The 72089-nt window shown below is 35.3% G+C and overlaps 3 protein-coding genes and 1 long non-coding RNA gene across 4 annotated transcripts; 1 reads left to right on the top strand and 3 right to left on the bottom strand.

Moving 5' to 3' along the window:
- Positions 1–20406: 20406 nt before the first annotated feature.
- On the bottom strand, positions 20407–32117 carry LOC132052801 (uncharacterized). The gene is made up of 3 exons (XR_009414030.1): positions 30624–32117; positions 30453–30514; positions 20407–21076 (listed from the first exon to the last, which is right to left on the bottom strand). It is a non-coding gene; the product is annotated as an uncharacterized LOC132052801 (long non-coding RNA).
- Positions 32118–32892: 775 nt separating this feature from the next.
- On the bottom strand, positions 32893–35525 carry LOC132052791 (embryo-specific protein ATS3A-like). The gene is made up of 3 exons (XM_059444477.1): positions 35365–35525; positions 35149–35268; positions 32893–33479 (listed from the first exon to the last, which is right to left on the bottom strand). The coding sequence occupies exons 1-3, from the start codon at positions 35494–35496 to the stop codon at positions 33213–33215; spliced, it is 519 nt and encodes a 172-aa protein (XP_059300460.1). The 5' UTR covers positions 35497–35525; the 3' UTR covers positions 32893–33212.
- A 25488-nt stretch (positions 35526–61013) lies between these two features.
- Positions 61014–64051, top strand: LOC132052807 (superoxide dismutase [Fe], chloroplastic). The gene is made up of 9 exons (XM_059444496.1): positions 61014–61189; positions 61284–61327; positions 61486–61560; positions 62124–62312; positions 62899–63070; positions 63151–63269; positions 63355–63381; positions 63494–63517; positions 63625–64051. Exons 1-9 carry the CDS (start codon positions 61138–61140, stop codon positions 63829–63831), a joined length of 909 nt encoding a protein of 302 aa, XP_059300479.1. The 5' UTR covers positions 61014–61137; the 3' UTR covers positions 63832–64051.
- A 439-nt stretch (positions 64052–64490) lies between these two features.
- On the bottom strand, positions 64491–68646 carry LOC132052817 (ATP synthase subunit delta', mitochondrial). Its single transcript, XM_059444508.1, has 2 exons — positions 68199–68646; positions 64491–65113 (listed from the first exon to the last, which is right to left on the bottom strand). Exons 1-2 carry the CDS (start codon positions 68454–68456, stop codon positions 64769–64771), a joined length of 603 nt encoding a protein of 200 aa, XP_059300491.1. The 5' UTR covers positions 68457–68646; the 3' UTR covers positions 64491–64768.
- Positions 68647–72089: the final 3443 nt, after the last annotated feature.

The following is a 72089-nucleotide window of genomic DNA, read 5'->3' on the forward strand; positions in this document are numbered from 1 at the left end:
GTTAAACGGGACCAAAAAGCACAAAATGAGAAGAAATGAATGAAGAGGCGTGCATGCGTACATGGGCTTTCGTAGCCTGATCAATTTGGTTATGCATGTGTCTGAGACTAGCAGGGCGATAATCTTGTGGTTCTTCAATGGCTTCAGTTAATAAAGCATTGTAGGAAGTAAAGGGCCTCGACAAAAACTTGTCCAGATTAATGTCGGGTTGCTCAGTGTTGAAGTTGAGTTGAAGGGCAGATGAGAATTGGCAAGGCAGTTGTTGAGGAACTTGCTGTTGAGGCTGCAAGGAGAAAATATTCGTCTTCGGTATCGTTATTTGCTGCTGTATACCTAATCCAGAAGGTTCTCCCATCTTTCTCTTACCCCTGTTATTATCATCCTCTGCACCAAATTCCAAAACAAAAACAAAAAAAAATGACATCAAATTACCATCTGTATGTGTTGAAGTAGAGAAAGAAAGAAGAATTGAGAAAGTGGATAAACGACGAACGAACTTCCATATTTAGGAGGCATCATTGCAGTTTCTCTAGCAGAGGGGTTCTGATTATTGTTGTCAGTTTCTCTAGCAGAGGGGTTCTGATTATTGTTGTTCTGCAAAATAAAGAAGAAGAAACGATGATGCGTGGAAGAAACTACTATTGGTATATTCAAGAGCAAATTCATTCATACACTGCAAAATTATTTAAGTTAAAAATTGAAACCTGCGTGAAGCCGTTAACGTAGAAGAAGAGTAGTGAGGAGTAACAGCCATAGGGGATAATTGAGTTTTAAAGAGAACGAAGAGGTGGCAAACTTTCGCCAACAGAAACGATCGTTTAAATGTGGAAAGACGTTAACTAACTGTTAATCGGTATGATCATAATTTAAAACGATGCTTTCTTTTTCTTGTTTGCTCTTTTTTTTTTTTTAATATAGTTTTAATGCCCGGCCTGATATTATATAGCGAACAAACACACTGTATGTTATTTTCCTAGGCAGCCCAAAATAACACGAACACAACATAAATTAAAATTTCTCTCTTTTTTTTTTTTTTTTTTTTTTTTTTTGAAATGTTACTGTATTATTTTCCTAGGTAGCCAAAAATATACCAAACCGTGAGGCCTTGATTTTATGAGAAATTAAAGACATTATTTCGAGCAAAAAACAACAATAACATACCCAGTATGATCCCACCAGGTGGTCTTGGGAGGGTAGAAGTGTCTCACCTTACCCTCTGAATTGTGAAGGCGGGGATCGTTTCGATAAATTCGACTCGAAGAGATAAAAAAGGACCAGTAATAATAAACAGTATTAGCAGCAAGATAATAAGATACCAGAGTAAAATAAACAATCATACAATAGTAGGGATCTAATAATAAGCAGACGTAATTAACTACTCTCGGCAGCAAGACAGACAAAGAGTAGTAAAGTAAGAAAAACTTTGAAAAATGATCGATTTTAGAACAGAAAAGGGTCAAAATGCCCTTAAACTATGCAAATTGAACAAAAATGCCATTCGTTCATAGTTTGTAAACCCGTCAACCGGTTTGAACCGGACCGGACCGGTAACCGGTTACGGAACAGGCCGGTTTGCGGTTAAAAAATCGGAACCGGCCACCGATTCCGGTTTTCGGTTTCAAATCAAAATCGGAACCGGTCGGTTCATGACCAAAACCTAGGGGTGGGCGTTCGGTTTTCGGTTCGGTTTTTTCAAAGTTCGGTTCGGTTTTCGGTTTCGGTTTTTTGAAAGTGGACCCGAACACCGCACCGAATTAGTTCGGTTCGGTTCGGTTTTTTGAAGTTCGGTTCGGTTCGGTTTCGGTTTTTTAATTCGATTTTTTTAGCAATTACAAATCTCTCCATTTATTTCCATTTTTCCTTCTTGATTGCTTCGAGTTACGGAGGTTTACGCTAGACTAAATGTTTGAAGGTTTGATGACTTTAGAATCCAACCATAGTGATCATCCACACATACAAGATAATATCTTCTATATACAAAATATAATGTATTATACAACGTATAATAAAATCATACGAGGTATATAAAATTTTATATAGTGCATAATCAAATTATGTGAGTTATATCTAATTTATTATAATAGGTGAAATAAATTATATGAATATTATTTTATGTATAACATTTTTATTATACTATATATAATAAAAATCAACACTCAAATTATTAGTATATTTGTATTCAATATCTTGTAGTGTTAAATGGCGAGATTTTATTTTTTATGGAACAATGAAAGAAGTTGAGAATAAGGAGGAAGTAGAGAAGGTAAGAAAAAAATTTGGAAAAAAATCTTGCGAATAAGGAGGAAGTATGAAATTGTATAAAACTATTTATACTATGAACAACAAATAGGTATTGGAGTTATTCACGTACGAAGGGTTTCCTTATATATAGCAATTTGATTTACTATAAAACATTTAACTTGTCATGTAATGTTAAATAACATTTAGTTGCTAAGAGTATGTTAATATTATTGTCTACTTATGTTTTTTTTCCCAAAAATAAATTGTATTCATGTAGTTAAAAAAAAAAAAAAAAAAAAAAAAACTTCGGTTTAACCGAAAAACCGAAAAACCGGTAAACCGGAACCGAACACCGAACCGAACACCGAAATTGTTATTAAAAGAAACCGAAAACCGAACCGAAAAACCGAAAAACCGAAACCGAAAAACCGAATTAATTCGGTTCGGTCCGGTTTTTCGGTTTTCGGTGTTTATGCCCACCCCTACAAAACCCCTTTTATTTTTTTATTTTTTGTATAGTATATATATATTATAGTATTTATTAGTATATTGTAGGTATATTTACATATGTTATATAAGTTTATAAGTAAAGTTTAAATATTTTGACTAACGCTAATGTAGCCGAGTCGGCATATGCGTGTATATATATATATATATATATATATATATATATATATATATATATATATATATATATATAAATATACTTAGGTTATATAACTTATATATATATATATATATATAGATATATGTTTAAGTTATATATATATATATATTAATATATATATGTTTAAGTTATATGTATACTATATATACTTATAACTTATATATTATAACTTAAGTTATTTATAGCTTAATTTTTTTCTAAGTTTATAAATTTGTATATACGTGTGTGTGTATATATATATATATATATATGTTTAAGTTATACTTATATGTATACTATATATTATAAGTATATTCTTATTATATTTTAGTTATTCTTCAAGTATATAACTTTCTAGTTTTTAATTTAAGTAGATGTATATTATAAGTATATTTTAGGTATATTCCTAACTTAATATAAGTAAAAATATGAACACAAGTAAATAGAAGAAAGCACAATGAGCCACATATTTTATTCATTCTTGGATAACATTTATTTGCAAGTTGTAGTTATTTTTTTAACTTGCAAATAATACATGAGTTGTAAAGAAATAGTAGAATAATAAAATCACCAATTCTCAATCATTTCGTTAATTTCCCCCATATCATATTCGGCCATGGAGATATCTTCAAAGTCTTCCATTTGGTGAGGTCCACTTGCTATCAAATCTTCATTTTCTTCCTCTTCGCCTTCCTCCGCTTCTAAGTCCTGGTTGCGTCGCTCCGATCTAATCCAATCGCGAATGCACACTAGTACTTGTAAGCTAAAGCCGGATAATGAGTGTCTATGGTCTCCAATTTGTTGTCTTCCTTGGCTAAATGCGCTTTCCGAAGCCACGGTTGATACTTGAATTGTAAGGATATCTCGAGCCATTCTTGAGAGTATCGGATGACTTGCCTTGTACTTCTTCCACCATGCTAAGACGTCCAATTCATCCAGTTCCTTGATATCCACATTTGGCTGCATCAAAGAAAAGTTATATTCATCAAAGTTTGCACTAGAAGAAGAAGTTGTGATGAATGTAAAACTTTTAAATGCGATAAACTTGACAAGCCCTTTTTGCTACTTTGAGAAGTAGTAGGGCGTGGAGCAACGGGTGTAGCACGTTCTTCCAAATTAGAATAATGAGTAAAAACTTTTCTAAACTCGTCATCAATAGCGAGTTCGACTTCAGCTAAAGATGGTCGAACTCCCTCTTCAATTTCTAAAAATGTATAAATTTGACCAACCAATGCTTTAGTATAAGACACTTTTAAACAAGGATTTAATGTAGAACCCAATATAAATAAAGTTGGGATGGGAAAAAAATACTTCTTAAATTTGATTATCATTTCAAAAATAGCCGCTTGATAACCGGGTTTATATTTATACTCTTGTAAAACTCTAGCTATTTCCGCTAAGTAGGCTAAAATTCTGGTTACCGTGGGATAGAATTGTTTAGAAAAAGCAAGAGTTGCATTATAAAAATTTTCTAAGAGTTCAATACATTCTTTAACATCTTCCCAATGCGTAAAATTTAACCAATCATCACTATTAATATTATATTTGTTGTGAACTTGTTGTATGGGAATCCTATAATCATACGCTTGTTGTAGCATAATGTAAGTGTAGTTTCACCTAGTCTCAATTTCTACTTGAATTTTCCTAGGTCTAAGGTTAATTTTCACACAAACATTCTTAAAATCTCTAAGTCTTCCCCTATTAGCATTACAAAAAAGAAACGCAACCGCATCTCTAACTTTTTGAATAGAATCCTCAAAACACACAAGACCATCTTTAACAATTAAATTTAAAATGTGACAACTACATCTCACATGAAAAATATTTTTTAGCGGAGGGTTTAATTCTCTTTTTAAAAGACCAATCGCCTTTGTATTATTAGAAGCATTATCTAAAGTAATACAAAGTGTTTTTCTATAAATATTAAAAAATCTCATAATAGTAGACATTGAATCCGCTAAAAATTTTCTATCGTGACGACCTTTTCCTTCATCATATAAAAAAGCTATAATTCTTTTTTGCATAGTCCAATTGTCATCAACCCAATGACATGTAATAGCAAAAAAATCTAATTTGTTAAGACTAAGACCTAAATCAGCGATAAGAGAAACATTACAATTTCAAGAATTAAATACATGGCGCAAATAAAATCTATATTTTTATACAAATCTATAACATCTGCTCTACAAGTACTTCTAGGAATACCCTCAAATAACGGATTATAACAACGTTGAATGTAAGTAACAAACCCCAAACCCGAAGGAAAGGAAAATGGTAAACAATCATAAGCTACCATTTTAGCTATTTCTACACGCTCTTTTTTCTTGTCATACTTAAAATTTCTACCGGTTCGTGGGTCTATCGTCATTTGAATACCCCCACATTTGAACCCGTTTGCTCTCCCCAAACATCCATATGTTTCTTTCTCATATGACTATTTAGTGTACCCGTTCCACCATCCTTACTAGTTCCTTGCCTAAAAGCAAATATTTGTCCACATAGGGTACATTTCACTATTTGGCTTTCCCTATCCTTAGTCATAAATTTTCAAATTTTAGCGGTTGGCTTACGAGTTCTAGGCGGTTTGTCTTGTGTATGTGATTGTGCAGGACATGTATCTTCTATAGGATTTTCGGGGGCTTATGTTTCATCATCATCATCATCATCAATTTCATTAAAAGCGTCGGTAAAATATTGTTGCATTGCCTCATGACCTAAAAGTGGATTATTTCCACCAACATCAATACCTAAATTAGGTGTTTCTTCCATAAATGTTTCCTCATTAAGTCCACCCCTAACAATACCACTACTACTACCGGCACCACGTCTATTAAATAGAATTAATTTAAATCACACTCAAATAAATCACAAGAAAATAAATTGCAACAAATTAAATTGCTAGAATTAAATTGCGAAAAATAAAGATAGAGTTGGAACGAAGGTACCAAATTGCCGGATTAATTTCCAACAAAGTGAAGGCGGCTAGAATTGCAAATCCACCAAAGCTACTTCGGATTGTTGCAAAATCACTAACTCCACCAACAATATTATAATTGCAAAATTAATAATTGAAACTATAATAAGACTTTATAATATTTATTTGAGAGAAATTTAAAGTGGCTAATTGTTGCAAAGTAACTATAATTGAGAGATTGAGATTTGAGAGAAAGAGAAGAGTGAATTGGTGTGGATTAAAATGAAAATGAAGAAGGGTTTATATAGGGGTGGGGGATGGGTTAAAGTGTTAAAAAAAAAGTTTGGGGGGGTTGGGGGGCGCAAAAAATGAGTATATGGCCGTTTGGCAACGGCCATTTTTGCAAATGGACCGTTGCCAACGGTCCAATAACTGATTTCGAGGCTCAGCCCAACGGCTGTAAAAAAAAAAAAATTAATTTTCACCGGTTTAACCGGTCCGGTTCCGGTTTCAAAAAAATCGAAACCGGTAAGTAATATACGGTTAACCGGAACCGGTTCAACCGGTTCCGGTTTTACCGGTCCGGTTACCGGTTTGAACCGGTTAAACCGAACCGGTTGACGGGTTTAATAGTTTGGTCCAAAAATGACCTTAAACTATATGAAATTGAACAACAATACACCTATTGTTACTTAATTGGGTAAAAAATGCCCTTATCCTAATAAATATTTTATTTATTTTCTTAAACACATCTTTTATATAAAAATATTATTTTTAAAGAAACCTTTTCTTGTTTCTTTTCTTTTAAAATCCCTTTAACTAATAAAAAAGTGGGAAGTATTTTTGTTTTTCTTCTTAATCTCATTTTATCAATTAAACTGAAATCACCTTATGTACTTTTTTAACTGATAATAAAGGTCATATACATAAGATCACAGTAACCCCACCAATTATTTTCATTCAGATAACTATAAAATTCTTGTTCCTAATAAAATAGGAATTATTTTTATTTCTTAATTTTTTCCGAATTGAAGTAGGATAAGTATTTGCTGATATAATCCTTGGTTTTAAAGTTAGGATATAACAATCATAATGCCATAAAACAAGAAAATTTATTACATTGGTTCAAATCACAAAATATCTTTAAGATATCGTTAATGAAGTTATTGTTGACCCGTTTTCACTTTAACTTTAAAACCAAGGATTACATCAGCAAATGCTTATCCTACTTCAATTAGGAAAAGATTAAAAAATAAAAATATTTCTTATTTTATAAGGAAAAGTAATTTTATCGTTATCTAAATTAAAAGTAATGATGGGGTTACTATTATCTTATATATACAATATATAGTTAAAAGAATATTTAATTGATAAAGGTAATCTTTTTATTAGTTAAAGGGATTTTAAAGAAAAGAAACAAGAAAGGGCTTCTTTAAAAATAATATTTTATAAAAGAAATGTGTTTAAAAAGAAAAGAAATAAAATGTTTGTAAGGAAAAGGGCATTTTTGACCCAATTAAGTAACAATAGGACCATTTTTATTCAATTTCGCATAATTTAAGGGCATGTATGAACCAAACTATGAACGGACATTTCTGTCCAATTTCACATAGTCTGAGGACATCTCTTAACCCTTTTCCGATTTTAGAATTACCACTGGCAAATTCCATTAAAATGAAGTCCCAGATTTTAAAGGATCCAAGGCCTAGAAATTAATATGGTCTAATAACACTCATGTTTGCTGGTGAAATTATTTTCCTAGTAACTTTGAATAAACTCTGAAGTCTGATGTTCAATTAACTCCATGTATAACACAGCAATTCCATAATGAAGTTTTAACTTTTAATCAAAAAGTCGTGTCCAAACCAAAATCATATTGACACTAGGGGTGTACATAGACCGGGTTGGTTCGGATTTTTTAAACACCAAATCAAACCAATTGCGCCGGGTTTTTAAATTTATACACTAAACCAAACCAATAAAATTCGGGTTTTTCAACCTCGGGTTTTCTCGGGTTATTCGATTTTCTCGGGTTTTTCGGGTTTTTTTTTCGGAATAGTCTTGATACAATACATATAACTTTTACTTCAAATATTTCTGTCCTAGTAAGATACAACTATATAATTAAGGTGTTTCTTAAGAAAATAACACAAAATGTGAGAAGAGTGATGACATTGTATTAAAATATTCAACAAAAACTAATAAAATTGGTTAAAATAAATATTGCTAATTAACAAGCCATAAAGAAAATGACCATAATCTAAAAATACTAAGTCACGCTAAAATAAGCACGGCTAATAAGTATTAATTACATGACAAAGAAAAAAACTTAAGTTATGTATTTTCACTCTCTAAACTAATTATGCAAAACTAAAGAATAGATATCCAACATTATTGTCATTCCTAGTGGTAAATTGAATTTCTTTTGTTAGCGTTAGTGTTGAAATTTGGTTTTGGTTTGAACTTTATTTGAGTTACAAATATCCATAGGATATAAAACTTATTGACATTCAAAATTCTAAGTTCAAACTTGAATAATATGATAATAGATAAAAAAAAACTATGAAAAAATAAAAGAAATATTTATAAACTCCATTACAAATAAATATTTTTATGTATAAAATATTTTAAAAATTGAATACATGTAATATCGGGTTGGTTTGGTTCGGTTTGACTTTTTTTTAGTTAAAACCAAACCAAACCAATTACGATCGGGTTTTTTTTTTCAACACCAAACCAAGTCAAACCAAACCACTAGTCGGGAAGTTTGACTCGATTTATCGGTTTGGTGCGATTTGTCGGTTTACATTGTACAGCCCCAATTGACACTGAAGAATGGACTTTTCTTCAAAAGGAAAACAAATACGCTAAAATAGAAAAGACAACGAAGTATATCCGGGGCAGAGTGTTTGTCTTTCTCTTTTAGTTCCCCTACTTACTTCGACAGATGGTAGATTATTACAAGGATTTTGTTGCAATAATTTTTATATTAATCTTTAGCATTTTCACAAGTTATATATTGAACCTTTGTATAATAAAGTGCATCAAAATCTTATTTGTATTTAAATCAAGTAAATAAATTGCAGCGCTTCATCAGAAACTGAGTCGATGAAGAAAATGGTCTCCCATAAAAACATACTCCTATAATCAACCTCTACACCAATTATATAATCCAATCCATAAGCGAAAACATTAGAATCAAACCTCCATACATAGGAGTAGCAAAACAAGTACTACTATTACATTATTACATTACATACACAAATAAATACAAATGTGAAATCATAAAAATAAGACTACTCAGTTTCTCTTTATATTTTCTAAACTCAGTTTCTCTTTATATTTTCTAACTCCATGACGGGGAAAAGGGAGGATCAAGGAAGAACGATTTCATAGCTATTAACAATTTGACCTTGACAAACAGGGCAATAATCAAAGACATTAGCGCATTGTGCACACATGCAAACATGCCTACAAGGAAATATTATGGCTTTCGCTTCTGCATCGTTGCACGCTCTGCATGTGCCCCATCTATTATTCGCGGGCGCCTGCTCCATCATATTCGGATCAATGGAAGACGATTCAGCGTCCTCCTGTTGTGCCTCTCTTGCCCTGGTGCGAAGGGCCGCCTCCTGCAGTGCAGTCCTCTCTTCAAGAGTCCTAATTCTGGATTGGAAGAATTGCCCTGAGTAATTTAACTGTCGAACAGTTTGTTCCAGTTCGGCTATTCTTAGCCTTGCTTGCCTTAGTTCCTCATCTTTCTCCCTCACTTTCTCGTTCGCGCAGTTAATAAGGTTGTCGTAGTGCTGCCTATAAACACTGTACAACATGTTCCTCACCTCATTGCTCTGCATTAAAATTTTACTAATATGTTAAATGAGACAGAGATACAACAACAACAACAATATATCCAGTGAAATCCTACAAAATGGGATCAGGAGAGGGCAAAGTGTACGCAGACCTTACCCCTACCATGGAAGGTAGAGAAGCTATTTCTGATAGACCCTCTGCACAAGGAAATGAGATGTAAAATTAGTTTAAATGAAGAGGAGTACGTACGTGGGCTTTTGTAGTCTGTTCAACTAGGCGATGAATGTTAGCAGGGGCAGAATGGTGTTGTTCTTCAAGGTCATCAGTTAATAAGGCAGTGTAGGAAGTGAAGGGCCTAGACATAAATCTGTTGAGATTGTCGGGTTCATGAGTGGTCTGGTTGTTGAAGTTGAGTTGAAGAGCAGAGGAGAATTGGCAAGGCAGTTGTTGCTCCCGTTGAGGCTGCTGCAGCGTGAAAAGGTTCGTCATGGGTAACGTTGATTGCTGCGCTTGCCCGCGGTTAGGCTGCACTGAGAAAAGGTTCATCGTTGGTATCGTTACACCAGAAGGTTCCCCTCTCACTTCTGACTGCTTCCTCTTACCCTTGTTATTATCCGCTGCACCAAATTCCAAAAATAAATAAATGTGACATCAAATTATTACAATGTATATGTGTAGAAACACAAAAGAAAGAAGAATTTAGAATAGCTAACGAACATCCTTGTTTGGGAGGCGCCATTGCAGTTTTTCTCTGATAATTTTTCTGCAAAATAAAGAAGAAGAAATGACTGATGCATGCATGGAAGAAATTAAACTACTATTCAGATTTTCAAGAAAAGAAAAGGCATGCAGTGAAATAAACCTGCAGAAAGCCGTTAACGGAGAAGAAGAGTAGTGAGGAGAAACAGCCATTGTGGGGGATTGAGTTTTAAAGACAGTGAAACGGTGGCAACTTTTTCCAATAGAAACGATCGTTAAGAATTTGAAAGAAAGTTAACTGCTCTCAATCGGTATGAACATTTCTTCAAACCATGCTTTCTTTTTTCATGTTTGCTCATTTATTATCTGACAATTTTTACTTTTATTTTTATTATTTAGCCCCCGTGCAGATTATGGTGAACATACATACTGTTATTTTCCTAGGCGGTAAAAAATAACTCAAAACGCAACATAAATTAAAATTTCTCTCTTTTTTTTATTTTTTATATATGTTACTTCCTCCGGTTCAAAATAAGTGTCCATTTAACATTTTACACAATTCTTAAAAAAATATAACTCCTAAAACAAATAGATATTTTGATTAGACTACCCTTAATTAAATAGTACTACTACCTAATTAATACAGTTTCTCGATTACATAAAAACTCACTTATCTAACTAGGAGTAAATTTAAAAGAAAATAATTAATTTATTCTTAATTATGTAAATGGACAGTTATTTTGAACCAAAATAAAAATGCTAACTAACTGAACACTTTATGAACGAGGAGTATTTTCCTAGGTAGCCAAAAAATATACCAAACCGTAAGGCCTTGATTTTATGAGAAATTAAAGATATTATTCCGAGCACATGCAGCGTAATTAACTACTATCGGCAGCACGAGACAAAGATTAGCAACGTAAGAAAAACTTTGAAAGTGATCGATTTTAGAATTACTACTGGCAGATCATATTAGGATGAAGTCCCAAATCGAGAGAATCCATAGGTTTAGAAATTAATATGGTTTAATAACTAATGTTTTCTGGTGAAATTATTTTTCTAGTAATTTTTAATAACTCTGAAGTCTGATGTTCAATTAATTCCAATTTCCAAGTATAATTCAGCAATTTTATATAAGTTTAAGAACAAATATGACTAGTGAATTGGTTTTGGCATTTATCCTCTTCCAGGGAAAAAAATATTTTGTACTACTAAATACGAACACGTGTATGATACACATGAGTCCATGTAACATATTATCGTTTAACCATGAAAATCTAGATAATGTACCGTATATATGTGAAATTACTTAGTCATTTAGGTACTGCATGTATTTGCTCGATCGTATGTGTAATCATACTCTTAAAGAGTATACAAAGTAAGAAATTATATCTAGTAATATGCGTATAATAATATTTAAATCACCAATTTCGTAATTAAATAAATCATATATTCCCTCCGTCCAATTTATGTGAAGTTCTTTTCTTTTTAGTCAGTCCTAAAAAATGACACTTTACTATATTTAATAATTAGTAACAATTTAACATTAATACCCATTTTACAATAAAATGATTTAAAGTCACACAAATATCTATTACTTATTTTAGATTACAAATTTCGAAAGCCTCTTTTATTTTTTAAACTCCGTGTTCAGTGAAATACCTCCAGATAAATTGAGACAAATGGAGTATAAATTATAGTCAATAATCGAAAGAAAATTAGAAATAAAGTATTTTGAGACATTTACAGCATCTTTGGGAGGACACCTTGTAATTTAATATGAGTGCAATTACATAACTTTTAGTTGTTTGTCTAGTTAAGCATTAATTACTTGGTATCCATTAAATTGGAAGTAATTGAGATTTAAAAAAAAAAAAATTACACTCTAATAGTCTCAAAGAAGGGGAGGAGAGGTGAAAAGTAATGACAATTACTTAGCGTAATTAATTTTCAATAATTTTTTAAAACGTCATCTTAGAATCACACTATTATTAGTACGCCGATTCGATATATAAAACAATAATAAATTTTCATATAATATAATACAATTCTCATGACCACCTAAGATTGATATGGTTCTAAACTGCTCGAGATAATGAGAAACATATGTGGAACTGATTGTACTCCTTTATATGGCATAAGGTAGGAAAGATGTTACTCAATAAAATATGGTGAATTTCATTTAAATCAGGCCATTAATTCAAAGTAAAGTTTATAAACTTTGAACATTTTATTGTCATACGTTCTTTGGTAATTTACTAGAATTTTCATTAGCCATATTAGCGATACTATCATTAAAACAAAAATTGTGTCCTGTGACCCCATAAAGATAAAATATGTCCCGGTAACTTCGGGTCTAGTTGAGGGTATTTATGTCTCGAAAGTTATTTTCTATAATGGAGGGAAAAAGAGCTAGTAGAACAAGTATTTACTTTAGGCAAGTGTTCCTCACGTGTTCAAAAAATATGAATAAAGAGAATTTGAAAATCAACTGGTAAATAGATATTGTAATTATCAAAAGTTCTCTCATTTTTTCTTGAAAATTAGACAGTGTGATTACTCCCGTGAATTACATTCAATTTTATGTTGATAAAAGATTTGTTGGCTAAATTCAAGTACAAAGTGTCCTTCTAAACAAGCTTTTATTTTTTATATATATTATTCTTTTTACACTCTATTCTTCCAATTCAAATATGTGAGAAACACTTCTTAAAAAACATTCTCGTGTTTTACTAACTTAGTTTCTATTTATTAGTGCAAATATTTCTGATTGAAAAATACTTTCTAAATTCATACATATTCGTTTATTAATTTAAGAATAAAATAAATCATGAATCTTATTATATTCCTATGAGCGGGAAGATACCAATTACTCTTTACGATGTTAGTTATAAATTTATAATTACTAAATATAATTCTTATGTAGTTGTGTGCGTAGAAGAAACATGATATTGATAAAGAAAGTCTTTTTTCGAAGTAAAAAAAAGCGATTAGGTTGGAAAAATAAAGGATTTAACTAAGTGGAGGTCCGAACCGACAGATGTTGAAGAATAAGCGGATGAGTTGCAGTTAGGGTTGAAATGTCACTCGAACCCAGAGCTAGTTGGTTCTCCCCAAAATGTGTTGAGGCGTAGCAATTGACCGAACATCTAGGGGTAATTTATAGTCATTTCATATCCACACGTATTGAAGATAGTTGTTTAACATTAATAGAACCTAAGATGGTTCTATACATCTGCCCCTTCTCAATACATTTGTTTAGACAAGAACTCCTTTTTTTCTTCTTTTCGGATGCCAAAAATCTTTTTCAGTACATGGAGTGCGGATCAAATCGATGTTTGAATTGTAATTGACTACCCGGTTCTCCAATCGATTGACCTAAATAATAACTACACCTTTCCCCAATTCAACCAGGCGTCATGAGTAGGATTCCGACCATAATATAATCGACAGAAATCTAAAGCTCTGATTCAAATTTTTCTCGATCCATATCACGTGGAATTACCAAAGCATTTGACCCTTGTAGCCCTCCCACGACATATAAGCTATTTATACGTTTTTCCCGAAACCAAGTTCGCCACCAACAAATTCCGAAATGATAAAATCATATTTGTTACTCATTATGATATTGATTAACAACATTGCTAAAGCTCACGGAGGTTTATCGAAAGGGGACCAAGTAATAAATAAAATTAAATATTTGTTATATACACATACATATTAAAGTATATTTACTACATAAAAAAGTGTATTTAATTCTTATTGTTTTAACTTTAGTTAAAGATTTAAAAATATCTAATTATGCATTTACCCCTGTACAATCAAACATAAAGCATAAAATTACATGATACTTATACTAGACGTCACGGGTGTGTGCCTAAGTATTGGTAGAATATAAAGATGGGGAAGTGAACCTAGCTAAAATTTAAAATTTGTTATTGTAAAAGTAATGATATGTGGGTTATAAAAGAAGTAAGCATCATCTCGACAATGTACCGTCAATTCTCCAATCCAAACTCTAAGCTAAATTTGGAAGCTAAAGAGATACTTAGTCACTATAATGAATCATCAGATCAATGTGATGATAAAGACTGGGACACAGATGACCTTTTTGTCGGAGAAAACTCCTCTCATTTGAATCCTTTATATCTTTTGTTGACACCTAATTTTGGCCCTCCAATAATTTTATTTAATTATTCAGAGTTCTTGAATCTCAAATGGAGTGAAATATGTATTTTACAAATCAAAATTATTTTTACAAAATTATTTCAATAACATTTTACCATTTCATTTGGCAGAATAGTTTCAGATATATTTATTGTAGGTCCTTTTAAATATGTTTGCATATTTTCCCATAAATATTAAAAGCATTTGTCAAAATTAATTCAAAATAGCTGAAGACAATTATTTAATTAATTGTTTAAATTAACAATATAAAATCAACAAGTTTTTTACTCCGTAATTCAAGGAAATTGATTAATTAAATAAGATAATCAATTGCATCTCAATTTTATGATTTATTTGGCTATACTTGAAATTATTACCAAATTGACTACAATTTGATTTTTCTGATAAATTATTTGAGTTAATTGAGGCTATAATTCAAATAGCCACTTATTTTCTATGTGTTAATTAAGGTTATAATCGCAATAAATGATCATCTTGTGCATTTGGTCATATTTGAAAAGAATTAATTAGCTTTCGTTTTAATTTGGCTATAGTTGAAATGTTTTTTTAAAACCGGCTATTTAAGTAATTGCATGTTTTTCCCTTTCATATATATGCATATATACATGTATACACGTGTATACATATACGCTATATATATTTGGGCCCCTTTTCCTTTTTTAAAAAAATTGGCCAACCCAGTTTGTTAAGGACCTGACCCGGCCCAATCTCTTAAGTAAACAAGGCTTAACCAAAATAACCCTCTATACACTTCAGTATAGAAACGAAGATTTCAACAACAAACCCTAATGCAGCCGCGATGTTGCCATTCTCTCTCATCGTCATCAACCAAAAATGCAAAGCCAAAGTGTACAACGACTTTGATACAATCTTTGCTCAACCAATTTAGGTAAAGCATTAAAATGCTTTATCCTCTCTCCGTCGTAGAACCACCCAAATGAGGTATATCTTTGCATTTTTCATTGCTTTTCTGCAAATTCGCTGTCAAACGAATACAAGCCTTAATTGTTTTTATCACATTTCGATTTTGAATACCCAATTCTCATTAGTTGTTGGAGTTTAGGCAGGATTCAAGATGAATCCCTTGCAAACCGCTTGTACTATATTGAATTAGGGTTTTTCAACTTTCAGATTTGGGATTCTATGTAAAGAACCCCGTTTCTCACTTTAAAAGATCCATTCACGAATATATACACACAAAAATCTTAAATCAAAGCAAAAATTAGGTTCAATATACCTAGGGATCTAGCATTTGCTGGAAACTTTAATTTATTGAATCTTCTCAGTTAAAATTTAAACTAGTTCTTTCATTTGTGGCTGAGCTTTGGAGGAAAAGGATTTTCCAATTCCAAATTCAACCAAGGCTGCACTAAAAAAATGTAATTCTTTTCCCTTTTAGTTTGAATTTCAGTATATGTGTTCATAGATTAGTTTCTTATGTGCTTATTTGCTTAATCTCTGTTTAATTTAGTTGTTTGTTCATTTAGTTAGCATTAATATGTAGTTAAGTTGTGTTGTTTGCTTGTTAGGTTACTCATGTGTTATTAGCATATTTATGTAGACCATACAGGTTGAGTTCATTTCTATATAGTTTAGTAATTCATACATTGTTTAGTTGTTAGCTTAGATCAATTTTTGTTCAGTTTAGTCAATTGCTTGTGTAATCATGTAGTTTATCTTGTTTTACTGTTAGATAGTAGCACTGTTAGCATAACTGCCTTTCAGTTTAGTCTAACTATTTATCTGCTATGTGTGTATTCATTTAGTTTTATTTATTTTGGCCTATTGTTAGATAGCAACATTTCAATATTATAATGTGCGCTTATCTAGTTGTTACCTAGCTGAATATATAGTGGTTTAATCATTAATGTATCTGGTTCTGAATGGCTTAAAGGTTTATTACTGTTTGGATGTTGCTATTGGATTAATTTGTTATCAACATTCTTAAGAGTATGTTTAACACTTGGTTTGCTTAAATGATTAAATGGCTTATCATTTGTTGGTTCATTAGTAGGCCTAGTCTAATCAATGTTCAAGCATGAGTTTAGTTTAATCATCTATGGTTCATATATGTTAAGATTAGGTTAAAATAGCATGAAAATATTTAGTCATTTGAGTATGGTTTAAGCTATTTTGATGAGTACAGCTTAATGATTTTTGTGTTGAGTCCATATGCCTTTATTTTTTAGTCTTTTGATAAGCATCCTGTATTTATCTCAATCATCTTGGGCTTAGTATGATCAAGATGAGTGTCTATTTAACCTTACAAATGATCATATGCCTGTTAATGTTGGTTTGTGTACTTGCTTAATGTCTCCATGTATCCCCTTGAGTGTACTGGTGTAGGTTCAAGTCATTTAAGTTAGTTTATGTGTTGTCTTAATGTCCCTGCAAGATCTTATAATGGCTTTATTTTTTGATCTTGATTATTTTGAAATGAAATGCTTATGTTTTGGTCTGAATTATTAGTTACTGGGTTTAAGGAACTGAAAATGATGCTAAATTTTTTGCTAGTTTCTATAAGGGAATCAAATCTACTTGTCTTTTATATTCATGTTGAAATTGTCACTAAGGACTAAATTACCCAACTTAAGTGTTCCCCTGCTTAATACAAGATCTAAAAGGAGATTATATGGAATTCCCATACTTGTCTATGGTTGGTTCATTAGTCCAATCCTGTTGTTTAAGGACAATATGTATAAGTTTAAACACCAAAACTATGCTCTTGTGCTCATATTGAACAAAAGTCTTGAATCAAATAAGTCTTGTTTAAAAAGTTGTATACCATTTTCCTCTATGTGGTTGTTGTTTAAGTTCAGGCTAACAAAAGATACCTCGTTTGAAATGCCTTAAGTGTCTAAATGATTGGTCATGATGGGACTATATAGTGTCAACTGCTAATCTTACTACATCTCTAATATATTGTAGTATGTTGGTTTTAGAATGATTAGAATCACTTGTCTGGTTTTATGAGTATACATATGTCCACCATGCCTAAAAGAAGACTAGGGAGATCCATAGCTGTATTGATGTGTCTGTTAGAGTGAAAGCTGATGTCTCTAAACTAGCTAAGAAATGGGAAAGATAAAGGGTTGGACCTTCTTCATGGTATTGTGAACTGATAAGTCTCATTAAGCGTAAATGCTGGAACTGTCTATGATCATAAGTATAGGCAAGGTTTGAGAGGCTGCCACTTGTCTTGTAATGAAGCAAGGAGTGACTTACCTAGGGCCAGGGATGGTTTAGGAAAGGTTTTGAGTCCTGCTCAGCCTAGTACTACCTATTCTAGGTTGCTGGGGTTCCGCCTTGTGGAATTATAATTCCATGGGACCCTCCAAGGTCTAAATAAGCATAAAAGAAAAGAAGTTATATGAATCATATGATGCAAAATGAGATGTGAGGTATGTTTTATAAGACCATGAGCATATCATGTCCAAGTCCTCGTCATTTTAACTCTTGCATTGTTTTGAGATTTTATGCCTGCACTGAAATGTTATTTTTCCTTTTGTGATAGCACTATACCATAAACTTGTTCTATTTTGTTGCTTCAGCCATAAGTATTCTATTTTCCCCCTCTTTAAGTATAAAAGTGGTGAATATGTGAACATAGGGACCATTGATAACAGAAAAAAGTTTCATAGTTGTGTGGGATTTGAGTCAAGAGCGATTTTTGTCTAAAATGACCAAAAAATGAGTTTGCTTGACCCTTGAGAGATCGTCTCTTAATCCCGGATTCTGGATTAAAACTGTTTGCATATTAAAAGGATATAGGGAAACTATGCAAGTGTGTTTTGGTATGAATCAATACTTGTTTGACATAAAATCAAGTATGGGAGGATATATATGTGATGGAAGTACTATGTATACTACTGAACTTGCCATTATGTGGTATTTAAATAGTTAAAAATGCTTCTTCTTCCTCTTCTTTTTCTGGGATTGCCTTAAGGTTTGTATGTAAGATATACATTGGGTATATAAGACTGTATATCCCATATACACCTTAGTGTATATCTTGTATACCGACATGTATGCCATGGCTTTTGTCTGTTAGAAAGGCCTGATGATAGTTAGTTATGGGGCCTACATTGTTTTGTTTATCCGAAGCATCCCGAACTTAGGCCTATTGTTGGTCATGTTGGACTGATTGGGCCCTATCTGTTTTGGTTAAATTGTTATGGGTTTTGTCTTTTAAGCATTATGTATACAGAGGGCATATAACTGATATATACATGTGTTGTGATTATTTTTAAAGCTATGTGATTGTTCATTATATTAGTATATAAGTTGTGTCCACCTATAATAGGTATTTTCTTTCTCCCCCCCCCCCCCCGCCACCAACCACTTCTTCTTTGCATGAAAACACAACGTGGGCCATTTAGACAACTCCTTCGTGAACCACTGTTGGGCCAAAGGCCCAATACCTTTCTTTTATCGAATCCGACGTATAGAAGGCCCAACCATGGGTGAAAATGGCAACCAGTGGGCTTCGGCAGGCCCACCAGTCTAACTCTCTCATTTTTTTTTTTTTCATAATTGTGCATTTAATTGTATATGTATATGTAAAGATACTTGTTGAATATTGAAACCCAAATGATTAGAACTTAGGAATATATATCATGTAGAATGGATTTGGAAACTTTCAAATGATTTTCCAACTTAGACTTAATAAAGATAAATGATGCATGAAAATGGTACATGATTTCCAAACTTGATAATCTCTTTCAAAACTAAGATGGTATACGAATATATGTATATGTGTACAAAAAAACCTAGAAAAATAACATTTGAACATTAATGCAAAACTCAAACCATTTTCGGGACTTGTTTGATTTAAAACTGTAATTTTCTGTTTAAAGAAGAGGACCAAAAACTGAATCGATTTTCTAGAAAAAATGAAGCATTTTAGAGTTGTCAAAATAAACTTAAGGTTTCTTTTAAACCTTTCTTAAGTCAAAAAACAAGAGGAAATACACTTAAACATAATTTGGGGGTAAAGGTTTAAAGTAGAGTATGGTTGACCTAAAAGTGGATAAGAATTAAATAAAAAATGCAAAACCTTCTTTTATCTGCTTGGGCAACCAATGGCATATTTATAAAGGGCATACACTAAAATTGTTTTCAATAAAATTTATAAAGACTAAAAGACATGACATTGGACCAAATTAGTTGAACTCTACTTAAGAGAAATCTTAAGTGTGTTTTGGTCCGAAAATGAAATGACTTCAATCCTTATATACATTTTTTAAGAAAATCCAACTCTCTTTTTCCTTAAACAAAAGACTTTGGCCAAAAATATTTTATGATATGCCATGACAGTTTTACATAACGAAAACTCTTTTAGCAAAACACATTAGTCACACATTGAAGCTCGTAGGTCAACCCTATTCTACGGATCCTTAATAATAGGGTGCTTAAAACCTTCCCTAGGGGATCACCAGGACCCTTACCTCGAACTCTGGTTTAAATAGATTTTTTTACTTGTTTGATAAAACCACTTTAACTTGGTTTTCCTAATTTACCTTATAAATTAGGTGGCGACTCTAAAAATATAAAAATCCAAATAGAATCCACAACCTCAAAGTAGCTTTTATGCCTCGCGTAAAAGTGAACCGTAAAATCTCTCACACAGTAACAATGAAGAATCGAGATGAATTTATGAAAAAAGAAAGATAAAGAAGACAACCGACAATAACCTAGTAACTTCAATTTTGTCGGAAAGAGTCTTTAAACCACAAATATCAAAAACAAAGGAAAATGGGCCGAGCATAAGCAGTGAAGTGTTTGGGACCTAGCTAGAAGACTTATGCAATGAAATATTTCAAGGCCCAAGATGCAGAAATGAAATATAAAGTCAGTTTACAAATGCAAAAAATGAAGATATACAAATAGACAATCCTATGTAGAGTTTCTTATAGAAAGTACAAGTGTGCAAAAGTACAAAATTAGTTTTTAGCATAGCTATAGTTAGTTAGGAATTTATTTTAATTGCAATTACACTTTTAGTCCCTAGATTAGAGTTGTATAAATACATGTGCAAATTATTCAATGGAATACAAGGAAAATTCTCAAATATCTTCTTCAATTTCTTTCACGGTATCAGAGCAGTGAGCTCGATTCAAATCTCTTTTCAGCATCAAAATCATCTTCCTTTCATTTACTTGTCTTGATCATTCACTATGGCTGACAATACTGAAAAAACCTAAGCAGCACACACTGAAAATGTTGTTCCAGTGGAAACAAACAACCCTCATCATCTTCATCCTTCAGATACACCTGGGATGAATCTTGTTAGTACTATCTTTGAATGAAAGGGGTAACCAGGATGGAGAAGATCTGTGATGATTTCTTTTTCAGCAAAGAAAAAATTGGGTTTCATCAATGGTCACTGCAAAGCACCGGATGTGAACTCTACTGAGTTTAAGCAATGGAATTGTTGCAATGACATGGTGACTGCCTGGTTGTTGAATTCCTTGTCCAAAGAGATTAAGGACAATATCATTTTTTCAACAACTGCTAAAGAACTATGGGATAGCCTTGAACACAGGTCTGGAAGGTCAAATGGGGAGAAAGTTTTCCACCTGCAAAAAGAACTAAGCTTGTTAGTTCAGGGATCTACTGATATTTCAGGCTATTTCATAAAGATTAAGAGAATATGGGATGAACTAGACTCTTTAAACTCAGATATAGTTAGCAATGTAACTGCGCTTGTGATGAAAAGAGGAAGCTGTCAAAATCTCTTCAGGATCAGAGATTTATCCAATTCTTGATGGGTCTAAATGATGTTATGCTCAGGCAAGAGAAAACATTCTGATGATGAATCCTTTTCCTGGGATGGATTATGCTTTTCCCTCTTTTTGCAAGATGAGAATCAGAGGGAAGTTTATGCAAATACACAGATTCTCACTGATTCAGCATTATTAAAGGACAAGTATTCAAAGACCTATAAATCAACCTTACAGGAACATAAATCAATTTCAAAAGCCTGGAGGATATCCTCAAAGGTCAGGAAATGGACCAAGGAAGTTCAAAGGCAAGAGATCAAAGTACAACCCAAATGTGAGTTGTACAAAGCCTGAAGGTGAGGCATGTTGAGGATGATTTCTATAGACTCATAGGATTTCTTGAGGACTTTGAGTTCACTAACCCATGAGGGTATCAAGGACCAGTGAAGTCTAATGTAGAAATAGGAAATGAAGACAATCAAAGAACATATACAGGAAATAATGAGGTGCACAATTGCAATCAGCTTTTCAGCAAAGAACAGTCAAATGAAATTACAAACATATTCAAGCAAATGCAAATAGGGAAAGTAGGGGCATCTGGATCAGAGATCAATGCTAATGCAATAGCTGGTACAGTTCCTAAATACTCAGGAACCTGTTTTCTGTTTATAACGCTAAAACCTGGATCATAGAATCAGGTGCATCTGAACATATGTGTTCTGATTCATCAACTTTTTCTTCTTTAACTGGTCTTCCTACCCCTATCAACATCACTAAACCTAATTCTTTTAAATTGGTAGTCACACATATAGGAAATGTCCCTATTCAATCCAATCTTGTTCTTAAGAATGTGTTTCTTGTCCCTGATTTCAAACATAATCTGATTTTAATCAATAGATTGTGTATTCAACTCCATTGTTATATTTTTTCACAGCTTCCAAGTGTCTATTGCAGGACCTTTCCTTGAAGAGGGTAGAAGTTTTTGGTGAAGTTCAGGATGGACTTTATCTCCTACAACCTAGAGTTTCTGTTTCTAAAAATCCATCTAATCAAGATGTTTTTAATTTACAAGAAGGAAGTAATTCCAATCATGTAGCAAGTACTTTTCAATTTCCATTTTTTGCCTCAGCTATTTTAAATGTAAAGCTTTGGCATGTAAGGTTTTGGCATTTGCCCTTTTCAGTAATGAAAAAGTTCAATTTCATTTCTTTTCCTTCAAATTTTGAATGTGTGAGTGACATATGCCCTAGAGCTAGACAAATAATAAAGTTCTTTCCTATCATTCAAATCAGATCTAAAAGAATATTTGAATTTATTCATATAGACACTTGCGGTCCATATAAACATGCCACTCACAATGGATATAAATATTTCCTTACTATAGTGGATGACTATAGTAGGGGAACCTGGACCTTCGTATTAACAATGCAATGTTTTTCCTGCTTTGAAATCATTTCTCAAGATGGTTAAAAGACTGTTTGAAGTGGATGTTAAGGGTATTAGATCAGACAATGCACTTGAATTGAGGAGAGGATCACAAGAGACAACTTTTTTAGTTGATCAAGGTATTGTGCATCAAAGGAGTTGTACTACGACCCCACAACAAAATAGGATAGTTGAGAGGAAGCATAGACGTCTATTGAAAAGTGCCTATGTGGGTCATAGAAAAGAAAATACATAAAGTCTAACAAGCGAGCCATGCTTCCTTGAAATTTGCGTAACTGTCATCACCTATGGTAAGAAAAAGAAAAAAACTAGCTTGGGGGTTGCTTATTCAATCTCATGTTCTGATAACAACCTAACTGAAACTCTAAGAAATTTAAAAAAACAACAAAAGGAAATAAAAGGGATAAATGAAGAATTGGGGATGAAGAATTAGAAGGATAGAAACTAGACCCTTAGAGTATTGATTCTATGGACAAGATTGGGTATATGAAACCCAATCCCTTTCAATTGAAATTCAATTCTAGAACCTAAGTTATTTGAATTTCAAAGGAAGACTCTAATTTGAATCCACAAATGAGCAATCCTATGTAAACCCAATGGAAATACAATGCAAGTAGCAACTAAGAAATCACACTTAGTTAAATAACCAAACAAACTATATTATCAACTAAACAATCTCTCAAATGAGTTTTTCATCATATTCAAGCTAAGGTAAAATGAAAGGCTAAGTGTCATATTTATACTAATGCTATTACAACAAAGGCCCTAAAGTGGCTCTTTGCAAAAATAACCCCACATGGGCCTTCAATTGCATCCAACGTCCCAATGCTTGCAATTATGACCTCCATTTGCAATCTTAGCCTTGAATTGGATTCTTATCCAAGATTTGTACCCTTTAGCCCTAATTTGCACTTCTAGTTGTTTTACGCTCCTAGCCACTTTGAGTAGTAGACTCCCCATCCGCTTGACAAGCTATCTTCTAAAAGCCATATGCTCTCTTATGTGGATCATCAAGAGGCTCCAATGCCCTTCTTAGCATCCTTGAGCCAATTGTGCCATTTATTTCTTGTAGGATCATATCATCATCCCCTTCTTGAAAATGATTCTTCCTCGAGTTCGTACCTTGCAAAATCATAGGGGAGACAAACAAGGATAGTGGCCTTATAGCACGGGGTTAGTAAACAAGATAAAAATCCTATAGTCATGCCAAGGACACACAAACTTGTGGTAAAACCAAGTATCAATAAGGATCACCAATAAAATTTCCATACATGGGGTACCAAGATGTTGGTCCCTCCAAAGATCATCAAACGAGGACAAAGTATCCCCAATCACAAATGCTTTCAATACCAAGTCATGACAAGGGAAGGCAATACCAGGATTAAAGACTAAAACATCTCCCAAGCCATTTAGCATGCAATCACTATCCATCATTAATTCACGTAGTGGCACAAAGCAAGACTCAAATGCAAGAAGGCGGTAAAGAAATGTACCACATAAAATGACTTCCTCATCCATAGTTTATAATCCCTCAAGAGGAGGTTTCTATCACAAGGGAAAGAGTCATCTTCCCATGGCGGGTTCCCATAGAACTTAAGATGTCCAAATGTGACTACATTCTCCCAATCCAAGACATATAATTGTGCATATCACTATCAACAATCGTGTCACTATCAAACAAAACATTATCCTTAAAGAGAGAATATGCAACTAAAAGATGGTAATTAAGGCAAGGAAATACACTCTCTAAAGCAACAATAGAAGCACAAATGCCAACACTAGGTGGACACAAATCGATCTTGCAAGAAGACTCAATTCGATCATCATAAGGATCAACTAGTGTGTGATCACTCTCAACAAGGACATCATCAATAATTAGCAATGAACCACCATATTTAAAAAAATACAAAACTTTATCCTTACTCAATTGGTCATAGTCACAAAGAGTGTAAGGATTAGCTCTGTTACCTTGTAGATCATGTTCATAAGCTTTGTCACCTTGGTCAAGTCCCTTGCATTGGCTTTCCTCATCGGAGGAGGTTTTAAATACTTCACTATCCAAAGGAACTTGGTAACCTTCGGGCATTATTTCCTTTGGATGATTATCCTTATGAGTACCTACAAAAGAAACAAGACAACTAGAAGAAGTAGAAAGGTTAGAAGGGTTAGCATGAGTTGGTGACAACTCCCTCACATCACTACACATAACCTCTCCACCTAATATGTCCTTCGAATAAAAGTTTGGTTTGGAAACCATACACCTTTTTCCCTTCTTTTGAGTTGAACTTTGTCCTCCTTGAACAACCAAGGTCTCATTTTCATTACCTCCATGCCCCCTTTTTGAACCCTCTCACGGAGTTCCTTCATGATTCTACAGTCTTCACTCACTTCGTAGGGAGTCAATGGAGCAAGGGTGAATTTCTTGCCATCCAACACAAACGAGTACTTGTTAGATCTTCCACTATGTTGAGCATCTCTTTCAAATTGTCAAGGTCTCCCAAGCAACAAATGACACGCTTGCATTGGTAACACATCACATAAGATTTCATCTTGATACCTACTAATGCTAAACTTGATAACGGCTTGCTTGGTTACCTTCATTTAACCACATTCATTGAACCATTAGAGCTTGTAGGTACTAGGGTGTTTCCTTGTGGGGAATATTATATTCTCAACCAAGAGTTGGCTCACCGCATTGGTACAACTCCCACCGTCAATTATCAATGAACACACCTTGTCCACTATCTTACATCTTGCATGAAATAGATTTTCTCTTTGATCAAGCCCTTCTCTAGCTATAGCACCCATGGCTCGTCGCACTATAATATCAAAGTTCAATTTTTCTTCCAATCTCTCTTCCTCACCACCATCGGAATCTCCCTCATGCTCACTCTTTTCCTCCTCATCATCACTACCAACCCTGCCCTCATTTTCCTCATCGGTTTGGTACCCATCTCATAAGACCACAATTGTCCTCCTATTAGGACAATCACTCGCAATATATCCTCTACTTTGGTATTTGAAACATTGAACGGTAGATGGACGAGGGAAGTTGGGTTTAATATTGTTACCTCATTTGGTTTGTTCATCTCCTTTGTCCTTGTAGTCAAACTTGGCTTGAGGAGTTTGAATGGTGGTCTTGGGCTTCTCCCAAGCGGGAGACTTCCATTTCTCTTTACCATTGCCCTACGGTGAAGTTTTTAGTGTTCTTTTCCTTGTACGACCTCTGTTCCTTCAAATCCGCTTCAACCTTGGAAGCATCATGAAACGCTTCCTCTAGACTCATATAATTTGTAGCCTCATGGGTTTGGATATCTCCCGATTCAAGTTAGCCACAAATCTTATGAGGTGTAGTTCAAGTGCTTCTCTATTTTGGACTTCATCCTCAAATTTAAAAATTCATCAAAGTACGCCTCAACACTCTTGGAGACTTGCTTCAACATGTGTACCTTCTTAAGGACTTCTTGATAGTAGGTAGGAGGCAAGTACCTCGTCTCCATGAGCTCAATCTAGTCATTCCACGTAGGAAGATCAAAGATAGGTTGTTGATCCTTTTCTAGCTTCTTAGATTCCCACTAAGTTGATGCGTATCCCTCAAATTGAGTGAGGGCATACCTTGTCTTCAAAGCCTCCCAAACATTGTTGGTGAGGAATATCCTCTCACTTTGCCACTTCTATTCAAGAAACTCCTTCGGATCACTACTCCCCGTGAACTTGGAAAGTGCTACCTTGATGGTATTCAAATTTCGGTCATTGTCTCCGCGAGTCTCATTGCCTTTCTATCTACCTTGGTATACATGAACTTGGAACCTAGCATCATGACCTTGGAACCTAGCAAATCCAACTTGCCTTCTTCTACCCCGGTTGTTCATCTCCCCACACCTTCCTCCTTGTCGATACTCATCCCACCACCTCTCTAGTTGCGTCTCCTCATACTTCACGTCATCCAACGGGTCTTGGTATTGGGTTTTGGTAGGGATCTTGTTGTTGGTTTTGGGGAGGTGCTTGTGGTAGTATATTTTGTGGGGTTCTTTGTGGTATTTGCTCGTTTTGAATGGTTTGGTAGACTTAGGGATACGTTTGTCGATTAGTGTTTGGAAGGTGGGTGGGTGGTGTTGTGGAGCCTTTTGGGTAGGTAAAGAGGTGGTCGGGGATAGCACAAGACATGTGCTTTCCCGAGTGTAAGCGTCGAGGTAGTCTCCCTATTCTTACCTAAATCTCCTTCAACATGAGAGCGGGGAGTGCCCACTCTACTTGAACTCTCCAAACTCCCTATCCTCTCTTCGATCCCCATTACTTTCGATGTCAACTCCGTCAATTGCTTAAGGATCATGTTCAAGGTGTTTGGGTCCTCCACTTCTTGAGTATGATCTCCTTGATTAGACATTATAACCTGCAAAACTAGCAAACGATGTTAGTAGTAAAAGCCTCACGTTGCTCGTATTGAACTCTCAATCCTTACCACACTCCCGTGCTCTTTCGAAGTTGTTGATCAATCGCTTGACCAATCAAATTCATATGGTTACTTATCATTTGTGCTAGAATGGATTCTTGTTTAGATGAAAGAAGGACGACTCAAAGCAAACGGACAAGAGCCAATAAAGTTTCAACTAAATAAAAGAGAAAAGCTTGAAAGAAATTGGCACGAAATGAAATTCGGACTCAAGAACTAGTTAACAACAAGTAAGATCGATTACTAGGTGTTACTTAGTTGGAAGAATCAAAGAAAATAGATTAGGAAAGATTCAAACCATTTTGGACACTTAGAAATTTTTTTGGAAATTTTTTTGATGTTCACGCGTTGCTCATGCACCGCGGGTGCATCACGCAAAAATATGCCTCTGAAAGTGTAGTGCACGCGCCCCGAATAGAATTTTTTTTGACCTCGCTCGTTAGGCGCCTAACGCCTGATGTGGCCACGCGCGTTAGTCGTGCAACGTACGTGCCACGCGCGGATCCCTGTACCCGATTGCTCGAACTTTTGGCCCGATTTTTTGAATTTTGCTGATGTATTGGGCCCACTCAACGTAGGATCTTTCCCTTTTGGGGTGGAAAAACAACTTTGTACACTTTTGACTTGGAAGACTTGGATCAAATGACCCCTTTGGTCATCTTCTTCCTCATGAATTTATGAAGGAGCTCAAGAACACTATGAACACCCATAATCCAATTCACCTCCAAATCAACTTATTTTTCCACCAAATTTCAGATCTAGACTCCCTTTCACCTAGAGAACAAAGCCCAATAACAATTAAACGTCAATTTGCCCTCAATCACCAAACCCAAATTTTAGTTCTTCAAAACCTTCAAGTTCAACAATGGTGATTGGACCAAATCTCAACCAAATAGCCTCAAACTTCATATCCAAATGTTTTCCACCTTCATAAACTCAAATCTAACTTCAAAAACATCCAAATCAATCTACAACTTCAATTTTTGAATTTTTTTGGAATTTTCGGAATATATATATATATATATATATTTGTTGTTGTTGTTCAACTGATAAGAACCTAGGATTAGAAATTGTAGGAACAATCTCTTAACCTAAGCTCTGATACCAAATGATAACAACCTAATTGAAACTCTAAGAAATTCAAAAAAACAACAAAAGGAAATAAAAGGGATAGATGAAGCATTGGGGATGAGGAATTAGAAGGATAGAAACTAGACCCTTAGAGTAACGATTCTATGGACAAGATTGGGTATATGAAACCCAATCCATTTTAATTAAAATTCAACCCTAGAACCTAAGTTATTTGAATTTCAAAGGAAGACTCTAATTGGAATCCACAAATGAGCAATCCTATGTAAATTCAATGGAAATGCAATTCAAGTAGCAACTAAGAAATCACACTTAGTTAAATAACCAAACAAACTATATTATCAACTAAACAATCTCTCAAATAAGTTTTTCATCAATATTCAAGCTAAGGTGAAATGAAAGGCTAAGTGTCATATTTATACTAATGCTCTTACAACAAAGGCACTAAAGTGACTCTTTGCGAAAATAACCCCACATGGACCTTCAATTGCATCCAACGTCCCAATGCTTCCGATTATGACCTCCATTTGCAATCTTAGCCTTGAATTGGATTCTTAGCCAAGATTTGCACCCTTTAGCCATAATTTGCACTTCTAGCCACTTTGCACTCCTAGCCACTTTGAGTAGTAGCCTCCTCATCCACTTGCCAAGCTATCTTCTAAACGCCATATGCTCTCTTATGTGGATCCACAAGAGGATCCAATGCCCTTCTTAGCATCTTTGAGCCATTTGTGCCATTTATGCCCTTTATGATCATATCATGTTCCTATTTCTTTCTGGGGAGAATGCATTTTAATTGCTACACACCTGATCAATAGACTACTAACAAAAGTTCTTAAGGGTAAAAGTCCCTACCAAGTTCTTTTTGGGAGAAAACCAAACTATGACGCCCTTAAATCCTTTGGTTGTCTTTGTTATGCTTCCATATTGAGACAAGAGAGACGTAAGTTTGATGATAGGGCTAAACCTTGTGTATTTCTAGGGCATCCTCAAGAACAAGGTTTCAAGTTATTGGACTTGCAATCTAAGAAAAATTTCATTTCTAAAGATGTTCATTTTCATGAAACTACTTTTCCTTTCTCTAATATTCAGGATTCTTGCCAGCCTTTATTTCCTCACACTTATCCTATGGTAGATCTGAATGAATTGCCTACTATTCTAAACTCTCCTCAACCACACTCTCATTTTCCTTCAAATCCTGCACCTAATAGTTTTTCTTCCTCCCCTGGATTACCTGTTTCTATTTCTCCTACTAATTCTCCTCATCCTTCACCATCTACTTCTCTTCCTATCCTTAGTCTTTCTGTTCCAACCAGACAAAGCTCAAGACTATCTCATAGACCTACATACTTGAATGATTACATTTGCAACAATATTTTTCTTACTGATCTCAACCTTTCCTGTTTTCTAAACTCACTAAACCTATCATTTATTTTTTCAGTGCTCTTTCTACCATCAATCAAAATGTTTTACATTCTTTATCAATTTATCTGAACCTACCAATTTCTTACAAGCTTCTAACCACCTTGGATGGTAACAAGATATGGATACTGAAATAGAGGCACTTATGGTTAATCATACATGGAATGTACTGGAATTACTTAAGGGTAAGAAAGCTTTGCCTTGCAAATAGGTTTACAAGGTTAAGCATAATTCAGATGGGAGCATTGAAAGATTGAAAGAAAGGTTGGTGGTATTGTAAGGGGGGATATTTAGAGGGAAGGGATTGATTAAACTGAGACTTTCTCTCCTGTGGTCAAGATGACCACAAGCAGGTGTTTACTTAGTGTGGCAATTAAGAAAGGATGGCAAGTATCTCAATTAGATGTTAGTAATGCATTTTTACATGGGGATTTACAGGAAGAGGTGTACATGAAGTTTCCTGCTAGACTAACTCCTCCTATTCCTAATCATGTGTGTTTACTCAAGAAATCCCTATGGCCTCAAGCAAGCCTCAAGGCAGTGGTATGCTAGGCTTGCTAGGGCACTCAGTTTTAAAGGGTATTTACCATCCTTGAATGATTATTCCCTCTTTTTCAAGCAAACATGTGACCTTATTTCTATTCTAGCAGTGTATGTGGATGACATACTAATCACTGGAAATGATCTGCATGAAATCATACAACTTAAGCTATTTCTCAATTCAGAGTTCATGGTTAAGGATTTAGGTGACATTCATTATTTTTTAGGAATGGAAGTATTAAGAGAAACACATGGATATATTATGAGTCAAAGAAAATTCACCTAGGATTTGTTACATGAGTTTGACTTCGCCCATTTGCCTACAATTTCCTCTCCTCTTGACCCTGTACATAAACTACATTCACATGATTACAATCTCATGCCTAATCCTACAATATACAAACATCAAGTTGGTAAGTTAAATTATCTTACTCATACCAGACCAGATCTTACCTTTGTTGTGCTGAAACTGAGCTAATTTATGTAAAAACCATGCATGTCCCATTTTTCTACAGCTCTTTGAGTTGTAAAGTACCTTTCTTTAGACCCAGGACAGGGTATTTTTCTTTCATATACTCCTTCCTTCGCCTTAGTTGCTTATTGTGGTGCGGATTGGGCCTCTTGCCTGGATTCGCGTAAATCAGTCTCTGGACTTTGCATCACACTTGGGGGTGCACCTATTTGTTGGAAGTCGAAGAAACAGGTTTCCATATCTCTCTCCTCAGCTAAAGCAAAATATAGATCAATGCGACGTGTCACAGCTGAACTCACATGGCTTGTTCGCCTTCTTCAAGATCTATCAATATCACCATCTCTCTCAGTTCCCATACATTCTAACAGCCAAGCGCTATTCACATAGCTCGGAACCCCGTATTTCACGAGAGAACCAAGCATGTGGAGCTTGACTGCCATTTCGTGCGTCAAGAACTTCAATCCGGCTTAATTTCACTTTCATTTCTTCCTTCGCAAGTTCAACTGGCCGATATTTTTAAAAAACCACTGTCTGGAGCTTCTCATTGAGGTTTTTTGGGACAGATTGGGGGTTTCGTCCTTACCCTCCAATTTGAGGGGGGATGTTGGAGAAAACTCCTCTCATTTGGATCCTTTATATCTCTCACATAGTAACAATGAAGAATTTGAGACGAATTGATGAAGAAAGAAAATAAAGAAGACAACTGACAATAACTTAGTAACTTCGATTTTGTCGGAAAGAGTCTTTCAACCACAAATTTCAAAAACAAAGAAAAATGGGCCGAGCATAAGCAATGAAATATTTGGGCCAAGCTAGAAGACTTATGCACTGAAATAGGCCCAAGATGCGGAAATGAAATATATAGTCAGTATACAAATGCAGAAAATGAAGATATACAAATAGAGAATCCTGTGTAGAATTTCTTCTAGAATGTACAGGTGTGCAAAAGTACAAAATTAGTTTTTAGCATAGCTGTTGTTAGTTAGGAATTTATTTTAATTCCATTTACACTATTAGTCCCTAGATTAAAGTTGTAGAAATACATGTACAGATTATTCAATGGAATACAAGGAAAATTCCCAAATATCTTCTTCAATTTCTTTCGTGATGAAGATATTGTTATGTGAAGTAACGGTACAGAGTATCTAAACAAAACTGACTTGGGATAAAATAAAGATACATTTTTTAATTGGTAATTTTCTTATTGTCACTGAATTTTTTATGGTCTTTAAGCTACTTGAGTTGTGCCTCTGTATTCTTGCTGACTAATATGGGTGAGCAGTGAGCTACAGTAGCTAAGTAGTATTCTTACTACCTTCTATCACTCATAAGTTAATTAAACTTACGAATCTTATTTACAGCTTAATAATTTGAAGCTAGGTAGCATTTTTACATAATTAGTTTATTTGTGAAGGGAAAAATCGAATATGTATTACCTTTTTGGTAAGTTCAAATTTGAAGTTAGTAAAACATACTACTGGGTCTGGGTAAATATGAACTGATTCTTTCTCTTGTGTTTGTCATTAGTGTTCTCTTTTTTATCCATATTATCTTTCATATGAACTTTTTTTTTTTTTTTTGAGACTGGTAACATTATTATCTTTCATATGATTTATTTTCTTTTCCCTCTCTTTCCTTCATTTACTTGTAGAATAAATTGGCACCTTATATAAGGTTATAGACATTTGATCATTCTTCATAAATCTTACACTGTCAATATTTTTGTCACAGACCGGAAAGAAGAAAACTAATTACTTGATGGAAAATGCATCACCTTTGTCATTATATAATAATACTCTCGTGGAAGCAAGCTGAAGAATGTACAGTGTTACAAATACACCTCGTATATTGTACAATTTTGTTTCCCAAATGATTGTACATAGTATGAAATGTTACATGTTAATATTTAATCAGCTTGATAGTATTCTTTGATCGTAGTACTTCCTTTATCAGTAATCCTGCTAAACAATTGAAACAAGTATAAAATTATCTTCTCTGTGTTGAACCCTTTTGGCAATCTTGTAGTTCTGCATATAACATAGCAGCGATGTCGGGCACACACTCGTGCTATCAACCATCTAGTGTGTATATATATACACACTAGAAAGAAGAGAAGACTTTTAAACTTGTGATATTAAATGAGTCGCATATATTTTGTGTCGTTATAAATTATTGCATAAAGGTAAATTATTTCCAAATATAGAAAATGGTCACTCGTTTGGCACGGATTAATAAGGAAATAGGTTCATATAAATTGAAATGGAGGGACTATATTAGAATGAAGTGGCGCTACAGGGAGAACTTACATGCTGTGCCCTGTTGGCAGTATAACTACAAATAGAACTAGAAGCGGCAGTATCAAAGACTCACGACTCAAGACTCCTTCAATGGAAATTGTTCTGATCCTTTACGCCGGAATAAGCGGTATGCATGGAGTGTGGTACATACCAAAATCTGCTATGGTTCTCCAAACAATACTTTCATTTATTCAAAAAAAGCCTCTTAGACATCAATTAAATCAGCAAAACACAAATTGGCCACACGGTCATGGTTGAATACATACCAGGTTTCTACACAATGACAGAGCCAGACACTTTACGACAGTGATTAAATCCAAACCACACTCCATTAGGTAGAAACTTATTAAATTTAAACGTAATAAGCGGACGATTTGGACCATACACCTTCACACTCTCTGGTTTCCAGCCATCAGATCCAACCCTCAGCAAGTTAAGGTAACAGATCTCGTAAGTACATGGGCCACGTAACTGGAAAGTATCGGTAGAGCACGTCTCGAATATCCTTGACGATGGATTATCTAGTCTTGGTGCATACACCTGTAGCAATTTTCACGGTTTAGTGGTTCGAGCCAAGGTTCTCTAAGTAGTACTACCAATAACCAAAATACAAAAGAAAGTTAGTAGAAGTAATAGTTTTCAACCAATTCTCTTTAAAAGATTTTGGAGTTAATTTTTGAAAGGGTCATTCAATTTCATGTGTTTGATTTTTACTAACCGGTAAGAATTAGTTACACTGATAAGTGTGTCAAATGGGGGAGGGGGGAGTTGGATCAAGGATAACAACGGTCATGATGCATCTCACTCAATGTCTACATGAATTAACATGTTTAGATCAATTAGCGCTAATTCTGTGCATAACTAACCCACAACTCAAAAACAAAAAAGAGATAACAATAAAAGACACATCTGAAATATCATTTTTTCACGAGCTTCACACCCCAACTATCGGTTGTTTCCTTTTCTTACCTACCTGAACTATCACCATTTTTTTAATTAAAACACACCTAGTTGATTGTTCAGGTAGGAAAAAGGAACTAGTTGGCCTAGTCAGCTTCGAGGTGTGTTTTCATACGTAGATGGTGATAATTCAGGTAGACAAAGGAACCAATTGATAGTTAGGTATGGAACTCACGAAAAAGTGTTAATTCAGGTGTTTTTTTAACTATTAACTCTTTTTGAAAGGGTCATCCAATTTCATCTTTTTGATTTTACTAATTGTAAGAGTTAGTTACACTGATAAGAGTGTCAAATGGGGGAGGGGGAGTTGGATCAAGGACCACAACGGTCATGACGCATCTCACTCAATGTTTACATGAATTAACATGTATTTCATCAATTAGCCCAAATTGTGTGCATAACCAACCGACAACTCACAAAAATAAAAAGGGTCACAAAATTAAACTTCAAGAGTAGTTATTTTCTTAATACAGGGGGAGGGGGAGAGAAAATGGGCCTAAAAGATTACAGAAAGAGAAACACGCACCAAATCTAGGTTCTCTTATCTGGAAGATAGTCCAACAGACTCAATTTGGACGAGTTGGAGAGGTTCTATTTTGAGTTAATGGTCGAAAATGAACTTAAATTTATTACTTTTTCGCTAGTTTCATACCTTAACGTAATTATCCGTTGTTCCTTTTACTTATCTAAACTATCACTCCCCCTGTATTGAAACACACCTTGATGCAGAGTTGGCCAACTATTCATTGTTCCCTTTACCTACCTAAACTAGCAGCGAGGTGTTTTTTAATACGAAGGGAGTGATAGTTTAAGTAGGTAAGAAGTAGGTAAGAGGAAAGACTGGATAGTTGAGGTATGAAACTTACGAAAAAGTGATAGTTTAGGTGTGCTATTGACCATGGGCTCCTATATTTTTGTAGGCTAAGTTGACACATCTACATGTACCCCAAGATAAAAGAACCAAGATACTTAATAATCAAGAACTCAATTTGCTAAACGGGTGGATCTTAGATTTAACTTATTGTCTGTAAGGTTTATTCTGGGTGACTTACTTTTCTGCCTTTAAAGTAGAGAAGCAGTCATCAAGATTCAAGAAATGAAGGCTGCATATATATTACTACTAGAAATGTCATTTCCTCAATTGGATTTAACTTGACTATAGTGAGAGATCCAAGATTTACCCATTACTTTGAACCGAATATATATGTAGAGTTGACATTTGGAATTACAGTTTAAAAGGGAGTCTCACCTCAAAACCATAAGCATCTCCAAAAGCAATACTGACTCTGTCTCTGGTGTATTTAGTTGAAGAACAACTTGTTTTTATGGTCAATGTGTATGAGCAGCTCCTAGCAGCAGTAACTGCGGTCTAATTTCTCAAACAAACAAAAAAGATTGCATAAATATCAGCATATAATATCAAATGAAAATGTTATTTTGTGCAACTGGATTAAGCTTCTTTTACCTGATCAGATTTGATTCTGAAGGATCTTAAAACATGGGGTTCTGTTGAAGTAACTGATGTTGCTTGGGAGAAATTGAAGAAACCAGCAAATAAGAGCACAAGGAGCAGAGAGTTTCTTCCCCCCATTTTCATCACCGTATACTTTTCATCATTGTTTTGTTGACTTTTAATAGCCTCACCTCTTTTTTTTTTTTTTTTTTACCTGCTTCTTGTTCGCTAACAAATTTGTAAGTCGTATTATTCATATTTACTGCTAATAGGATGGGAAAAATTGGTGCGGTAAAGGGATTATCGTAACTAATTACTCTCTCTATTTTAATTTGGGTGACATTCTTTCATTTTTATTCAATCCAAAAAAAAATGACATATTTCTATAACAATCTAACTTTAGACTTCTTATTTTACTCTTAATGAAATGATTTGTAGATATACAAATTTTAATGACTTGTTTTAGACCACAAATTTTAAAAGTATTTCCGTTGATTCTTAAATTCATGCCGAGTCAAACACCATCAGTAGACATGGGCATCGAGCCGAGCACAACCGACCTTTTTATAATATCGAGCCGAGTCGAGCCCAAATTGAGCTCAACTGAGCTTCATCAAATTATAAATGAGCTCGAGCCGAGCCCGAATCGGCTCTTTAATGTATTGTTCTACGTAGTGCTACGCCGTTAAAACATAAATTTATAATATATAGGTTGATTCATTAAGAAAAATATAAGCATTGCTAGTTTAACTTGATAATTGCATTCAACTGTGAGTGAAATATATATACATATTATTAGTCTAAACAAGAACTCAAATTTAAATGTCATTAACTTAATACCGAATAAACTTTCAGGCAAAAACAAATAATAGAACTAAAGCAATATTAAATTCAAGAAATTTGTCCAATATTAAATTTCTTTAATTTTTGAAATATTAAATTTAAAATATTAATTACATTTTCCACCACCCATTTAATATTCTTAAGTATTGATGTCTATAAAGAGTTTAATAACGCCAAATTAATTCAAAAACCAAAATTATAAATTTATTAGAATAAATAATATTATATTGAAATTTTGCTAACTTAATTAAAATTAATGGATGAATTCTAATTTTAATGTAATATGTACATGAGTGGAACCTCTTCTCCACTATAATCTGTTGTGTTCTTAGCGTGTGTGATACAGTTGGAGAGCCTATTATGGTTGTCGAATGGGCTTTCTCCAGTCATAATGATCTCGCACAATCAGCGCCTGAGTCGAGCAAGTTCAATCGAGCCGAGCTTTAATCGAGCCGAGCCGAACTAAATTTTGATTGAAATTGGGTCGAGCTGGCCGAGCTAATTGTAGGTGAACCAAGCCAAGCCCCGAGCCAACTCGGCTATTTGCCCATATCACATACACTAGGACATAGGGAACAATTGACACCCATCGTGCATTGCATAAATTTTACATATTAAGATGAATTACTTTTGTTGCATCATGTGTGTGACAACAGCCCCCCACCCTTCCCCCCGTTTTGAGTATTTGCCTCCCGATATATATTTTAAGCCTCTTATACAAGCATATGGTACCGTTTGGGACTTGTAGCAATAGTTGAGGTCAGATAGTTTTAGCATCATTGGAACAATTTTTTTTGTTGTTGTATATTTTTCTATTATCTGGCGCAATACGACTGAGGGTGGCCAGGCCACAGTCACGAAGCGGAGTAATTAGCAAGTCATCGCTTTCGCCGACAAGATGGAGTAATTGCGGAGTTGATTAAGATGGATGACTACTGCTATCGTGAAGATGAGGACAGTGATAGTAAAGTATTTGACCAAATGTTCCCGCGGGAATTTTGGTCAGAATAGCGGAGGGTTTGGGTCGAGCCTAATTTGTGATTATAGAGATATTGTCGTGATCGTAGTTGCGGAATCCAGATATAAATATCAAATTTTCATTAGACTACTTTTTCTTATCATTTTTGGAGGAACTAACTACGAGATTGATGGATTTTGACTTGACATTGTCACAAAGCTTCAAGGTAATTATTATACACTTCTCCATGCTGATTATACATGTTTTTCTATGATTGCTGATTACAACAACAACAACATACCCAGTGTATTCTCATAAGTGAGGTCTGGGGAGGGTAGAGTGTACACAGACCTTACCCCTACTTTGGGAGGTAAGGGGGTTGTTTCGAAAGATCCTACCGAAGAGAAAGGGACAAAAGTCGTACAAGAATTGATGAAAGTAAAAAGGCCATGGCAAAATAGTACAAATAAGCAGTATGAAGATAAGTGACAATAAATGCAGCAGTCTAAGACGGTAATCAAAGAACAAGAGACAGTATGGAAAGGATACACGGGACAACGCCTCACTACCTACTAACCTTCTACCCTAATCCGTGTCCTTCACAACTCCCTATCTAAGGTCATGTCCTCAGTAAGCTGCAACTGTGCCATGTCCTGCCTAATCACTTTCCCCCAGTACTTCTTTGGCCTACCTCTACCTCTCCTGAAACCATCCATAGCCAACCTCTAACACCCCCGCATTGGGGCTGTCATGCCCCAAATCCACCCTAGACGTGACCGGCATCCGACGTCATGAACAACATCAGAAGAACCTTATATATCAATAACGACAAGCCCTTTTTCGATAATCTTTCATTATTTAATTAAACAAGGGGAAAATAACTAAATAAAATTTAAGATCACAATTATGAAACAAAATCAGCGGAAGTCTAATATAAATGAATAGTTATGAACGTGGCAAACGCCTCAAAAAGTCATAGAAGACTTCAATATCTACCCACAGTATGACACTTATCTATGGAGCTTCTAAGAAAAATAAACTAACTCAGGACACAACCCGAAACTACTAAAGAGTAATAATTGACTCAATGAAAACCCACGAACAAATATGTGGGCTCACCAACAAACTGGAAAGCAGCAAGTACTCCTAACCTAGATCTGTCTATACCTGCTCTTCTTCATTACCTAACATACCATCAAAAACAACAATGGTATACCTGAGTACTGAGTACTCAGGGAGTGGCTCGGGGACAATAAGTAATATAACAAAATATGTATTTGTATAAGATCAGTGATACAATTTCAATTACAAACAGTTGGAGAGGTAAGAATAAACCAACAACTTCACAACCATCAATAGAGAGACCATAAATCGGTATATAATTGCTAAAGGCTATGCATCCACCAAATTGTATATGAGGGACCTGGTTATCTACCAGTTCCCTGAGACAATGCAGTAAGAAAATAACACAAGATTTTTACATGGAAAACTCCTTGCTCAAGGGATCAAAAATCACAACCTACCCCAGTAGGATTTCAACTCCACTAACGAGCAACTTCAGATTACAACCCATTGCATGCCAGGAATTATCTCCCATAACCCCTTACCCTTACAATACACCCTATTGTAACCCTAACACATGACTACCTCTAGCCCAGCAAACTAATACACCTAGACTAACTCTAGCCTAGTGTACCACTCAAAGGCACCCTTTGAGAATTCAACACCATGACTAACTTTAGCCACCCACACACTAATACAACTAAGCTAACTTTATCCTAGTGTACCATTCAAGAGCTTGTGTAAGCAACCTTGAGAATTTAGAACACCTACAACTAGCTTCCTTTTAGTGAAAAGTAAGTTTACAATTTATAGAACAAGATAACAAAGACTCAATAACCTAAGGACTTCAAGCATCTTCAGTTCTGGGATCTGGTCCTTCGGCTTGTTTAGGCTTTGTTCTTGAGGAACACCTTGAGAGGTGGAGACTTGCACTTAGTATGAAGCAATTTTCTGATTTTGTACAAGAATGAATCTTCACTTGACCATAATGTTTGTATATGTAGAAGAAAAGTCAAAGTGTGTAGAGGAAGAGTGGCGTGGCAACCCATAAAGCAACTCGTCGTTGTACTTTACTGCCGTCGCACTGTGTCCGTCGCACTACTACTATGTCAGCAGCTTTACAGCTGTAGAGTTGACTTTTCAACGATCCAGGACCTGGTCGCTAATCTATTCTTGAACGGGCTACAACAACTCTGTTGTTGTGCTGCTACACTACTGCAATGTCAGTAGCTTTTCAGCTATTTAATTGACCAGGCAATTGCTGGGGACCTGATCCCATCTGGTCCCTCTGAGGATGTATTTGGTCCTTCATATATGAACATATCCTGCTAGGAACCTGATCTCTTCTGGTCTCTCTGAACACGTATCTGGTCCTTCATATATGAACATATCCTAGAGCTTATGTAGTGACTGATTGCATCTGATTCTTCAAGGAGCATGTCAACATAGCAGTACATAAGATATCAAGAGAAGGCCAAATGCAACAAGTGAACCTGATCATATCTGGTTTCTTAAGATTTGTCAAATCATCAAAACATAAGCTATCATAACTTATCAATTTCTCCCTTTTTGATGATGACAAAGAAACATAATTTGTATTTCCCCTGAGGACCAGATTTCTCACTTGTTCCCTCTGAAGCTCGGACATACGGTCGCATTCTCGTTTCGAGCCGAGTTTGTCAAATCATCAAAACATAGAGTATCATAGCTCATCATTTCTTTTCCCCTTTTTTGATGATGAAAAACATATAATGGTATTCCCCTTTAGTATGAACTAGAATCTCCACTTGTTTCCCCCGAGAACCAGACCACTCTTCCAATCACAAACAACAGCAGTATGGAGGACCTGGTAACCCTCACTTGCCCAGCTTACAGACCTGTTCCCCTTTCACCTTTCACCTTTCCCCTGCCTTCCACACATGTCTCTCCCACATATATTAACTAGTCCCTTGAGTGAGATGTACAGGGAGAACAAATTGAAGATCGGGTCTCTTTCTGGTTCTTCACAGTTTGACAATTATCAAAACATGGAGTGTGTCATGTAATATCCTATCAATCATTCCCTTTTTTGATGAAGACAAATTTAGAGACGTTGTTTACATATCTCTCTTCCGCATTTCTTCCCCTTCCCCCTTTATTGTCTTCCCCCTTTTGGCATCATTGAAAAGTATGTATGGTAGCACAAGCAAAAAGAAGTTCAGCAACATTAACTCATGGCCACTTGGGCAACACAACATAAGCAATAATCAATAACAACCAAGTTAAATAATATTGCATAAATCAAAGAAAATGCCCAATGTGATTTTAGCAGCACAAAATTTAGCAGTGCCAACAATACATATTGTGATGGTTAAACTACCATAAGTGCCATAGTCATTAAAAAAGGGTAAAAAATGATGGGATATTCATGAAGGTTTTGAAGCAGGGGGCTATATTAGATAGGAGATACGAGAGAAGGAAATGGACTGCTAGAAGGAAGGACCAGGTAAATGGATCAGTTTGAGGAGCTTGTCAATCCATTCATTTGCAGCTTGTTAGTCATGGACCAGGTGCCTGTTCAGTTCCTCCACTTATACCTTCAGTTTTGCATTCTCTGCTTTCAGCGACTCAAAGTTCCTTACCTCCCATTGCACACTTTTGAATGTTAATATGTCGAGTCTTAGCTTTCTGAGCCTCTGACTCTCCATTCTCAGCATTAGGTTCTTGTGCAGCAACCACTGTTGTCTTTTCTGGCCTAACCTTTTCGCTCTTTTCCTTAAAAAGGATTTTGTAACATCAGCACCAGGTCTCTGTGCAACCCCCTGTGGTCTTACCCTTTCCCTTCCTCTTAAGTGGAGTCTTCTCCACTTTATTTTCTTCATTATTCACTTTCACCATATCAACTAGTCTCATTTTCTTTTTACCTACCCAGTTTCCTCATCAATTCCCACCCTCCCACCCTTTTTATTTTATATATTCCCTTTGTGCAGAGGCACCTGTTGTACTCTCCCTTTGTTCAAAATATCAATGGTAGCTCAGATCCAGACACAATTATAGATATAGGTGACTTTGAAGTGTTTGTTTCGGTTGGATTTGGGGATAAGAGAAGGAAGAAGTGGCTTTTGATAGAGTTTAGAGGTTATAGGCGGGAAAGCATTTTAATGACATGACACTCTAGGCAATTCAAAAGCACACAAGCATTGATGAGACTACTAACCTGAGTCACATGAACTAAGTTCCTGGACAAGTTTTGAAAATGAAGGCAAAGTCTCTGAAGAGTGCAATGTCACTCACCCTTGTATTATCTCGAGATTGCTAGGCGTATACCTGTAACGGTATAGAATTGAGTTAGACGTCACCAAAAAAAAACTTTTTAGCATTGTACCTCCTCTCTTGACATAGCCAATCATTGAGGGAACTTGTGGAAGGGCAATTTGTTGAGCTTGATCAAACCTAACTCCAAGCGATTTCTTTCAAGGCGCTCCCTGCTTAGTGCCTTGGTGAAGATGTTTGCTACCTGGTCCTCTATCTTGCAGAATTAGCTTTCAGCAAATAGAGTGATAGAGAGACCAGGATCCTTCAAGTTCGGTCCATCATTAACATCCTCAGAGGCCTGACGTCCACTTCTTTGTTGTAGCAAAAAAGTGTTTTACTTTTTTTCCAACCTCAGGAGTTCTTAATACAACATCAGCTATTCAGCTTCGAGTGGGGTAATGGAGGGACCAGGTTCCTCTATGCCTTCTGGAGATTCTGCTGCCTTTTCTATATTGCAGGGACCAGGTTCCTCTGTACTACATTTTCAGTTCATGGAAGGGTGTCTGACCATTTTTTTCCACGGCCAAGAATGTGAACTTTCTTGCCATTTTCATAAGACACGCTCCCTTCTTGGTAGGCCTTGAGTAAGAGAAAATTATGCACTCTTTCAATTATATTCCTTGAGCAGTCACTATCCAAGTAAATATTATTATATTATTTTTTTGACTGCCTCCTCTCACTCCAGCCTTCTTCCTTTTTTGGGGACCAGGTCGCTCAACTCGGGGTTTCTTCTTAATCTTTGGACCTGCCACAAAACCAGCCTCACAACTCTTCATAGGAACATAAGGGCCATCACAAAACAAATGATGTCCCACAGCTTAGATCCTCATCCATGATAGAGTTATGCCTTGTTCCATTCCACCATCCATAATATTCTCTGTTGGATCTTAGTGGTTTTGTGATAGATTCTCTTTTCTCTAGGTTTGGTGAACTAGCCATGATGGAGATCCCTTCTAGGTGTTAACCGTTTATAAAAAACCTGCTCTGATACCAATTGTTAAAGGCTATGCATCCACCAAACCGTATATGAGGAAACTGGTAGATTACTAGTTCCCTAAGACTATACAGTAAGAAAATAACACAAGATTTTTACGTGGAAAACTCCTTGCTCAAGGGATTAAAAATCACGACCTATCCCAGTAGGATTTCAACTCCACTAACGAGCAACTTCAGATTACAACCAATTGTAAGCTAGGAATTAACTCCCACAACCCCTCACCCTTACAATACACCCTATTGTAACCCTCACACTTGACTACCTCTACCCAAGCAAACTAAAACACCTAGACTAACTCTAGCCTAGTGTACCACTCAAAGGCACCCTTTGAGAATTCAACACCGTGACTAACTTTAGCCACCCACACACTAATACAACTAAGCTAACTTTAGTCTAGTGTATCACTCAAGAGCTTGTGGAAGAAACCTTGAGAATTTAGAACACCTACAACTAGCTTGCTTTTAGTGAAGAGTAGGTTTACAATTTATAGAACAAGAGAACAAAGACTCAATAACCTAAGGACTTAAAGCATCTTCAGTTCTGGGATCCGATCGTTCGGCTTGTTTAGGCTTTTTTCTTGAGGAACACCTTGAGAGGTGGAGACTTGCACTTAGGATGGAGCAATTTTATGATTTTGTGCAAGAATGAATCTTCACTTGACCATGATGTTTGTATATGTAGAGGAAGAGTGAAAGTGTGTAGAGGAAGAGTGAAGGTGGCAGCCCATAAAGCAACTCTCGTTGTCGTACCATCGTCGACCGTTGTCTTGTAACCGCTATCGTTCTTGGCATCTTTACGGTATAGAGTTGACTTTTCAACGATCCAGGGACCTCGTCCCTCATCTGGAGGAACCTGGTCTCTCATCTGTTCTTGAATAGGTTGTAACAACTCTCGGTCTTTCGCTACACTCCGCAATGTCGGAGTTTTCAAAATTGCCGGTTGACTGCGCAATAGCAGGGACCTAATGCCATCCGGGTCCCTCTGAGGAAGGATCTGGTCCTTCATATATGAACATATCCTACTGGGAAATTGATCTCATCTGGCCCCTCTGAACACGTATCTGGTCCTTCATATATGAACATATCCCCGCAATTGTGGTGAAGGATCGATGCATCGATCCTTCGATGAGCATGTCAACATAGTAGTACATGAGATATCAAGAGGAGGCCAAATGCAACAAGTGAACCTGATCATATTTGGGTTCTTAAGGTTTATCAAATCATCAAAACATAAGGTATCATAACTCATCAATAATTCGGTTCGACTCCAACTCATTAAGTACAATGTCTTTCATTAAGTACAAATAGAATAGTTTGAAACCAAAGACAAGATAAATCGTACAAATCATCATTATCAATAGAAAACCATCAAGACACGTATATATATATTTTCCGATTTAGTATACCATTTATTACCATTTGAGTCTTTTCAATTTGAGGCCAATATCATCAACAAGTCACTCACAGGCAAACAGGTTCATTATTATCAATAAGCCAGTCACAGGAAAACAAGTTCATTGTTCTCAATAATTCACTCACAGGCAAACAAGTTCGTTATTACCAATAAGCCACTCATGTTCATTATTACCAATAAGCCACTCATAGGCAATAAGATATGACACAAGCCACTCACAGGTTAATCAAATAAGAAACAATCCACCCAAAGGAAAATCAATCGATCGATACTCCGGCCTAGGAAACCACGGAGGCTAATCATCCTCTGGACTAGCACAGCAATAGATACTCCGGGCTAGGAAACAACGGAGGCTAATCGTCCTCTAGACTAGCATAACAATAAATGCACCGGGCTATACGCCTAGGAGTTTAATCGTTCTCTGAACTGACACAACAATACTCGTATCGATACGTTAGGATCCATAATGACTAATCGTCCTCTAGACTAGTACAACTTGCCCATATAGGCCCAAACACAAACAAGATACAAATCATAGCATATTAGTCGAATTATCAATCATGGTATAGAAGTCGAATCTCAAATCATGGCATAGAAGATGAATCACAAGTCATATCATGATAGTCAAATTACTCATTGTGGATTATATTCATCGTCCCATTATAGGGGTACTTCAATTCATTTATCAATTTAGAAACCCAAAGTCAATAAATTAAGCAAGTTTCAAGTTCAACACAATCCATTCATAGCGCATTCACATGAAATAGTCAAGCTTTCCAAATATCAAGTTTAAACATCCTTTGTGGGTAATTCGAATTCAAATACCGTAGCTTTATATCTCAATTTTCAATCATCCATTAGAGAGGAATACAATCATGAATACGTATATATAATATAGTACAAACAAGGTTTAATGTGGGCTTGTCCCGCACGCACACAAACCACAACCAAAGTCACACAAATAGTTTAAAAGAGTATGTTCAAAAAGAGACATACCTCAAATCCTGCTAAAATCTAGACAAAAAGTAATTCCCAAGGTTCAACAATCAATCTACAATGGATTTAGATGTAAAAGATTAAAGCTTAATTCGTTTCTACGAACTTTCTTTACGTTTTGAAAACTAGGGCTTTTTATAAACATGTTCTTGAACCCTTCCATGAATTACTATTGGATTATAATCTTGCATAATGTGCTATTCTAACCCAAACTTAACATTAAACTCAGGAAACTTAGAAGTCTTACCTTTTTGACGAATTCCACACGTCTCTCTTCTTCCTCTTCTTGAATTTTCAAGAACCTAGGACTTGGAGATATTTAATGTCAAGAAGAGATAATCTTGAGCGTAGAATTGATTGGAATTGATCAATAACTCACCTAAGATGTCTTGGGGAAGTTTTAGGGTTGTTTCCTTTCAAAAAGTCGGCCAAAACGACGTGGAATGAAATTTTTAGGAAAATTTCACGTTCTGGGATTTTTTAAAGCCGAGACGAACGTGAGACTCATCGTGCGAATCACATGTTTGACCTACGAGTCACAGGTTGAATTGCACAATGTGTCAGAGACTCAAAAATTTTGACAGACGGATCCGCAAAACGCAATTTAGTAAAAAAATATAACTCTTTGTACGTAGATAGTATGAAGCCCCACTTTATATGGTTGGAAAGGTATTTAAAATTCCTACAACTTTAGTATTTTGAGTTTTCTCAAAATCTCTATGGAAATACCCAAAAACTGGCCATAACTGCAGACTGTCTCAGATTTAGACGAATTTATAAGCCCATAAGAACTCCACTTTTTGGTTTGACTTCAAAACGATAGTTTATCACCGAATTCATCCCGGATGGATTCATATAACTAAAATATTATCTTAACACTAGTTTTTACAGATTCACACCTAACTCGGATTTACGGGGTATTACAGGGGCCTCCATGCATCTCCTCTGTACATGTCTGAAGCATCTCAGCCTCGCTTCCTGTATCTTGTTCTCCACTGAGGCCACTCTTACCTTGCCCCGGATAACTTCATATCTAATTCTATCCTTCCTAGTATGCCTGCACATCCATCACAACATCCTCATTTCTGCAACCTTCATCTTTTGGACGTGAGATTTCTTGACTAGCCAGCACTCCGCCCAATACAACAAAATAGGGCTAATTAAAAAATAAAATTTAATGGTAAATTGAGGATTTAGGCCTAAGCCTTTGTAACGACCCGTTTGGTTATTATAGCCTTTCCGGCACTTTTGACCCTTTCCCGAGCTTGTTTAGCTCACATTTGACCGAGGGGACAGTTGACATACTTTCCGAGGTGTTTACATGTGATTCGGGCGACTTTTTGAGAAATTAAGGCTTTAAGCGAAAAAGAGTTGACTCAAAGTTGACTTTTGGGTAAACGGACCTTTTTTGAAAATTCATTGATTCCGAGAGGTCCGGATGGTTTTTTAGAATTTGTCTGCATATCTGGCTCAGTTCCCAATGCACTCAAGTGCATTTTGGGACTTGAGTTGGGAAGTTAGAATTGAGGTATCGGGGGTTGACTCGGTCAACAAGACCTCCGTTGGAAATTTCGAGGCAACGAATGTGTTTGTAGCATGTTTTTGTGTATGTTTACGTATCCGGTATGTGAGCAGATTGCCTCGGAAGTTAGTCAAAAATCGGGTAGAGTTGTGAAAACTTGGAAATTTTCTGGTGTTTGGTGCCCGCTTTAGCTGCACCAGCACCGCGGCAGCGGTACCACTATATTGGTCACCTTACCGCTGGCCAGCATGTGCCATTTAGGCATGACCGCTGTAGCGGTCATGGTACAGTTGGAGCGGCGCCGCTAGAGTGGTAAGCTCGTCGCGGAAGCGGTGTCGGGTAGTTAGTTCATTAAATGGAGTGTTAAATGCCCTAAATCCCTCATTTATTACTATTTCGAAATCTGAGCTATTGGGAGCTAATCTAGGATATTCTTGGAGAAGATTCTTAGTGGTAAGTCCTTCTAATCCCTTTGTTATTCCATTACCCCTAATCATCTTAAAATCTCTTTATCTTGATAGTTCATTAAGTGATTAAAGATTAAAAGTAGGTTTAATGAATTATTCTTCTAGGCTTTTAAATCATGATTTGTTGGTTGGGTTAACTTTTTTAAGCATTGAATTGATTATTAGAATCCTTTATTTTATAACTTCTTCCTAATTAGAGGCTAATTTATGGAATTGGAAGTTAGGGTTTATACCCAAATTTGAGAGTTTTGCCTAGAATCCGAAATTGAGTGAAATGTTGATTATTCTAGATTGCTATTGATGGGAATTGATCACCTAGAAGTTTAAGTCCATGTTGGGACCTTTAGATTCCTAATTTTACCCTTCTAGTTCATAAACCCTATTCTATAGGTTGGGGATTTGGTCTTGAATAGAAGTAGAGTTTGTTTGATAATTCTTCTTGATTCTAATTCCATGATTCGAATATGTTTAGACTTTCTTGATCTCGAGGCTCAAAGGAAAGGAAAGGCTAAGGTGTGATTGTTGGTGATATTGTTGTTTGGCCTTCCGGGTATGTTACGGTTTACCCTATGGTGAGACTTCGTTTAGTGAAGCATATATTTGACGATATTGTCGGAGAAAGCATGTAAACCTTCGGGTATGAAGTTGGCTTGGATATTGTCTTAGGTTGGGCCCTGTTGTGTGATTGGGGTTAGCCACCTCGTTGTGTTGTGCCTTATCTTGTTCTATTGTTGTTAGCTTGATGCCACGTGGAGATAGTAGATATTGGAGACTATTGATATATCTTGTTCATGATATTGTGGTATCTTACTTGTTGATGTTTGATACGAGGATAGTGTTTTATATGGCTTGTGTAGCCTCTTCATGATATTGTAGCATCTTACTTGTTGACGTTTGATATGAGGATAGTGTTCTATATGGCTTGTGTAGCCTTTTCATGATATTGTTAGCGTATCCACGCTTGTTACTTATGATATTGATCTGATTATTGACATTGAATTCATACATTGCACGCATTCTCATCCTTCATGATATACTGTTGACACCCTGATGATACTTAAGGAAACATTGTGATGAGCTGGCTCAGTTGGATGAGAGTGACGTGAGGACCGATATCTGATGGTTGTCCCGGAATCGAGGTTGTACGTAGCGATTGTCGAGGTTTTTACCGGAATCATGAGGTAGTGGTTGCCGAGGTTTGTCTTGGGAGCCGTGAGGTACATGAACTTCGTGGGTCCTATTGCGATTCGCTTTTTATGCGGGTTTAGGGCATAAAAGGCTACTACGAACTCGTTGGTGCTCTTTTAGAATTTATTTTAAAAGAGTCGCCACCTAATTTTTAAGAAATTAGGAAAACCAGTTTTGAAGGGTTTATTCAAATACCGTGAAAAAACCTTCGTAATCCAGAGTTCTAGGTAAGGGTTCTGATGATCCCCTGGGAAAGGTGTTAGGCACCCCAGTATTAAGGATCCGTACTATACGGTTGACCTTCGAATTCTAAAGTATGAGTATTTGCCTAAACTATCTATTTTGTGTTTATTCTCGCATTTTAAAGAAACTGTCATTTTTTGTAAATTGCATATCATTTTTCAAAAGGAAAAAAAGAATTTGAATGTGTCCCCCTTATATACGGGGTATCGCAGTTTTCGGATTTACAATATCCGTATATAAATAGTCTCCTTTTATATATGTAAGGAGTATATTTTATTTTCACAAACTAAGAAAGGCGAGGTTCTTGATTTTTCTCATAGTGTTAAATTCATGTTATACTCATACTTTGGCTTGTGTCATTCCGTTTTGATACGTTCAGTCTTATCCAGAACTTCGTATTACAATTGGTTTTTATGTTATAAAAGAGCATTTTCGTATGTTCAAAGGAGTATATCTTGGTTGTATATACTCATTTTTGTGGCCTTTTCCTTGGCCAAAAACTGCAATCATAGGAAAACTTTAGTTCTATTTAATTTTCCAGAGAAAAGAGAGCTGTGTATGCATTTCTTTTTGTCAAATTTGGTCCTTGTTAGTTTTAAAAGGCTTAAGTATGGAAATTGGTCCATTTTTCTGAAACCCGTGAATGATACAAACTTGCCTTTTTTAGAGATTATCCGTGGGCTGAGGCCCAAAGTTTATATTGAGCAGTTGTAAAAAGGAAACTCTTTTGTGTAAGCTTAAAAAAGGTTTGTTTGAAGAAGAGTTTGTAATTTTGTTAAGCTTTGGAAAATGCTTTTGTTACCAATAATCATTTTTTGACCATTTGGATTCTAAAACATGAGTTATATTAAAAAGAGTTTGTGAAATCTCATTTTTTACACTTAGCTTTAAAACGTTGAATTTTGCCTGTGATTTTGGAAATTCGTTAGGGACCTAAAGTCATCTAAACGGTATAAGCACTGTTGTCCTAAGACGGCTAATTCTAACCATAATACTTTTCACTATAATATGAGTTTGGATACAAATTACAAGTACGTCAAAACTTTAAACAAACAATGTAAAATGATAATGAAAGTAAAATTAGACTAGGGGTGTATCAAGCCCCTAGTTAAGCCATTTTCACCCATGACTGGGCCTTCTGCGGGCCTTGCTATTTGCTTTGCCTTTGCGGACTCGATTTTTTGAATTAATTTCCTATTGGGCCTTTGGCCCAATAGGTGGGCTTTGGCTGGACCCGAGTGGCCATGCGAGTGAGGAGAGGGGAGAGAAAAGAAAAGGGACCCAGTTAGTTTATATACACTAAACTTATCACTAGAATAGTAAAACTATACATAGTATGAAAACAAGAAAAGAACTCATAGTATTCTATACTTGCCCCGTTTCTCCTTGAATGTATTTGCCTTGGTTGGAGATTTTGCGATGGCATGGGGACTGAGTCCTTGCCTTATATTCTTGATGTCGCACAAGTTCCAAGGGACTTCTAAGAACCCCAAGCATGGCTAACACCAAGAAGGCCTGGACGACCCCGAACTACCATAGCTTATCCTCAACCAGTGCACCCCAAGCAAGAGGAAAAGAGAGTATAGAGCTTGGGAGTGACAATATATTTCAAGCAAAACTCATAAACAACCAACAACCAAGTGCCATACTCTAAGGGGAGTCATTTTATCAAACATAGCAAATAGCAGAACTTAAGTGAGACTGGATAATCAACAAACATAGAAGCAATGAAAAAAAATGGGGGGGTGGGTGGGGGGGAGGGGGGGATTCAGTTTCGTGACTGGATGAGGACAAGGATAATACACACAACTGCTTTAGAGAGAGTACAGATAATGATCAATCAAACCATGGACTTGTTAAGATAGTCCTAGAAACATAAGAAGTAAACCGGAACCCTTCAGGTATATCAAAACAAGTTCAGCAAATTTTATGGTCAAATGCAAACTGGTCTATTTTCAGACAATCATCTAGCCCAGGACTTCTCATAAATAAAAAGGAGAGGTTCCAAATTCCCATGTTTAAACAGCCTATCCTACTTATTTGTTAAGTTTCAGAACCACTGCCCAGAGGAAACAAAGCTTGGTTACACTAGTTCAAATGACGGCATTCATCTTATCCCAGTCAAACTCAAGATTGCTAACAAACAGGTCCAGAACAAACACAGTATTCTCAGAGGAAAGAAAGAAAAGAAAACCTAGGAGGACCTCATAGATAGCCAAGGCTCATGGCCATATTTAGAACTTTTAGGGTATATATTCAGAACTGGCATCCCTTAAAAGTACTCCTCTTTATTAACACACCACAGATTGGTACATAAAGCAAGACCCTTAATTAATAGACAAGTGAACTTTGAAAAAATTCTACTAAGGGGAGGGAAATCTCAATGGACAAGCCAACTAAACAGTATGTCAACAATTTTGATTCCTAAAAGTGTTCCTTCAACATATTTTAGACTAATCCAAGGTTTTTCCCAAAGAACACAAGAGGAAAAAGAGAAGAGCAAGAAATGAATTGACATCATGATCAGACTTTTGGCAAAATAAAGAGACCAAACACCATATAATGGACAAGCCTAAGACAATAGACCTAATGGCAAGTCTCAGACATCCGTTGGATGAACAAATTAGAAAAAGTGGACAGAAGCAGATGGTCAACAACAAAGTAAATGGCAAATCCAAGTGGACACTCAATTTTTCATAGGTAAACTCAGGCCCACATAACACAACCATCAGCCTCCTCCCATTTTCCCTTTATGCATACAACCAGTTTTAAACAAATAAAACTCAGAAAACCTACAAACCTTTCAGACAAAAGGATTTTCAGAAAAGCAAGGTAGGGATCACATAACACTCAGACTTGGCAAGTATTTGCAGTAGCTTATTTGGTTCTAGGTGTATCTTTCCCTCTCTGTTAGACATGATTAGAATGTTCTCCCTACCTAAGACCTTTGTGAGTCCCAAGATCATGAGGGGAAGGTCCAAGAGATGAAAGAAAAGGTTTTAGGCCCCTAAAAGGGAAAACAAGATAGGGTGGGGTCATCACCTCCCCATCTCCTTTTCCTGAGTCTCTTTTCAGCTAAAAGAGATCTCGGGCCCTCATCGGTCACTACCTCAGTTCATGCCCGGGTTCACTTTTTCCTCTCCTAAAACCCTTTCCCCCATCCTAATGTCCTCACCCTAATCATCCAGTGACAACACTAGAGGTCCTAGGCAGATTCACAACCATCCAACCATGTCATAACTTCCCTTGACAAACTCATGAAGTTATGGTCTAGCTTTAGAGACTCTTTATGACCAAAGTCAGTTGTAAGTACTAGGAACAAACCTCTCATGAATACATAGCAAACAACAACAAACTAGCTGATTTGTAAGGACCAAGTTCAAGTAAAAAAAACATTCCACCACCAAATTCCTTTATGGGTACTGGAGACAGGCACATTAGGAACATATAGCAAATAACAGCAAAGTGTTCTTCCTAATAAATCCAAACTAAAAACCAAGATCATAAGAGTCTTTATTTTTAACCACATTGTAGTTCATAGGAAAGAGTACACATTTCTCTTTTCCATCAGGATCAAACCATACAGAGGAACACTTAGCAGACTTCAACACCACCATTTTAGCCTCGCTACCACTCTTTTTAAAAGAAACTCATCTTTCAACATCAAAGGGAAACACAACAACATCCAGAGTAAAAAGAAAAAGACCACACAAGGGCCAGTTAAGCAAGACTTGTAACTAAAGATCCCATCATCCTTCTTTCTTTTATACTTTCCTTACCTATTAGCATAACTAAGTGGTAGGTCCTAAAAAGAATAAGCAAGGTTTTCCTCCAAACAGGACTCATAGGCAACTTCTACATATGAGGGACCAGAGGACTCACACACACACACACACCTGACCAAACTATTAGTATTTAAATTCTCCTTTTGTGCCATTTATCAGAATAGACATATTTCATTTTCTAGGTGAGAACAAACATGACAATCACCTCTTAATCAACCTGTTAGACTAAGTGATTTGCCCCTTTCTTTTTATCAAACATAGGCCATCTTAAAATTGCCCTGGACCTAGTTTATTATAGCAACCTTAGAAAACCTTTTAGACTCAAGCACATCACAACCACCCCCCCCCCTCCCCCCACATGTTCTACTCAGAGGTAATCTAATAAATTCCCATATTTACCACAAGCAGGACAACCAAATAAGAAGCAGAGCTGAGTGAAGTACCTTGGTCAAGTTGAAACCCTTTCCCCCCAAGATCACCTTTTAAAACCTTTGTTTCAGTATATATTATTGTGACCCCAAAATGCCAAGTTTTATCAAATAAGTAAGACTTAGTTGAGACAATAGGAATCGGGCCAAACAAGTTGCCAAATAGAACAAGTAGAATTCCAGAAAGAGCACACAGTGCATTTTACTTTTTGAAATCAAAATACCATTGGAGGACAGTCATAATTTGGCCAGGTCCAGCACATGACAAACTTCAACTCCCAAACAAACAAGATATTCAAGAAGGACAAGGTGATGACCAGACTAGGTCCAATTCTTATCAGACTTTCAATCTTTCCATCAAGTACATGATCAGATGGGACAACAATAGTCAGGCTAAGGTTCAACACAACAAGCCTTTAACATAACAAGACTTCAACCTTTCCATGACACCTGTGATCAAGTAGGACAACCTATGATCAAGCTAGACTCAAGACATCAAAACTCCCAACTAACACATAAGACAGGTAATGACCAGACTTGATTCAGCATAACAAGGCTTCAACTTTCTCATGATACATATGACCAACCAAGGCAATCTATGATCAAACTAGGTTCAAGACTTCAACTCCCAACCAACACATAACCACATAAAACACATAGGACAAACAATGTTCAGATTAGGCAACTCACATTCAGACAGACCTCTTTGACTCTGACCAAAATCTGAGAACTTACACCAAGCAACACATTAGTATAAACCACAACCCAGACCCTTACATAGAACACTTAAAGGTGTTTAGACAGTCATGATAAAACAAGAAGTCGAGAGGAAATTCCATATTAAGCAAACCCCTCAACTCAAACTATAGTTCTAAGTCACCCTTAAAGACCTTTAGTCACAACTGAACAACCAATGGTGCAAGCAGGGAAGCCAAATGGGAGTCTAAGTGGAACAAGTTCACCAACTTAATGTTATAATCTAGGTTATGTGTAGAGAAAAGGGAATAACCAGTCACAAAAAGCATGAGCAGAAGTCCTGACTAAGAAGCTGAGTCAAAACAACCTATCAACTTGAAACCTACCCCATAATCCACATGGAACTCCTTAAGTGAGCACAATGCAGATAGAATTAAAAGGGAATCACAACAAGCACATCAGGTTTGAGTTTTTTCCTAAACCACAAACAATTACATTAACCAGGTATGGTATGGACATAAACTGAAAAGAAAGGAAATAGACCAGCAGATTGACTCAGACATCTATCCTAAGCCACACACACATACCCCTTAACTAGGTATTGTGTAGACATAATCAAGATAAAAGATGACAAGCAAGTATAGTAACCTAAATCCTATCACAAACCACACAATCATACTGCCTAAACATAAAACAAGCAGAATCTGAGTATAAAAAAAAGCAATGAAACTACTTAAACCTTACCATAAAATCCTAGCAACCTTATTAACTAAACACAGCATGAATAGAGTCTAAGTATGAAGGCAATGGACAAAAAATATCAACTTAAACCCCTCATAACCTTATTGGCTGAGCACAACATAAGCTGAGTCTAAATGGACAAAAATATTAACTTAAACCTCATCATGAAACCAACACAATCTCATTACCTGGACATAATATGAACATAAACTAGGTATAAGAGCAACGAACTAGGATACCAACTTAAACTTCATCATAAGACCAACACAATTTAACTAAACACAACATAAGCAGAGTCTAAGTATGAAGGCAATTAACTAAAAATACTAACGTAAACCACATATAAGGTTATTGACTAAACATAACATGAATCTAAACATAAAGCATTAAACTAAAAGGTATTTACCTTTCGTGAGTGCAACCGGGGTCAAGCGATGGATTTGGAAGCCCTTATGCTCCAATGCCAAACTCAAGCCAACAGGAACACCACATTACAAATGAAATATAAATTTTAGAACACTGGGAAATAATAATTTTTAGTCTCTTTGTGGTTTCCAACCTTCTCCTTTTCGAACGAATGGGGGTTTCTATTTATAATAACCCCAGACTGTTTGTAGACCTACCACCAACGATGTGGGACATGCAAATTTTATGCAAGTCTGACTCATAAACCCAAATATACGATCCAGATCTAAAATGTAAAAATGAAATCATCGGCCTACAGGCCTCAAATCGCAATAATAATGCCAGAAAAATAAAAATAAAATGAGGGGATTATACCTCTAAGGGTCTGTTTGGCCGTTTTAGTGGTGAGAGAAGGACGAAGCTTTTAATGCTTCGTCCTTTCCTCCATGTTATATGCTCATACGATGGGACATGATCGAAAAATGAGGCGGGTAGGTAGTGGAATAGGAGGCGGCGCTAGGGTTTTACCCCTAGCCGCCTCCTCTTTCTTTCTTTGCACCAACAGACCCCTAGGGTCTTCTAGAAAAATGACGGGGAGGAGTATATACTCCCCCCTCTTTTAACCTCCTAATGGACCGGGTCCTGGTCCTTTGTTGGATTGGGCCTGGGCCAGGGCCTGGTCCTTTATTCTTTTTTAAAATGTTGGGCCCATTATATATATACATATATATGTATAGAGGGTCGGGGAAAAATAAACTAATAAATAAAGAAAAATTAATTATTAGTCCATTAGGACTTCAATAATTTAAAACATGACTCATAAATAAAATAAAAACCATTTTGCAGATACCGATTCTGAATTAATTAATCATATAAAAGAAAATTAATCAACTACGCAGACGCACACTGAATCAAGATTTAAAAGGTAGAATGGTCAATTCTTTTAATTACTCAAAATACCTTGGACAATAAAATGGAATAAAATCACCTATTAATCTAATTTTCCCTTGACTTAATTAATTAAACAAATAATTATCCAAAAAGGGTTTTCTTTCCCCTTTGATTAATTTCAATAAAAATATTCTTGAATATCACCAATTTCCACAAAATTTAAAAATTAACCTGGAGATTTCTTCATCAATTTAAAAGGGTGAAATATTATCCCAAACAATTTCATAAAAATTACCTAGACCCTTTAGGGTGCACAGGTGATTTTATTTATTGTCCAAGGACTCCGAGCTCTTAAAATAAATTGCGGGAGGTCAAAAATTAGGTGTCAACAGGTCCCCCATGGGTTGTACTACCGAGACGTCGATATTTCGTGGGAGTACACGTGGCATGTAAGCATTGCATTGCATACACATTTCATCTATTATTGCATTGCATTGCACTTGGCTTCTGTTGTGATGTACTTGTGATATACGGATTCGAACTGAGTGTTTGAGACTTGACACAATTGAGTTTAGATGCTATAACCTAGGTGATGAAGTGTACTTGACTACTGGCTTGTGTTTGACTTATACCTTGATTGATTACTTGTTTATCTTACTTTATTGATTTGATATGTGTGTTAGCTAAACTTGGTCGGCCTATGATACCTACTAGTACTTGTTGTTTGTACTGACCTACACGTACTGCATTCTTTTATGAATGTAGAGTTCCAGGTAGGATCGACCTCTACTTCTCGTGGCTAATTATGGTGCGAGAGTTGTTGTTGAGAGTCTTACAGGGTGAGCACGGGGATGTCCGCCGCCTTGGAGATTCTTCCCTTATTTTATGTCTTACTTGATATTCCGAGACATATTCAGACTTTTGATGTATTTTTGATATTTCCAAACTCGTAGATGTTAGTTAGTTGCTCTTGTGTGATTAGACAGATTTCTGAGGTAGTTGATGTATTTCCGCACTATTCTATTTATTATTATGTCAGACTTGCGTATTTCTATCTCTTCCGCTTATTTATTTATTATTTAATGTATTTGAGATTGTTGGATAAGGGTTCGCCTACCGAGGTGAGAAAGGTAGGTACCCGCGCGACTTAGCAAAATTGGGTCGTGACAGCCCTAAAAACTAAATCATTTTAGAAACACTAAATAATGAAATTGATGCACTAAATGCGCTCAAAATGGAAATTGAAGCTTTCATGTTATACTTCAATTCTAGAGGCATTTGGTCTATGCTAAGCTCGGGCCCAAAACTAAGATTAATGTTACATTTGTAATTCTTCTTATTATTATTTTTTCGCTTTTTTTTTTAACATAAAGTTATTGAATATTAGTTCGACAATTTCTGCAAACCTTTTAAAGTTAAAGACTTTCCAAATATTTAAATTGCACAAAAGTATTTAATAATTGAACATAGATTCTCTTTTTGTCCCTATTTTAGACTTTGTTTTTACCTTCAAACAAATACATGACATAAAGTATCGTATTTTTTTTTTATTTGTTGGATTTTATTAAAATTTTAGACTTTGATAATTTCTTTAAAATCCAACTTAGTTATAACATATGTGTATTAACAACATACATTATGAAATATAACGTTTTCTTCCACAAAGAATTAAAATAATTTGGTTCTAGACACATCAATTATATATGCTACATTTATTATTTTCCTGAGATTTTAATGAGGTTACTTATAAAACAAAGAAAATTTGTAAATAAAATTTCCTACTTTACTAATATTTGAATGTTAAGTTCAACTAAACTATACAAACTATATTGAAAATATGAATATAATTAATTATTTTTCTAAACATAATTAAACTTTCCTTTTACTTTCTAAAAAATTATGTGACGAGAAAATGACATTTTTTTTCTTTTGCTAGTTTAAACGGAGCATTATTTTATAAAATGTATATTTTAATTATTTTCTAAAACCCAAATGAAGCTTCAATGTTGCATGATTCATTTAACCATGTTTCACTATACTAACAAATACCGCTTAACAGTTCTCTTTTACCGCCCACCCTCACCCAAAATAAAAACGACACTCAAAATCGTTAAAAGTTACTCCCTTTTGTCACAAGTTGTTTGACATTACTACTGCTTGGAAAACTGAAAAATTATTTTATTAATTCCATATTTTTCAAAGATGTCCTCAACACTTTAACTACTCCATCAAGTTTAAATTATATTTTTTTAATGTAATTTTCGAATTGTAAATTTATATTAAGAAACATATTTATGAATTCATACCAAATATTGAATTGACTAACCGCGTAGTACGCCTTACACTATTTTTTTTTTTTTTTTAAGATGAATGGAGTATGTTATGTTATTATTTTAGAAACTATATAATATTTAAGTGCACGTGTTTTTAAAAAATAATATATTATAATATACCAAATAATATCCGAAAAAAGTTAATTTTGTTAAAATGAACGATATAGCTAATTAACATACAAACCGACACCACATATCGATGAAAAGATTCAAGCTATGCATCGTTATGTGTTTTTTTAGGTAACATTATTACAGTTCATAATTTCTTAAGCGTTTTAAAAGGAGCTTGAAATTTTCTAAATGTGGCAAAATTGGGTGTGGTACCCTAAGTAATAAAGAAATACAATAGGAGTAAAAAATGAGGCATATAAAGAAGTTATAGTACATGTCACATCACCTTGAAAAAAGTTAGTCTAAGGGGTTTTATATTACCAAAAAAAACTTGAAAGTGTCTTAATATTGGTATAACACCATATTGTAGATGAAGCAATAAAAGACAAATATGCAGACAAATTTGAAAGAGGCAACATTTTAGTTGTAATGTAACCAAGATCTCCAACTAAGGACTATAAAAAAAGTTAAATTGGACCTTATTATATAATAAAATTGCTTTCGGGTTAATAATTTTGTCTTATAAGACTTACATGCGTTCGCTCGGCATGCTGGTTATTGGGTGCCGATCACGAGGCTTTGAAATTTGGATTGTGACAAATATGGTATCAGAGCTTGGTTTGAGGTCCTACTAGTCATAAGCAATGTCTTTGTAGAAAAACATAAATACAACATCACATACTAAAGAAAGGAAAAGCAATTTACATTATCACCTAAAAGAAATGAAGATAATTTACATTATCGCCATCATTCCCACAGTAAATTAATGTCACTTGTTTAGTTAAAAGACTCGCTAATGTCATGTCATGATTCTGTTAATGAAGGGACATTTATAACCCTAAAAATAACATTAAGCGTAATTTTGCTCCAATTTATCGGGCGGATAATTACGCTTAACGGTTCGGCTTATCGGTTATCGGCTTTTAAATATACTAATCTGCTAGCCACCCGATATCTGATATCGGTTGGTTCGGTACTGGGTTAGGAATAATTGTGCGGTGTATCAGATATATCTAGAACAGTAAAATTTAGAATCATAAGATATAGTCCAACTTTCATCGATGAAATTAAAATCACAGCTTCTAGTAATTTGCTATTTCAGCTTCCAGTATATACAATGTAGGGGTTTGTTTTGGCTATTTCAGCCTTCTCTAACAACTCTCCCACAGAACAATATGCTCATTCACACATAGATTTTGCAGTGTACAAGGAGAAGATGACCAAAAAGGAACACTTATAACAACTGCCAATTCCCCATAGCAATCATGGTTCTTCCTGTATAAGAAGCTGAGGACAAAACAAAAGAATCACTGCATAGGCGCTATAAACTTCAATTAAAATAACTTATCACTCTTTTTTCTAAGTTGAAATTAATTTTAGGTACATTGCAGCGGACCCAATAATGCTTATCTAGTGGCTCGTTATTTCCTATGCTAGGAAGTGAATAGTGGGGCTATAGCATTAGAGTTTACAATAGATTCTTCATATATCAAGGGATAAAAACGTAAATATGATAATTTTTAATGGGTTAACGGTTTACCCGATAAGGAAATTGAATAATTTGTCCCGTACAGATAAACCGTTAACTATAAAATTTTAATCCGTTTGCCAACCGTTAATACGATAACTCAATACAAACTAATAAACCAATTTTGCAGTTGGATTATTGGTTACGGTTCAGTTTTGAACAGCGCTAGCTCCAATAGGTAAAGGATGACATTTTTTAACCATTTTCAATACAGGACATTTTAAACCCTTTTGTGTAGTTAAAATTATACAAATAACTAGATCTAAAAATTACTAACATATTATTTACTATTATCATAATTATATCAAATTGAATTAGAACGTTTCCTTTCAAAAATGCTTTTAGTAAACATTTCAAATGGTAAAGTGGGCATGAAATTTTCTACAGAATCACCTCGAAACATCAAAAATGGATTGTGATGGGATGGTTGAAATTCCTCCACACTCAATCAGAGGTTTGGACCTAAGAATGAAAAAAAAAATTGTTGGTTGCACCGCCCGGATTAAGTGGAACTCCAATACGAATACCTGACACTGTAAACTTTAAAAAAAAAAGAAAAAAAAAAGGCAACTTACATAAATAACTACCTTTTAATGCTTGCTTTCAATCTGCAGCTACCTTTTTGCTATTTACAATTCATAGCTACATTTAGGCATTTTCGCCGTATTTGACTGAAATTATTTCAGTGTATTTGAATACATTGTTCAGTTGATGTCACATGTATTTGGATTCATGCAACATTAATTTCTCTGAATACACGTGTATTCCAAATGATGTATTTAAGTGCATTTAAAAACACGACAGGGACTGTGTATTTTAGTGTTTATATATTGATGTATCCTTTTGTTTTGGGTGTAGTTGAATGTATTCAACCGTATTTGAATGTATTTCAATAAAATTTCAATGCAAAATTTCAAATACACCGTATTTACTCGAGAAAATTTACAAATATATATATATATATATATATATATATATATATATATATATATATATATATATATATATATATATATATATATATATATATAGATCATTCAAACAACACATACAAATCAAATACATTTAGTTTGCGCCCAAAATACAATCAACCAACTACTATATTTGAATGTATTTCAATAAAATTTCAGATGCAAAATTTTAAATACACTGTCTTTACTCGAAAAATTGTATAAAAACATATGTACATAGATCATTCAACCAACGACTATATTTGACTGTATTTCAACAAATTCAAATACACTCAGATCTAAGATACAACAAGGAGAAGAAGCCATGAATTTCGGTATCCGTCAGATCTGAGAAGCGCAATGGCAGTGGAGGAGGCAGTAGCGTTTTTCAAATTTGGTGGTGTCGCCGTGGAGGAGGAAGAGGAGGAGGGGGAGATGTGGCCACTACTGAAGCAACAATATGTGAGAAAGCTAACTTGGCCGGAGATCTAGTATGTAGTCACAGAGACATAGGAGACAAAGGATACGGCGGCGGCCGAGGGAGAAGAGAGAGGGAAAAAGGAGAGAGGAAATGTATTTGGCCGGAGAGAGGAACAGAGAGAGAGGTGAGGGAGAAGAGAGGAATGAGGGAGAAATTCAAGCCATGAACCTAATATATTTAGATATAATTATGACTGGTAATTTGCAAAATCATTATAGCTACTAAATATAATTAAATTAAATCTTAAAAATAACAATGCCAAGTAATTATTATTATTATTTAAAAAAAAAAAAATGGCACCTCGAAAGCATTGAAGACTTATCCTGAGCCGTGTTTCAACTTTCACCCCGGTCCAAACTTTACCAGCTGAAATTTTGGCGACAATCAAAGTATTACATCAACTGTTTTCCCCATAAGTAAAGCAGCTCACAATTGTTTGCCTCAAGACTAAGGATGGCCGCCACACCTTCTGCTACTCTCCCCTCTACATTTCTTCCTTGTCCAGGTTCGCCTTTTTTCATTTTTCTTTACCCATTTCTCTATCTGACTCCTAACCACCTTTCTTTTCAGTGTTTTAATGTTTTGTATTGGCAATGTAGGCTTTCGTGAGTCATGTCGAATCTTAAATTGGAGAACCCACAAGGTATTTTATGTTTTATTTGTTGGGCTTTGATAATATAGCCAAAAAGAAAATGTCTTTCCTTTGTGCGTAGTTGAATATCCACTTGAGTTCATATAGTACACATGGTTTTCGACGAAATGCTTCTGTAAGAAGGAATTCTGTCTTTACTTTGGTTGCAGAAACAGTTGGTGAGAAAAGCTGGTGCTGTTAAAGTTAGAGCTACATTTGAGCTGGAACCTCCACCTTATCCCATGGTATTCTTCCAACTTTCAAACAATAGCTTCCTTCAGGGATTTCTTCTTTTCAGAATCATATCTTCTTTTTGTTAACTACATCCATGTCTCCTGAAAGCGTTGGTATTACTATAATGTATTTAACTGTGAGCCTTAATAGTACTCCCTCCCTTCGTCCCAATTTAAGTGTCTTAGTTTGACAAGAAACAAAGTTTAAAAAATAAAATGCAACTTTTGAATCTTGTGGTCTTAAATTAAAGATGTGTCTAATGTACTTTGAATCTTGTGATTTTAAACTTACCATGTATGATGTTTGAACTGTCAACTTACTAAATATAGAAAGAGACACTCTTTTTGGAACAAACAAAAAAGGAAAGAGAGACTTAAATTGGGACCGAGGGAGTATGATTCAGTTCCAAAATTAAATTGGGACCGAGGGAGTATGATTCAGTTCCAAAATTGTAGTTCTTGATTAATAATTTGGGAAAATGAAGCCTTGGAATGATGCAAAATGATTGATTATAATAGTGCAATTTATGGTTTTCTTGTTCAATATGCTTTGACATGTGGATATCATGATGTAGAATGCTCTGGAGCCTCATATGAGCCGCACTACATTTGAATACCACTGGGGGAAGCATCACAGGGCTTATGTCGACAACCTAAACAAGCAAATAGTCGGAACAGAACTGGACGACTTGACGCTAGAGGACATAATACTTGTTACGTATAACAGAGGCGATCTCCTTCCACCATTCAACAACGCTGCACAGGTGAGAAACAGAGAAGTAGATCCCTCACCCCACCCCCACCCCCCACCCTTTGTTATTACCTTCTTGCGGGGCTCTCTAAGTGCAATGTCTATTTTGGAGAACCGAATAGTCTCTTATCATTCAGCTTCTCAATCTGTTTGAGACGGTCATGAAATGAGATTCTTCATCAAGACTACACATTTTTGTTTTACAATTGATCCAAGTGCATTTGAGTTAAACCTTATGGTTGTAATGTTATTTGTAATAAATATTTGTATACAATCACAGTTAGGTGTTGAGAATAATGTAGAAGTCCGACCAATCAGATGAAGAAAAAATATCATAGAAATCCAATAGCTCGATAGTTTTACGTGCTTCGGTTATTATTTCTCCATCTAATTTCATGTCTTTTACATCCTCTCTGTCAAAGGCGGAGCGAGGATTTAAATTTTATTGGTTCTAAATTCTAGAATAGCGATACTAGGTGTTAATAACTGGGTTCTGAATTTAATTTGGCAACATATTTAGTGAATTTCTTAATACAAAGGTTTCAGCCGAACCCATACCTAACCTTCTATATCCACTCCTGCCCTCTTTCTCTGTACAGGCTTGGAATCATCAATTCTTCTGGGAGTCTATGAAGCCTGGTGGAGGAGGAAAGCCATCTGGTGAACTATTAGAATTAATCAACAGAGATTTCGGCTCCTTTGAAGCATTTGTTAAAGAATTTAAGACGGCTGCAGCAACACAATTTGGTTCTGGATGGGCTTGGCTTGCATGTGCGTAATTCTTTATCTTTTATCTACTTGTTCCGGTAACCCTGACTGTAATCTTAATGTTTATTTTACTCACTTTGTAGACAAAGCAAATAGACTTGATGTAGGAAACGCGTCAAATCCCCATCCTTCCGATGAGGACAAAAAGCTTGTAATTGTGAAAACACCTAATGCTGTAAACCCCCTCGTTTGGGATTACTCGGTGAGTAAAAAATGCATTCTTCTCTATTGCTTTGGTTCATGGAGGTTTCAAATTCTAGCTCACAACTGTGTCTTATTGGATGCAGCCACTCCTCACTATAGATGTTTGGGAGGTAATCAGTACAGGTTCTTTGGTCGATATATTTGATCCCTTGTTTTTTTGTTTTTTGGTGATTGTAATGGTTATTAAATCTAATTTTCTAAATCTTTTATTTGAAACTGCAGCATGCTTACCATCTTGACTTTCGGGTAAGCCTAGCTGATAAAATTGCTTAATTGTGTTCTGGATTTTCCTATAGAAAAGATTGTACCCTGACTACAATCTAATGGTTGCACTGCCATCTCTTTTCCTCTAGAGTCGGCGCGCTGAGTACATATCAATCTTTATGGAGAAGCTTGTATCATGGGAAGCAGTGAGTTCTAGGCTTGAAGCAGCTAAAGCTCAAGCTGCCGAGCGGGAAAAAGAAGAAGAGAGGAAGAGGAGAGAGGAGGAAGAGGAATATCAAGCCGGTGATGAAGTTAGAGAGATGTATGTGGAAAGTACAGATTCTGAGGCGGAATAATTTGTGTTATCCCTCTCAAGTTTTCAGTTTTGGAAATTGTATCAACTCGAATTTTGGAAGCAGAAGATAGATGGCTAGTATTTCAGTTCTTAAAGTGCTATATATGTAAGGAATGTAATAGCAAGATAAAATGAGGTTTGGATGTTGGAAGTAGGAACTATAATGTGAGAAGTACATGTATAGCGGAATCTGTCTGATTTTGATTCCTTATAGTTGCTCAGTGATTGGAAGCCATGGTCTGATGCCTATAGTTGAAAAAATAAGAGGCATTGTTTGGAAATTAAAGGGCCCCCCTTCTTTCCCACAATTTTTTTAAAAAATTGTTTTCCCACAAATTCTAGTACGACGAACAGCGTCATACTAATTTCGAATGATACAAAAAGCTTTCAGTATTGCCGGTGCAAGAAGAGGTTTTTTCGTTAAGATGGAAATCTATTGGGATAAAAGGAGGCCTTTTTCATTTGACAATATAGCGGTTTTCATCCTTTACTAAATGCTGATTAATACACTTCATCCCTCTTTGGTTTGTAATTCAACTTTAGGGCTCAAGGGGATGTAAATGTCAACGCCAGAAGAGGTTTTAGGCGACAATACATAAAGCAATGTAACAGCAATTAAAAGGATGCAGAGAAAGAACGGGGAAGGGGAACACCGCAGTATGAACATTTGGTAGCATGAAAATTCAGCTACCACTTAAAAATTTCTTTGAAACAATATAATTCTCATCACTGTAGTTCAGAGGTACAGATGATATGGCATCTAACCACATATACGTTAGGGAAATTTGTCCCCTGCATTTATTCAAGTGATGCAGGACTAAAAACAGGTCACACCATACATGCACGGGTAAATCTGTTGAAAATCAGTCTGTCCTAAAGGGTCTGCGGCATCCAACAGACGGAAGGAAAAGAAAATTGAACAGGAACAGAGACTGTATTTAACCGGTCAGAGCAGCATTAAGGGCACTGTGTACATCAACTCCAATCTGGGCCTCAGCTTTCTCTACATCAGTCGACGCAGTGCTTAGCTTCTGTGTAAACTCTGTGAGGCCCTTTTGTACCAAATTGGGATCAATCCGGTCAAGTGGTACAGCTTCAATAGCAATTATATCTGCAAAAGAATTTGCATGAACAAATGCAAATCCACCACTCACAAAGTACTTGGTCACATCATTGCCTTCGTGAACTGATAGGACACCGGGCTTCAGCTCTGCAATTGTCGCAACATGCCCAGGCAAAACACCCATTTGTCCTGTAGTTGCAGGGATGATAACCATGTCAACCTGCAATATGATTCAAAAGAAGGAATAAACATTTGGACTTCGAATTTTCAGATGATTGAATCCATGCACATCCCTTCTTCATATAGACAAGCTGCTCACATCACACGACACCAAATGTGACATCCAGCCACAGGATTAAATTGAACAAAATTTAGCTTGATTCAGGCAATATTTCTAGTCACTAATCCAAAACATAATACACACTACAGTCAGATACTGGAATAGTGTACTTATGATTTCTGAAAATAACTACCATACAAAATTGCCAATTAATAATAATATTAGAAATTTCCTGACAGCAGTGAACACCCAAGCGCATAAGACTATTGAGAAGTTTCATCTCAGAAAAGCTGTAAGAACAGCAGCTGTCCAAAAGCTTTCAATTTATCTTTTTCTTACACTATAAGCGGGGGTGCAGGGGCGTGCATAGTTGAAGCTATGGTTTTGACCGAACCCAGTAGCTTTGGCTCAGCCCGCATATGTGTTAAGAGATCTACTAAGTATGTACAAATATAACCTGGTTACTCAAATGGTCATTGGGTTGGCTCAGCCCGCACATGTGTTAAGAGATCTACTAAATATGTACAAATATAACCTGGTTACTCAAATGGTCATTGGGTTCAGTGGCATCCGTAACCCATAAAGTTCATCATACTTTAAGTACCAAAAAGCACCCCACAAATAGATAACTAAATTGTTGCACTATTTCTTTGAAGCATAAGTAAATAAAAGTATATGCCATCATATATTCCTTTTGACAGGCCAAATGTTACAAGTACAACTTCTTGACTAGAATGCCAAATAATATTCTTTGATAAGGTAGAATGCCAAATACCTAAGCCAGATACTCATGGAATCAGCAAAACTACCAAAATGTATTAAAATGAAAGCACAAATCATCAGTCATTTTTTCCTTCTGAATATAGAACAGCCAAAACCTGTTCACATCCCCTAGAAAGTGATACTATTTTGAAAAATTAAGATATAAGAAAGCTTAAATTAGATTACTTATCAATTTCATAATTAATTTCGTTGATCCAATTGAACTCTCAAATATCAATTTATCTGACAGCTGTTACCCCTTTGGTCACGATTTACTTGACCCATTTTCCATTTTAGGATGTCCAGGTCACTTTAGTCATTTACCAGAATAACAAAAATTCCATCTTTGCAAAGCCAAATTGATACAAATTAAGCTTAAATAATGCTACTTTTGGATTTGATTTAGTGTCCACTCTGGACTACCATACTTTCACATAGTTCAACTGCTATTATTTTAAACTTACCTCAGGAGATATTCATTCAAAATTCTTATACTCTAGATGCTCAAAATGGATCAATTTAAAAAGACTTGTGGGCATACTGAGATAGAAAAATGAAGAGTAGCTTGCCTATCGAAAACAAATTCCCTACTTTAGCTTCATGATTCCGTTTGATTGTTGAAGAGGTAATGCCTTTCTTTAATAACTCATATTACCTGTATTTAATAAGTTGAACGCACAAAAGATTGATGGTAGAGGAAAGTTATTGTTGAACAATGTATGGTTAAAGTGACAGGGGAGGGGCCACATTACCCTCCCCTGCCCCTACAAAAAACTCATTCAGCAAGTGCAGGAAAAAAGCAAGACATAGTCTCTGCAGTTGCATTTGACTCCCTGGTCTTTATATATTCCCTTCAATTCACAAGTCTTAACGCCACAACGTTTGTAATAAACTTTACTGATACAATTCTCCAATGTAGTAAATTTTCCAGCTTTCACTTCCATGTTATTGTCAGTTAACAAAATGTGAAATTGGTATCATCCAAGTTCGTGCAACAGAACCAGGGCTTATCTAGTGCATGATTTCTTCAAAATACTAAACGATTTATTCTAACCGAACCATTTCAACCTTTAACATGAGAAAATTGACTAGCATGACATCTGCAAGTCATGAGCTACACGATCTTCAACGTGTCTCATGAGTATTACTTCACCAAATTATAATAGGGAAAGTACCAATAGTTTACAGTTGGTTCTGATACTAGAAACTAGCAACACCAACAATTTAACTCAGTCATTAGCATGGGAAAAGATGGAATTCTATAAAATCGTTTACAACACGCACAAGATCATCATTAATAAATCAACGGTTGTGTGTATTTTGGAATCCAACCAATTCTCATTTTTCTCTGCCTCACTCAGCTCGTTAATAGTCAACAGTCAGTTGGAAAGAAACAAATCTCAAAAACAAACAACTTCCTAAGATGTCTTCAAAAGAAAATGACCCGTATATCAAAAAAAAAAAAGTCAAAATAGAGATAGCGATCAGAGGGAAGATAGAGATAGCATTAGGGAAAAGTGAAAGATGTGAACCGCCAACATTGTCAGATAATCAGTCTCATCAATCTCAATTCTCCACATATGAAAATAGCTAGCAACACCCCTATTTATAATAGTATGAAACCTACTTAACTAGAAGCTGGAAAACCTAGTCCTATATAATTTTGACTACAAATCCTATTTAGAAATGAATCAAATAAGCTAATAAATACAAAATCCTAAACAATTTGGTTTCTTACAACTTTGAATTATTCTTCCAACACAGAAACATGAAGAGTGATCCATATATCCCTAAGAAAAAGTTGGGGAAAATGCAAACCATACCATGACGACGACCAGATATAGGATGAGCGTTACGTGTTGGCTAAATATAGTCTCAATATATGAATCATTTAAATGTGGAAGCAGCCACTAATGTTTGCATTAGGAGCCACTAGTGCTTGCATTAGGGTAGGCTATCTACATAACACCCCTTGGGGTGCAGCCCTCTGCCCTCCCCTGGACGCTGGACCTGCTAACGCGGGATGCTTTGTGCACTAGGCTGCCCTATATGAATCATCTAAATAAAAAGGACCTAAATAGTGCAAAGCGGATATAGAGGATTGATATAACTGCCCTATAACTTTGAATCAAGGCGCATTCCATCCATTAATTGATTGGTACTAAAATTGATCGGAGGTACAAAATTATAAACCCTAAAATAGGGGAAACCAAATCGAAATTTGAAAATTTAAGAGAAAGAAGAGAAGTTTTTTCATACATACCTCTTTACCGGAGAGTTCAGAGGAATAAGGAAGGACAAAGTTGACACTAAGCTTAGAAGGGATAGATGAAGGAGTTGCAGGCCTAGGGTTCATGTACGCAGATGGAGTCTTAGGTGGTTCGGTGTTAGGTATTAATTTCTTCCAAGCCTCTACAAATGTGGAATCAACGCTGTGCTCAGCTGATAGCTCAGTTGAAAATGGGCGGCGCCACGTCATCGTGGTGGCTCTTGTTAGGAGTCTTGAACCGTGTCGGAACATGATTGGAGGTGGAGATTGACGGGGCCGATTGTTGGATTTGACCGGAAATGAGATGGGGAGTGAGCTGTGGTAGGGCAGGTTGCAACTCGCCCTTGTTGGGTTGAGACTTGAGGCTATTTCGGATCAAATTTCAGGCCCAAAGAGGGGGACTGCTTATATTCAACAAATTTGGAGAGAAATTGGGAGAGAGAGAGAGAGATCATATAGTTATGTGCGTGTAGGGCCTAAAATGCCCCTGAATTATTAGATTTTGTACAAAAATACTCTCCATCCACCTTCACGCTCCCAAATACCCCCGACGTTATCTTATTGGGTCTACTTTGTCCTTATTTTTAACGCTTCCATTAAAATAAAATAATTAAATATTTATTTATTATGTGATCAAATCTGATTGGCTCAAATTTAAACCCTTCCCAAAAAATTTTAAAAATAAAAATCCACCACTGACCCGACCTACCTGTGTGAAAAATACCACCATCATGTCATCTTCTAATTTGAAGCTTCATTAATGACTTCCATGGAGTTTTCTGCTTCTTTCTTCAGGTTCTAAGCCCTAATTCGATGGTTATTCGTGCTACCAACTTTAAAAATAGTATCACCCGAATTTACAGATTAGAAATTTAAAGCAAGCTTCAAAAAGTTCCTTCAGTGGCGGCTTTGGTTCACTTCTTCAATGAATTTTTTTTTCCAAGTATACTCAATCACGTTTGAGCTTAAGAACCAAATTCCAACATACCAACTTCAAATCGCCAACAAATATCAAAATTAAATTTTCAAATTGAGGTCAATGTTCATCAATGAATGTCCAAATTTTATGGAGGTTTCATGAGTTTAAACAAGCAGTATTCCTAAATTTTAAAATAAAATGCAAAATTAAATATTTATTTATTTTTGGAGTTGAAAAATAGGGGGCATTACATGTGTCATTGCTTCAAATCGAGTTTTTGGATATGGGTTTTTTCATTTATGCTTTTCCTTGTTCTTTTTGGTTCTGCGAATTTGTCAATTTGTGAAATTGCTTCGAATTTTGTGGAAATTTTGTTTTATGTTGAAGCATTTTCATGGTGGGTTTTGTTGTTGTTCCTCTGTTTCTTTGATTTATCTTATTTCTTCTCGTAAATTTGTGACATTTGATGGAGAATTCAAAAGAGATTACCTGCTATAGCACTGATGATTTTGCGATGCATCAGTGGTGTGAAGTTTTCAGTAAATCGGCACCGTTGTACTAGTCTAATTTTAATTTTTTGGTTATGGGTTTCTTTATTCTGCTTTTTTAGGTTCTTAATTTGCCGATTTTATCAAATTAATTCGATACAAATGGTGATGAAGATGATGAAAGGTCTTAGGAAGATGAAGAACAGAGAAGATTATTAGCAATTCATTTTAGTGTAATGGGGCATTTAGGTGGGCGGGTATGGGCCTTAGGTGGATCCGGGTTTTGAGATGGAATTTTAATTAATTAATTAGGTTTATTTTAAAATTTGCCAATAAATTCGTGCCACGTAATAAATGAATTTTTTAAATTATATTTTTAAATGGGGCGGTTAAAGAAAAGGGCAATTTAGGCCCATTAGGTTAACGGCGAGGGTATTTTAGAGCGAATAGGTAAACGGAGGGCAATGTTATACCAAATCCGATATTTCAAGGGCATTTTAGGCCCTTTTCCGTTCTTAAGTTTTTGAAACTATAGTTATGTATCGTAAATACAATATAAACGTTGTGTAATTTTTCAAATAGCCTTTTGAATTGGTAAATGCCGTTTTAAATTAATTAAACTTTAGTCATTTTTTAATACGAAAACATTGTTTGGACAATCATATGTAGACTCATCAATTAACTTTTTTTCCAATTTTTTTTCATTTTTTTTTTAAATTAGTGTTTGCCATGAAAATTCCAGATACAACTTTGTATTTGGAGTTTGAAAAACAAGAAAAACTTGTTTTTCACTTTTTTCACAACCAAAACCTTTTACATTTCAACAAGAAAATACTATTTGCAAAAACTATGCCCAAACACAACTCCAACTCCAAAATTTCAACAACAAAAAAAAAAAGTGAAAAAGTTTTTGGTTTCTATGGCCAAACGCCTACTAAATACCAAGCTTTAATTTAAAACTTCTCACGCAACTTGGAATAAGGGACTACATGTGGCTTGTTTGGATGAAACGATTTTTGGATATGTTGGATTTTTTATTTTAGGTGCTTTTAAGCCAAAAATAACTTTTAAGCACTTTTGGAGTGTTTGGATAAAATAAAAAAAGTGCTTATATTTTAAAGCCAAAACAACAAAAATAAGCCAAAAGTCATAAGCTAGAAATACTTTTGGCTTATAAGTCAAAAGCCATATAAGCCCATCCAAACGGGCTCATGACTTATTTTTAATTCTCATTTTTTTTTGCCTTAAAAAGAAGTGTTTAAAAGCACTTTTTTATTTTATTTAAATACTACAAAAATGCTTAAAAATTATATTGATTAAAAACACCTAAAATAAGTCAATCCAAATGGGCTCTAGAAAATATTCATTGAGTTAGAACTGACACCGATTGAAACTCCATCCCAAATTCATGGACTCCGAAATATGCAACTCTAACTTTTGGAAAAATCGAAGAAACCCCAACTTCTATAAACTATTATAAGAATACTTTATATAGTTTATGTTTATTTTTATAAGTCGGAACTTCAAGATTTTACTAAAGTTCAGGGCACAATCATTGAAGTTATCAACTTGTAGAAATTAAAATTTCACCAAAAAAATATACACGAATGAAATAATAATTTTCATATTATTTCACGTACCTATTTCGTTCGAATAGCTAAGATTAATTATGAAAAGTTTTAGCAGCAACTTTTTTCTAATGTCAAAGATTTCCTAATGGATAACCTCCTCTTTTATCCATCGCTAAACTATATTCTTTACAAAGCTTCGTATTAATAGAAGAGTTGTGATGATTGTACGGGTTTGCCGAAAATTACATTGTATATATAAGATAATTTTTTATTTTTTATGTATATTTATAAATTTTAAATTATGTGAATACAAGACTAAAGGTTGACTTGATATTCAGATGATGTTCAAATCACTATATGGATCCACCACGGTGGTAGCAACCAAAAAAACAAGAGCCAAGGGAAGAGGTTGAATTGAAACAAATACCCAACAAACTAAAAGTATTAAGCATACAGACTTTTTGTTCTTGGAGATAATTGCTTTTTAATTGAAAATATATATAGAGAACCTTTTTATTGAATTTTGTTTGGATGGGCATTATAGGTAAAACGGCTTTATAAAAATATGTGCTTTTTTAAGGTGATTTATTTTTTTGACTTATTTTAAGCGCAAATTGACTTATGGAATTTTAAATAATTAATTATTTTATTTTAAAATTTAAGACCAACATAATTAAAATTTATTTGCTTTATGGTTTGTATAATAAATGAATTTTTTTAATTAGTCTCCACATTCTTTTTTTTTCTCTTATTTGTTGTTGTTAAAAAAGGGACACTTATATATATTAGAAATTTTTAGTAATGTGGCCAAGTAATATAAGACGGAGAGTACTTCATTTATTAACTCTTAAAGAAGGGAAAAGTCAAAAGTGAACAAGCAAAAAGTGCACGGAGAAAATAAATGTGT

The sequence above is a fragment of the Lycium ferocissimum genome, chromosome 1 (genome assembly GCF_029784015.1).
Source record: "Lycium ferocissimum isolate CSIRO_LF1 chromosome 1, AGI_CSIRO_Lferr_CH_V1, whole genome shotgun sequence".
Taxonomy (NCBI): Eukaryota; Viridiplantae; Streptophyta; class Magnoliopsida; order Solanales; family Solanaceae; genus Lycium; species Lycium ferocissimum.

What these genes read in the sequence shown, in the direction of transcription:
- LOC132052807 (XM_059444496.1), top strand. Translation starts at nt 61,138, where the DNA reads ATGGCCGCCACACCTTCTGCTACTCTCCCCTCTACATTTCTTCCTTGT. An exon ending in AACCTCCACCTTATCCCATG is followed by an intron (nt 61,561 to 62,123) that starts GTATTCTTCCAA and finishes ATCATGATGTAG; the next exon opens with AATGCTCTGGAGCCTCATAT. An exon ending in CCCTCGTTTGGGATTACTCG is followed by an intron (nt 63,270 to 63,354) that starts GTGAGTAAAAAA and finishes TATTGGATGCAG; the next exon opens with CCACTCCTCACTATAGATGT.
- LOC132052791 (XM_059444477.1), bottom strand. Translation starts at nt 35,496, where the DNA reads ATGAAAATGGGGGGAAGAAACTCTCTGCTCCTTGTGCTCTTATTTGCT. An exon ending in TCAGAATCAAATCTGATCAG is followed by an intron (nt 35,269 to 35,364) that starts GTAAAAGAAGCT and finishes TTGAGAAATTAG; the next exon opens with ACCGCAGTTACTGCTGCTAG. An exon ending in GAGATGCTTATGGTTTTGAG is followed by an intron (nt 33,480 to 35,148) that starts GTGAGACTCCCT and finishes AAATTGCTACAG; the next exon opens with GTGTATGCACCAAGACTAGA.
- LOC132052817 (XM_059444508.1), bottom strand. Translation starts at nt 68,456, where the DNA reads ATGTTCCGACACGGTTCAAGACTCCTAACAAGAGCCACCACGATGACG. An exon ending in CTGAACTCTCCGGTAAAGAG is followed by an intron (nt 65,114 to 68,198) that starts GTATGTATGAAA and finishes ATCATATTGCAG; the next exon opens with GTTGACATGGTTATCATCCC.